The 71,335-nt window shown below is 47.0% G+C and overlaps 1 protein-coding gene across 1 annotated transcript; it reads left to right on the plus strand.

Moving 5' to 3' along the window:
• The first annotated feature begins 436 nt into the window (after nucleotides 1–436).
• Nucleotides 437–42,755, plus strand: NPTN (neuroplastin). Its single transcript, XM_056865842.1, has 8 exons — nucleotides 437–531; nucleotides 15,601–15,948; nucleotides 22,864–23,038; nucleotides 25,123–25,217; nucleotides 28,443–28,576; nucleotides 29,606–29,879; nucleotides 40,571–40,592; nucleotides 42,691–42,755. Exons 1-8 carry the CDS (start codon nucleotides 447–449, stop codon nucleotides 42,749–42,751), a joined length of 1,194 nt encoding a protein of 397 aa, XP_056721820.1. The 5' UTR covers nucleotides 437–446; the 3' UTR covers nucleotides 42,752–42,755.
• Nucleotides 42,756–71,335: the final 28,580 nt, after the last annotated feature.

Consider the following 71,335-nt stretch of genomic DNA (forward strand, 5'->3'; position numbering starts at 1 on the left):
CAACGGCGGTGGGCGGGGCTTCGGCCGCGAGCCTCTCAGAAGTGGGCGGAGCCTGCGCGCGCTCTTTTGCTCCTTCAGGGAACGGCGGCCTCCTTCTCAGCGGTGAGAAGAGCCTGGGCGGGGCTTGAGCTCTTTCCCCCCTTCCCGGGTAGGCGGGGCTCCAACGCCCTCCCTCTCTGCTGTGGGCGGGGCTTCTCCGCCTTTCCTCCTCCTCCTCCTCCTCCTCGCGCTTTTTTCCTCCCCTGCAAACCTTTCCCACCTCCTCAACCCTCGCGAGAAGACGGCCCCCTTCTCGCGAGACTCGGGCTCTGCGGTACGAGCTCAGTCAGGAGGGGGGAAGGCGAGAGAAGGACGGCGGACTCCCGCTCGGCGCTCGCGACGACCCCTCCTCCGCCTCCTCTTCCTCCGCTTCTTCCCCCCTCTCCCTCCCCCGGCTCCAGACCACCATGCGGGGCTCCGGGCCGCTCCTCGCCGCCCTCCTCCTGGCCACGGCCGGCAGCCTCTTCCCCACACCGGCGGCCGCGCAGAACGGTGAGGGAGGGGGCGGTGGGGGAGGGGCGGGCAGGGGCGGCGGGAGGGGGGGCTGTGAGGAGGCCCGGGGGGGAGGGCAGGGGGGAGCCCCCCCTCACGAACAGCGAGGCGGGGGGGGGGAAGACTCAGGCAAGGTCGTAGGCGATGACAGGAAGGGATGGGTGGGATGGTGGGGGCTGCAGAGGCCCAGCCTTTTATGGGGATGTCGTGGGAGGGGGGACAAGTAAAATACGCATATAATGTGTGTGTGTGTATATATATATATATATATACACACACACACATATGTATATGTGTATATATACACATACACATGCATGCATATCTATATATATACATACACATGCATACATATTTATATATCTATAGTCTGTTTTAGATATCTAGATATGTATGCTTGTATATGCAAATATATTAACACGTGTTAATATGCAAATTATATATGCAAATATATTAACATGTAAATATATATATACACACACACATGCATACATATCTAGATATCTAAAACATGCATGCCTATATATCTGAAAATATTACTTGTGTCTGTTTTAGATATATAGATGATTTAAAGTAGCTGCATACACATGCATACATATCTATATCTAAAACAGACACAAGATATATATATTGAGTCTGTTTTAGATACATAGATATGTATACGTGTATATGCAAATATGTACTTGTGTGTGTATATACATGCATGCATACATATCTATATGTCTAAAACAGACACAAGTAATATATATATATGTATATTTTACTTGTCTGTTTTAGATCTATAGATGTGTTAATGTAGTTGCATACACCTGCATACATATCTGTGTATCTAAAACAGACACAAGATTTAGATATAGATAAAACTTGTGTCTGTTTTAGATACATAGGTGTGTATGCAAGTATATTAACACGTGTGTGTGTATAAATGTATATAGGTATGCACTGTAACATATGGCGTATATGGGTTAATGTGCACCTATAGCTGTATGTGAGGATGTATATGCGGGCACACACATGTGTATATATTGTGGGTGGGTGTGTATATATAAATGTGGGGTGGGTATGACCAAGGGTCTCTGCTCTGGGGTGGGTGTCCTGGTGGGATCCAAAGGGAAAAGGGGGCGGAGGCTAGAAAGGTGGAGGGAGGCTGTGGGTGATATGGGGGAGGGGGAGGCAGCATAGTAGACCTTCAGTTAGGGTGTTATTCATGTTTGTTTGCAGCCTGCCTTTCTTACTAGGACTCCAGGCGGATTAGTGCCCTCGACTAGAGATGGGGTTTGGGTTGTAGAACCAACCAGAAGGAATTAGAGAAGTGCGAATTGTTCAGGGAGTGTGGTTTTTTTATTGGAAAGGTGAGGGGTATGTGAGGCTTTGGTGGGGCGGAAGGTGCCTTTGGGTGGTGGTCCTTATAATGACATTGAGGGAAGGGAATAAGAACAAGGTCAGGTTCGGGATGGTGCAGCAGCCTTTTTGGAGGTGTTGGTGTGTTATGTGTCCCCATGAGAATGACAACGGGCTGGGTTTCAGGTGTTGTGTTAACCTTGATGGGGCTAGACAGATCTGGCACTGGGCAGCGCTTGAATGGCGGGCCTGCTTGGGGGCCTGCCCCACCTATGTGTACTGTCCTGAGGGAGTTTGTTTTAAAAATGTTTAGTAACAGGGCATGATGTTGTAATAAGATACGCAGAGCAGCTTGCTACAGTAGATCTCTAAAATATTAAACAAGTAAGAAAAGAAAACCAGCAGGTGATGACGGGTTACATCCTATCGGTTTTCTGCTCCGTCTCTTCAGATTTCCTTCTCTGCTGTGCCCGGTGTGGTGTAGCAGTCAGGGTGCTGCGTTAGGATCAGGGAGAACCCAGGTTTGAACCTTCTCTCTGCCATGGACGCTTGCTAAACGACTGACCTTGGGCCAGTGGTTCCCCTCTCCATCTAACCTACTTCACAGAACCGTGAGAGCACTGTGGAGGAGGAGGAGATGATATTGTAAGGCGCTAGGACGCCTTTGGGAAGGAAAGCAGGCTATACATATCTAAATAATTTATAGCATAGTCATTTTGGTGGTCAAAAGGGGTCCCCTTTTCAATGGTGGAAGAGCTGTTAGGCATATACCTTCCTGTAGCATATAGCTTCCACCATGGAAGAAATGGGAGGGATAAAAATATAGGTTATAAATAACCTGTTTGGTGCAGTGGTTGATTTGGATCAGGGAAACCCGGGATCTGATCCTTACTTAGCTGCGGATGACCTTGGGTGGGTTATTCCCTTTGGCCTCAGCTGTCCCTCTGAATCCGAGAGACAGTATTGGCCTTCCTGACAGGGTTGTGGTAAGCATTATAAATCAGAACAGACAGTGGCGTGACACGCATGTTATAAAAAATCAGTGGTGATGCAGAAGGCCAAAGCTTGTGGGGTGGCAAAGGTGGGAGAATCCAGAACATTTAAAATATGTATAGTCACCAGCTGCTCCATAATTCATTTGGAGAAAACGGTTTCGGTGTACTGAGCACAGTGCTTGCGTGTGAGATGGTGTCACAAACCATTGGCTGTGTCTTTCGGCTGGTGTCTGACAGGGCGTCCTGTCAATGCGTGTTAATCAGCGAGCACTTCATAACTCCCTCGGAACCTTTGTTTTCTCCTCCTCCTGAGGCTTTTTCCACCTCTTTCTTTCATAATGCATCAGAGCCCGCTGTAAAGTGCAGCGCCAGGAGGACTTGGGGAAATGAAAATCTTTAGATAGGTCTAAAACAAAAGCAGAGCCCTGCAGCTGCAAGGAGTCAGGCTTTGACTGCAGCTGTTTCCTGGTTTTTTTGCTTCTACGTAGGGAGCCTCTGAGGGTGTACGACTCTGAACGGTGCAAGATAGAACATCCCTGGCCGCCTACTGCATCTGCATTTCTTGAGTGTCTTTAAATGATTTATAATGCAATACAGTTTTTTTTAGTTCCTTAGCAACTGAAGGGAGTTCTGGTAGGTTTCTTGCTGCACTCTTTAAAAGGAAACCAGCATGGGTTTGTAGCCAAGTGGCGGTTGGGCAGGTGCTGGGAGGCTGGGCTGCGCGGAGGCCAGAATAGCATGACTGGGGAACATTCTGCAGTTTCGTGAAAATGCTTTGGGGTTTAAGGTCCGGGGGTGGTGCCGCTGCAGTCGTCTTGTTTGTGGGCTTCCTTAGAGGCACCTTTTGGCCACTGTGTGAACAGACTGCTGGACTTGATGGACTTTGGTCTGATCCAGCATGACTATTCCTATCTGACTGTCTAATCTATGGAACTCCCTGCCCCAGCATGTGGTGATGGCTGCTAACTTGGAAGGCTTGAAGAGAGGACATGTTCATGGAGGAGAGGGGTGTCCATGGCTACTAGTCAAAATGAATACTAGTCATGATGCATACCTATTCTCTCTAGTAGCAGAGGAGCAGGCCCATTATATTAGGTGCCTTGGAACACAGGCAGGAGAATGCTGCTGCAGTCGTCTTGTTTGTGGGCTTCCTAGAGGTGCCTGGTTGGCCGCTGTGTTAACAGACTGCTGGACTTGATGGGCCTTGGTCTGATCCAGTATGACTATTCCTATCTATCTGTCTAATCTATGGAACTCCCTGCCCCAGCATGTGGTGATGGCTGCTAATTTGGAAGGCTTAAAGAGAGGAGTGGGCATGTTCATGGAGGAGAGGGGTGTCCATGGCTACTAGTCAAAATGGATACTAGTCATGATGCATACCTATTCTCTGTAGTAGCAGAGGAGCAGGCCCAGTATATTAGATGCTGTGGAACACAGGCAGGATAATGCTGCTGCAGTTGTCTTGCTTGTGGGCTTCCTAGAGGCACCTGGTTGGCTGCTGTGTGAACAGACTGCTGGAACTGATGGGCCTTGGTCTGATCCAGCAAGGCTTTTCTTGTGTTCTTATGTCCACTGTGTGCTTCAGGGGCAGTCCACAATTGAACGTTGTAGTAAAGGGGGGGAAATCAGCACTTTAACTTTGAAATGGAGATTCAAATTGCATGTAGTCTCAGGTTGTTATCTATCCTACCAACTCAGTTTAAAGTGTGAAGCCTTCTTCTGGGGGAAAGCTCCATACTTAACTGAGCACGCGTGGCTGCACATGAAGCTGCCTTGTTCAGAATCAGACCATCATTCCATCAAGGTCAGTATTGTCTGCTCAGACCAGCAGCAGCTCTCCAATGTCTCGAGCAGAGGCCTTTCTCATCACCCACTTGCCTAGTCCTTTTAACTGGAGATGCCGGGGATTGAACCTGAGACCTTCTGCGTGCCAAGCAGAGGCTCTTCCAGTGAGCCACGGAACCCTCCCCAAAAATGGGATGATAATACCTGCAGCTCTCCTCCCCCAGTGAATGAATCCTCAAAGACATTGCATTGACTGTAGCCTTGTGTGAAAAATCCTTCTTTGCAGTGGGCAGCCAGGTCAGTTTTAGGGTTTCTCCTGAGGTTTTTGGACAGTTGATGTTAGATCTGCTTTGCTTTGAACATCCTTCAGTATGGTGTAAGAGTGCAAGGCGTGAACTGTTTGTTGTGAATTCTGTGCTAGAGTGCAGAAATGTTCTGGACCGGTTTAAGGTGCAAGAGGATTGCTGCCCTGGAGATGTGGCTTTTGCAAGCCGGCACAGGAATCTTCCGGATGTTCAGCGGGAACTGGTTTTTTTTTTTTTTTTAATCGTAACCTCTCGAAATGCCAGCAGTTGTACAGCTTCTCTGTCAGAAAAATCGTGCCTGGCAGTGAGAATCTGAGCTTTTTAATGCTATATCCTGTCTCTGGCGTTCATCTTTTATGCTGCCTCTTGTTGTGTTTAGGTGAAGTGAGGCGAACTCTCCTTATTTTAGTTTAAGGGTTCTTTGTATGCACTGATGGCGTCTGATTTGTTGGGGAAAATAGACTAGCCTTTAGCAACAGTTAACTTTTGTTGCGGCGACCTCATGCCTCCTGGAGCGGGCAGTACATTGTCATGATGGTGGATCATGCCGAAGAAGTCCTATTCTTGCCCTGAACTGGCCTGGCGTTCCTTTACAAGTATAACCCACGCACATACTATTAACATATTTGGTTCATTAAGCAAGCCTTCTGTATTAGGTAGAGGATGCCAGTAGTATGACAAGCAGTTAACTTGAGAGTTCTCTGCACAGTCTAGGTGCCCTCTTTCCATGTTGGCCTCCCAAAATCCCTGGAATGCACCTGAACAACCACTTACAAACACCCTCTTTGAACTGTTTTCCCAGAAGACATTGCAGAACCTCCTAAATCCTTGGATATGTTCGAACAGCTGCTTGTCTCTGTCGTCGTCGTCCCCAGTTCATTCAGTCTAAACATGTTATAAGAAGAAGAGTGGGATTTTATGCGCCAAATTTCTCTACCACTTCAGGACGAATCAAACCGGCTTACAAACATTTTCCCCTCCCCTGTGAGGTAGGTGAGGCTGAGAGAGCTCTAAGAGAGCTGTGACTAGCCCAAGGTCACCCAGCTGGCTTCATGTATAGGAGCGGGGAAATCAACCCGGTTCACCAGATTAGCCTCCGCCACTCATGTGGAAGAGTGGGGCATCAAACCTGTTCCTCCAGATTAAAGTCCACTGCTCCAAACCACCGGTCTTAACCACTATACCACGCTGTCTCTCCCTCTGGTTCCCACTGCATAGATCTTTTCCCTACCACCTAGCTGTAGAACGTTAGCAGTTTCATTTTCTTCACCAAGCAGCGTAGTTCTCAAAGCAGAAATGGAAGGGTGAAAAGGTGGACATTGAGGGAGCAATAGCAGCTGAGTTGGTCCCCCCCACACTACTTCCTAGCCCTGAAGGTAGGGTTGCCCACCTCCAGGTGGCACCTGGAGCTCTCCTGCTGTTACAGTTGATCTCCAGACAACTGAAATCAGTTTCCTGGGAGAAAAAAATGGCTGCTTTGGAGGGAGGGGTCTATGGCATTATACCTTGCTCGGTTCCCTCGCCTCCCCAAACCTCGCTGCCCTCAAAATCTCCAGGTGTTTCCCAACCCAGAGCTGGCAACACTACCTGGAGGTGATTCAGTCTTTTCTTCAGTAGTGTCATGGGGTGACCCTCGGGCTGCATTCTTGAAAAACAAACCCCCTGATATACAGAGGAAATCATCTCAGTGGACAGATTTTTGTAGCTCCTGACACCATAAAAAGGATTTAGGGCACAGCGGAAATGAGTACCTCTGCGTTGTGATTATAATTTGATTAAACAAGGTACTTTACAAGGTAATGCCGTAAAATCTGTTCAGGTGCTCATAAATCTCTGTCCCATCTGATACTGTTATCATTGGGTTGTCATTGACTTTGTAGGTGAGCGGTTTTAACAAAAAGGTATCGGTTTAGGACGTGCAATTTTAAAAAAATGGGGGGCCTTACGAAGTCTTTTTGCCGTTGGAGTACAATTTGAATTTATCTATGCGGTCCACGTACTCCTGAGGTACTGCTGGCTCCATTTACCTTTATAGATTTCAGTTTCGAAGGACTTCCGGAGAGGGGGGAATAATTTATGGTCTCTTCTATTCTGTGCTTAGAGGGAGGCACCTACAGGCCTGTGGAAGAAGCCGCTATCCCTGTTCACTAGTAAAGGGTATGGAAATGGTGTTTAAATGGCACCGCTGAGGTTGTGCTACAATTTCATAGTTCAAATCTGAGTAGAGGTTCATACCCAGTATTTGGTCGCTGTCTGTCAAAAAATGCTGGTTTGCTTTTTTTCTGATTGCAGAAATAACTGGAGAATTTAGTACTAATACATGGACTGATTCCAGAGGAGGAACTGGGTTCATCTGTCACAGTGAAAATAAACAGGAGCCTTGTGACATCTTAAAGATGGCCAAGTCTTTTTAAAAAAAATTCTAATGCAATTTTCCATGAGCCTTGAGGCTGATCCATCAGATGCATTCTCTCCCTTGAGCTGGGACAAAATGCTGGTGAAGATGTGCTGAGAGCCAGCATGGTGTAGTAGTTAAGAGCGATGGTTTGGAGCGGTGGACTTCTCACACCCTGTGAGGTAGGGTGGGGCTGACACTTGCCCAAGGTCACCCAGCTGGCTTCATGTGGAGGAGCGGGGGAAACAAATCCAGTTCACCAGATTAGCCTCCGCCGCTCATGTGGAGGGGTGGGGAATCAAACCTGGTTCTCCAGATCAGAGTCCACCGCTCCAACCCACCGCTCTTAATCACTACACCACGCTGGCTGGGGATTTAACCTGGGATGTCCTGCAAATCAAGCAGATGCTCCACCACTGACCTGCAGCCCTTCCCCAGACTTATAATAGTTTTAAGTTGCCAACCCTACAGAAACATGCGCCTTCAAGTAAAAGACCAACCCAGCCTGAGCTTACGGCTGCTTCATCTTGCAGAGATTTGCTTGGAAATAGTGTAGTTGGGCTGGCAGGGGAAGCCTGTGGGCGTTTACATGTTTGGGTGTGGATCCCGGGCCCAGGTGTGTCAGGAGGCTTTGGGCTGGGCAGGTAAGACTAGAGCACTCAACCTTCCTCCCTGAACTGCCTCAGAGCCAGCATGTGAGTCCCAGCTTCGGCTGCCAGGGACATTCCCCAGCAAATTAAAGCTAGCGTGTTTGTACTTACTGCAGTTGCTTGCCTTTGAGAGAATTTCTGTAGAAGGAGCTGGCTCTCCTTCTGTTCGTTTGGAAAGCTGGGGTGAGGGGAGGTGTCCTTTTCTCTGTAGGGGCCCTCAGCTTGTCTATTAAACACACGAACAAATCAAGCTGCCTTCTAATGAATCAGACCCTCGGTCCATCAAAGTCAGTATTGTCTACTCAGACCGGCAGCAGCTCTCCAGGGTCTCAGGCAGAAGGTCTTTCACATCACCTACCTGCCTAGTCCCTTTAACTGGAGATGCCTGGGATTGAATCTGGGGCCTTCTGCATGCCAAGCAAATGCTCTACCACTGAGCCACAGCCCCATAACACCTCCAGCTCTGTCCAGTGACAGCTGACTTCTGGCAATTTGGTAGGATTTTCAAGGCAAGAGATGTTCAGAGGTGGTTTGCCATTGCCTGCCTCTGCTTAGTGACCCTGAGCTTCCTTGGTGGTCTCCCATTCTAGCACTAACCAGGGCTGACTCTGCTTAGCTTCTGAGATCCGACGAGATCGGGCTAGCCTGGGCTATTCAGGGCAGAAGTGCATCCAGTGGATCAAATGAGAGGTCATCATGGCAGTGTAGTTCCTTACATCCTGGCCAGGGTTGTAGGTCACTCACTAGACGTAGCCAGAAAAAGCTTTCCTCACCCCTGCTACAGACTTGCACGTCAAGGTCCATGATCACCCCAGATCTGTGACCTGACTCCTTCAGAGGGAACATGACCCTCTGAGTCCAGGCTGTATGCCTGTTTCCAATCCAAACAAGCTGCCTTCAATCAGCGTCCCCTTCATCTTACAGCACACGGTTTGCTTGATCGTTTGGGAGCTCAAACTGTGGCTTGCATTAAGAACCGCAGTTAGTGCAAACCGTGGTTTAATGTATGAGTTCCCAATATTTATTACCCATGTAGAACAGGGATCTCCAATGTGGTTCCCATGAATGCCATGGCCCCCACCAACACTTTTTCTGGCACCCGCCAGATGTTTTTAGGAAGTGGTTGGGGCAGGTAGGACTTTGCCCCAGCAAGGCTTCTGGTTGACTATCGGAGATTTGATTGGCTGTGTAGATTATCTTTTTTTTATGTTGCTTTGGCAGCAGCTGCCACCACGGCACAAGGATCTGCGCTGTGTGATTGAAGTTAAGTGACAATCAATTTGCGGCTGGCTCCGCCTCCTGCAGCAGCCATTTTGTTGCTGCACCCACCGTGCCATGTCAGAATTTCAAATGTACTTGTAGGCTCAAAAAGGTTAGGAATCCCTGATTGTGGAATGTTAGACAGAATGCCAAGAAAGGCAGGCCGAAAGCATGCCTGACTGATGAAGAAGTAGAAGAGTTGGCTTTTATATGCCGACTTTCTCTACCACTTAAAGGAGAATCAAACCGGCTTATGATGTCCTTTCCCTTCCCCTCCCGACAACAGACAACCCTGTGAGATAGGTGGGGCTGAGAGAGCTCTAAGAGAGCTGTGACTTGCCCAAGGTCACCCAGCTGTCTTCTTGTGTAGGAGTGGGGGAAACAAATTGAGTTCACCAGATTAGCCTCCGCCGCTCATGTGGAGGAGTGGGGAATCAAACCCTGGTTCTCCAGGTCAGAGTCCACCGCTCCAAACCACCGCTCTTAACCACTACACCACGCTGGTGCGAAGAGGTAGAAATGAACATTTGTAAACAAAAAATAAGAGGCTCAGTGGAATATAACGGGTCTATAAATACCTTCTAGGTAGCAGCACAAATTAAGGAAGGGAATTATTCGGTCTCCGAAGTTGTGGAGGGGCTGTGGAAGTATGAAGATTGGAGGGAGGACTAAGGCCTGTTTCGAAGAAGCTTTCTGCACATGAGGTCATCTAATTGATGCCTTCATGATTCTAAACTGGTAAGGAGCCAAAAAAGTTTTTTTTTAAAGTGGTATGAAAATATGTGCCCAGAATCTCACAGCAATATCAATTAACGAAAGGGATCTTGGGATGCCTAACAAGATGGGCTGTGTGGGGTCAGATAATGATGCTAATGATCTCTTTGTGCGTTTCCTTCAACTGCTTTTTGTGTATCAGGGTTTTTTTTCCACCAGCACGCCCTTCAACCAAGGACTTGGATGGGCCGACAGGCTTATTCCGTAATAACCGATTATATCATAGCATGAGTTGAAAACGCAGGCTCTTTCCACTCGTTCTGAGCACCAGCTTGTAAAACTGCAGAACGGGGTGTCTTTTCAATCCGCCCTCCCCAGGGCGCAGTTCCTCTGTGGGCTGACCAGGGCCAGCTTCGCCTATTTTTTTGGCCTTAAACGGTACCACAGTGCAGCACAGGCTGGGTTTGTCTGTGTCGCCCTACTTGTGAGCGTTTCTTTCGGCTTAGATAATTGGGCCTCCTCCCTAAGAGACTGATGTTTTGGTGCAGGGAACTGCCCGGTTTTGCAACAGGGTGGGGCCTTTTTGGAGTTAGATGTGCAGCCCACAGTTTGCTGAAGCTTTCGTACATTTGTTGTGCTTCAGTGTTGGTTAAAAGTTTTTCCTTCTTCTAAACTGCACTAGTATAACCTTAGTTGCTTCGTCATATTTTGCGTTAGCAGTGTTAGTCCAACTCCAGACAATTTCTCTTATAGTTATTAACATCTATCTTTCCCCATTGACAACCCAAGAGGAAACTGCAGTAAAAGTTTTTTGTTCCTTTTATTTCAGGCTCATCTGACCAAAGGTCTTGAGCACAACGTGCGTAGGATGAAATAATTTTAACATTAAAATGATTAAAATGTACAACAGCCGTAACTTTAAATTCTTAAAATACTTGAAACACTTTAAAATTGAAATCACAATAAACAAGAACTGAGTTACTTTGCAAGCATAACAGTAACTGCAATAATAATATCACTAGTTAACAATAGTTTAGCCTTGTCGTGCCTTTCAGGAAACTGTTATTACTAGATATTTCACAACACATTTGGTTGTTTCTGGGTCAGCATCACCCAAGAGAAATGGGACCCCCCCCCCCCGCAAGAGTCAACAGGAAGATGATATCTTGATAAAATGGGTGCAATCCAGGTGGCCCTGGGTGTAGCCCATAGATTACAAACTAACAGAAGGTGATCTATGGTCTCAGTTGCTCCTGATGCTCAGACACATAGCCTATCTGAAAATGGGGTTTTATCAAACCGACCACTCAGTTCGGCGGTCGGGAGGACATTCAGACTGGTGAGCGTAAAAACTCGCCTACGGCTGCAAGATATTTTAAATACGTAGGGCGGGTGGTTGGTGGAGAAATTCCTAGAGCAGCAGTGGGGCACACTCACCTTGCCCTACTCAATGTACTCGGTCGAGGTCTGCCTTGTGCTAAGTAACTTCATCGGTTAAAAGTTTTTTTATCTCCTCCTGAGAACCCGTGTTGCGCATGGAAAGCCTGGAGTCTATAGTTATGTCATGTTGGGAATTTAATCCCTGTGGCGGGATGCAGTTAGTCCAGATCCTCTTCTTCAGAGTTAACCGTTTGAAGATTCAGTGCTGTCTTCTAACTGGGGGAAATCTGGGGCTCCTCTGCCTCTTCCCCTGTCGGCTGTTGATCCCCTGCAAAGCCAAATGCAGCCCCTCCGCTGCGTGTACTGCGGTTGTCGGGTCTTTGATAGCTGCCTTGTTTTTGTCTCCTGGCAGGCGATGGAGCCGAGAGCTTCGTAAGCCCCCAGAGAGTCACCATATATGGCTGAAGTCCTGCGTTCAGCTTGCCTGCTGTTGCCTCAGTAGAGCATTAAGTGCATATCCTATTTACGGGAGAGGATGAAGTGAATCTGTCAGCAATGCTGATTCTATGACCTTAGGCAGATCGTGAGAGGGAGGGCATCTTGGGCATCTTCTGGGCATGGCATAGAGGTCACTGGGAGGGGGGAGGTAGTTGTGAATTTCCTACATTGTTAGGGGGTTGGACTAGATGACCCTGGTGGTCCCTTCCAACTCTGTGATTCTATGAGAAGAATAAATGTAGTTATAGTTCCATGCGGAGTGCATATTCAAGACTTGTGAACCTGAATATTCTGCTGAACCCATTCGCTGTAGCAATTAATCTTCAGGTGACAATATCAAAAACCCATGAAGCTGCCTTGGGGCAAAAGAACATAAACTCCAATGCCAATTGTATAAATATTATGTAGGAATGTTTGCTAATATTTTATCTGGCCAAGGGCCGCAAATAAACTAAAATACATGGACTAAAATGGTCTTACAGACAAAGGTTTACAATCCAAGTCTTAAATCACTTAAAAAAAAAATAGCATCCGAGTTACACCTGCCATTTGCACTAAGAGACTACTCTATAGCAATGAATTTTCATTGCTGCCGTACAAAATTTTGCTACCTGAGAGGTGATTGAAGGATTATCTCCTTGTAGGAGCATTTCGATCTTTTCTCTTTCCCTGTCGGGTCCCATTCTCCGTATGAGGGGCTCAATAAACTTGTAACTTTTACACAATAACTCGTTCTAATTCAGGAGAACATGTTCACTGGTTTCTAAATCCCTGCATTTACAGGGGGGAATGTTTGCTGTTTCTGCCATGTGTGTCAGCCTAAAAGGAGTCCTTAGTAGGGTTGCCAGGTCCCCCCTCTCGTCCTGCGGGAGGTTTTTGGGGTGGAGGTGAGGCAAAGATCACATGCGCAGGCGCCTCGACGCAATCGCGTCACTTCCAGTTTACACTCAAGTGCTGCATTGCAAGGGGTCTTTTACTCAAACTCCCAGTTTGAGTGGTAAAAGGCCCGTTGCGATGTGGCGCTTCCAGGTGTAAACCAGAAGTGACATGGTACGGCAGGCAGGCTCACGTGGACACGTTGCCCACCCACCCTCAGCTGGTCGGCAGGCAGCCAGGTGGATTGGCGGGGTTTGCCCGCCGTCACCTGGCACTTGGCAAACTTAGTCTTTAGGAGGATGACATACATTCTGCCCTCTCAGTAAGTCAAATATAGCCAGTAGTTCTGGATGTGATTTTAGTCAATTCAGATGCAATTTCTTTAAGGTTCCCCTCAGCTTAATATTAAATTACCGTGTTTGGTTTTTTTTAGAGTTACGTTGTATCTATATTAACATTAATCCTTAATTTTAAAATATCCGCTGTGGTTGAGCTAGTTACCAAATGTGCTTAAGTGCCCAAGAGTTGAGAAATTCTGGCTGAAACCCGCTCTCCCACCCTCTTTTTTTTAATGGTTTTGGTTCCCTGGTGCATAGAGCAACCAGTTCTGGTGCTGGGAACCTTTTCAGTGGCAAGAGAATCAGAGAGCAAGGGGGGGAAAGGATCTATTTGTATTTTTTAATTAATATTTCAGCGGCTTCCAGAGATCAGGTTGGAAGTGGCTCAGCGTGACAGCATAGCATAATAGGCCTGTATTATATTTATGTAGCACTAACGCGATCCTGGAGGAGCTCTTGGTGAGCCGATGCCTTAATCGGTCAAATTATTAATTTATGAAGGCCGGAATATGTCGGCTCATAACTAGCTGGGGTGGAAAATGTGAGCTGAACTGCGTTATGTCCTAATAAATGTTAGGATAATGGTGGTGTCAGCGTTCGGTGAATTAACTGGAATCTGGAAAAACCTCCAGTGTTGGTCTTAGCATTAACAGCTCTTTTCCGCTCTCGTTCTGAAGTTTTATTTCATTATGGTAGAAGCGAGGCTACGGTTCCCCCTGAACGTATTCAGATAGATTAAAAAAATGTGCTCTAGGGTATCTGAGAATGCAATTATGTTTTGGCAGTTGACTGACTTTAACCGCAGGGTTCCTTTCTCATCCAAAGAAAATCGCACAACTTTTGTATTAAGGAAAACATATGGTCTTAGAGCATTCTGGGATCTGTTATTCCAAAGCATCAGGAATAATGACCAGTGTCCTATAAAGCAGTTATCCATTTGTGTGCTCTTACATAAGTTAACTTCATCAGCAGGGATGAAGTACGGCCTAAAAGGGCAATTTCCGCGCCCTGCACACTTAACCTTCCCTAACAGAAACATCTGTAGATTTCATGCTAACACTCTGATCCTGAACATATTTGCTTGGAAGTAAGTAAAACTGAATCCAGTGGGACTTGCATCCAAATTAAATAGATGTCTAGGATTGCGGCTTTAATTAAAACCACTGTTTATTTTTAGATCTAGTGACAATGCCTTGGCATTCATAAAAATCCAGGTCTACTTTCTGAAAAATAATAGCAAGCCACCTTTTGTCCAGTAGAGATAGGTCTTGTGCGGGTGGGAAGGATTTCCTTTAATTTTATCGTGCAGTTGTTAATTAAGAAGCTTTTTGCAGTGTAGAAATGCCGGGACGAGCTTTGCTGGTCCGAACTGTGCCTTTTATACAGCTGTTCAGTGGCAGTTGCCCTGACAAAAAGCGTGGCAACCACACGTTCCCCATTACATCAGAAGCAGGGGTGTAAAATGGTATGGCCTGCTCCTCTGCCCCCAGTGGTCGAGCCCAAAGGCAAAAGAGGGACAAGCAGCATCTGTGGCAGTGGGGTTGGATATTGGGACTTTTCTGAATGGCGTTGTGTCAAATCTGCTCTCAGATGCTTGAACTGAACTGATTGCGTTCCAGTTTGTGTATTCCTGTTTGAACTCAAAAAACAAAACAAAGCACCTCTCTTGGAACGGAATGTGATACGATTGGTATGCCGGACATCGGCAATTTCAGTTTTATCTAATTGAAGTCCCAAAGCTGCGTTCTTCACGCCTCGTCAGTGACAAGAGTCATGGCGGCACTGAAGACTTGTGTGCCTGGAACTGTGTTACATTTGATGGGTTCAGATCGCTTCTATTTCCACTGTTGAAGGAAATTGAATGCATGCTCAGTTGTTGATGAGGAATGATGATAGTTGATGCAAACTACTGTGGATAGCTTGTTCAACGTTACAAACATACTATGTGTGTAATGTGATAACTGTTCTAGTTTTTAGGCAGCATCTGAACCAACTTGATATCGTAAATGCAAGGTGGTAATCTTTGTGCTAGGAGGGATTCAAGATGCTCGTGTTGTTTGCTGCACGGAGGATGTTGTGTGAATATGGGTCACTGTATATCTGAATTTCCTATAACACAATGAGCTTAAAATAAAAATGGGGGTCAAGGCAGATTCATAATGGGCCGCTGCTTATTGAAGAAGGTTTCTCCTGTACCTGAAAATAGAGAAGGAAAAATGTCTTGTATGTAACCAAATTAATTATGGTCAAAATCTGATTTGGTCTAACATTTTGTACGTCCTGGGTACCATATTTTGGACAGAGCATGTGTATCTTCTAGATGTGGTTTTTACCTGAGGTTATGGAAAACTGATAAACCTGGCAATCTAAATCAAGCAGGTTCTAAGCTCTATCTCTGTACTCTTTTTTTTCATGCAATAGCTGTTATTGTAGATGGGCATGTCTGTTTTCTGCAACTCATTTTGTTTTCTTTATAAAAATCTGTTATTTTCTGCTGGTCTGTCACTACATTTCTGCTGCCCCTCCCTCTAGCCGGGTTTGTCAAGTCGCCCATGTCAGAAACTAAACTCACGGGGGACGCCTTTGAGCTGTACTGTGACGTGGTTGGGAACCCCACACCAGAGATCCAGTGGTGGTATGCGGAAGTCAACCGAGCTGAATCTTTCAAACAGCTATGGGACGGCGCTCGGAAGCGCCGTGTCACCATTAACACTGCCTACGGGGTGAACGGCGTGAGCGTGCTGAGAATTGTCCGCCTTACCTTGGAAGACTCTGGGACTTACGAGTGCAGGGCAAGCAACGATCCCAGAAGGAATGACTTGAGGCAAAATCCTGCCATAACGTGGATACGGGCCCAGGCTACCATAAGCGTCCTTCAGAGTGAGTTCAGCACCCTACAGTAGTAGTACTGTAGTATCTAGAGGCAGTCCAGTGACCCCCCAACCTCCCTTCTTGTGACCCCCTTGGTATAACCCACCCCGTTGTCTTTTGTTTCTTTGATTTCGGACCCAAGACTTTTCCTCTGGTTGTGGTACTTAACTGTGTTTGCCACCTTTTTCCTTTTCTTTTTACTGTGTCTCTCCTCCTTCCTAGGATGAAAACACTGGGGAGAATCTCTGGGGACGGCACTTTAGTTCCTCTGTGAAAAACCGAGCCCAGTATTGGACTTTTCATTCCCTCCCTTTTTACTTTTCGTAGTAGGCTTCCTGCTGTCCTAACGCTGGCTCTTCCATGAGTGCCTTTCTATTTTTGTTTTGTTTCCCTGATCTAACCTTTTAATTATTATTTCTTCCTTGGTTTGGGATCTCGTTGAATACCTTCCTTCTTCACATGGCTTTTGAGTTTTATAAACTTCTGTGCAAATCCTTCCCTCTTCGGATTTTGTTGCATGTGATTTTTTTTAAAAAAAAAAGACTGGAGATTCCCTTAAAGTCATAGAGATTTTCTGTTCTAAGTAGCATAAATATACAAAGTCAATCAGTCATTCCTTTATTGGCATAAAAAGGCACAATACAAAAAGATATGAAAGGAATGGAGATATTAAAAGGTGCCCTTTAACAAATTTCTGCTCATATAGCTTTCAGTTAAGTGTTAAAGGGACTAAATCAGAGTTGCCAGTTGGCTTTCTTGGAAATTGCTTTCAAAAAAGAGCAAGAGTCCAGTAGCACCTAAAAGACTTAACAAAATTTCTGGCAGGGCGGGAGATTTTGTCAGTCACGGCTCACTTCTTCAGATAAAGCTAGAATGTGAGTCCATCTGTCCTTAAGTAGAAATTGCTGTAAGTTGGCCATCTTTGCTTATCGTCTTCGAGTAAGTGTCTCTCTCCCCAAGTCAGTAGGTGTATCTTTATAGACAGTAGGCTGGTGCTGAGGTAAGGGGGCCAAGGCAATGACTTACCCAAGCCAACCTATAAATCCAGGCCTGAACTAGGATTCACGGAGCTGTGTATGTGTGCCCCAGAGACATGGTTCCAGGCATGATGAAAAGAGCTGTTCTTTGGGACCAAGAACGAAAACTACTCCTGTAGCAACCAAGGCCTAGCAAGATGACCCTTTACCTTCTCTTCGTAAATATTCCGCCTCTTTCTTTACTACAAAATTTATAAGAGAACAAATCCAAGATGGTATTTGATCTGCCAGGTATCATTGCCTGCCGGTGTCTAACAGAGAGCCTTTTATTTTCTGCTTAACCTCTTACCACCGATCCCATTCTGCTCCTGACAAACTTTGCTGGTGTGGTTTCTTTTTCCTGATCCTCTGAGCTTTTTTGCTTTTTTCTGTTGTTGTTAGTTACTTGTCTTTAAAAGACTCGTTTGCAAACACTGATGCCAGTTATCCTAGGGAAGTATGGGTCCCCAGTAAAGTAGAAAATGGATCGGGCCTAGAAGAGTGTAGTCCTACAAAGAAACTTCTTGCATTAAAAACCTCAAAAGTGGATGGCTTTTCAACACGCAGGTTTGCCTAGGCCAGAGGGCAGAGTGACCTGGACTGTTGGAAGATGCAGTCATTGGGGATGGGGGTACCAGGCGAGTCCTGTGTTGCCTCACTGTATCGGTGAGAGAACATCATGGCGGAAGGATGTGGTGTATGTGTGAAACTCGTTAGATGACCATACGATAAGGGCTTAGGGGCCAAAGTTACAAGGGCTATCTCCGTTCTTGCCCTGTCACTTCTCCCCACGGTTTGGCAGTCTTCCCCTCCCTTCTCTGATACCGTGGTTGGGATCATGAGCCCCTCCAGGGCCACCGTTTTTAGCTGTTGGGGGGGGGGGGGCTTCTAGTAATATGCATGCACAGAGAACAAGGGTACCAGCCCCCCCCACCTGAGAAGAGCAGCAGGATGGTGAGCTAGCGCCCCTCAATAATGGAAAGGGTTTAGTGCAGGGAAGCTTTGGGGTTCCTTCCCCCTCTTAGTGGAAGGTCTCCCTTGCCCCACCCCTGTGCCGGTTGGCCCAGCCAACTGCTCCTCCCACATTGTGCATGCGCTTGCAGCACAGAGCCTCGCCCCCTCCACATCGGTGAGGTCATAACTCTGACTTTCTCTCGCGTGACTGATGTCACGTCTGTGATGTTACTTGACTTCCTCATCACATGCTTTCAGCTCACTGGATGCCCATGTGGCTACGTAGGTCCGGTCTTCTGTCTTTGAAGCTGCCCTTCTGATCTGTTGTGGGCCAAGGGATTGAGGATCCGAGTAGTCCGAGCTAGCTCGTTCAGCCTCGTCGCTGTACGTGGCTCCTCAGAGTTCTGTAAACAGCAAAAGTGAAGGACAGGTCACTGCTTCCTGGATCAGGAAGCCTGAGAAATAGATGGGGTGGGGAAGGTAGGTGCCACGATGCCAGAAACGAATGCCGGTAGGCTGATGGATGACATTGGATGGTAAGAAGAGGAATTGGGCAACAAGGTGAGTCGTACGGTGCAGCTCGCTAGGTGAGAGGGAGCCGTAGGGTCACAGCTGGTTACAAATAAACACCAAATGAGCAACGCCCCATCGATAGCTGCTTCCGCTCAGTCGATCCAATGGTCATAATTTTCGGGTATGGAGTCTTGAAGGTCGTACCAGACTCATAAGCAACACCCACATAAGCTGTCTTCCACTATTCCTTGTTGCGAGACTTCTGATGAGCTTGGGCTCCCCTGAACTCAGTTTCGGAAACCAGCATTCCATACAGTTCACGTAAGCACAGGCTTAACGCGGTTAGGCTCAGGGGGGTAAAGCATGCATGCATTGTGTACATTTGGTCCTTTCAGATAATCTTTATACCGATAGAACACTCAGAAGTGCCTTTATACTGTATGCAGTGGAAAGTTTGGAGAACTGACCTTGCAATATAAACCCCCTACAGTTGGGAAGTGGCGTTAGAAAAAGGGCGGTCAGCATGCTGGGTAGGGTCAGAGGATCGGCCAAAAATGCCACAGTTGAGTGTGCATGGAAACGCAGAGAATAAACCTCATGATACAGATTTTGAAAGCACAGCTTGGTCGTGGTCTCGGTTTCCAGTACTGTTCAGTCTGCCCCCATTCCAGTCCCAAAGTTAAGTGGATGTGTCTGGCTTTCCGTTTTAATTAGAGCCTTCGAAATCCAGAGGATGAGACTGCAGCAGGCTCAGTTAGTCTCGAACATCATGTGGCCATTTGGTCAGCCTGCCCCCTGACTAGTGTATCTGCTCCCTCCCGAAGGCCTTGTGAATTTCCTTCTCCCCCCCCCCCCACTTCCCTGTCAGACCTCACACTTTTCCAGCCCAGGAAATAATTGGTGTGCATGCTTTCTCCCACTAGAATAACCTGATCCTGTCCTTTTGGGGGGGCGGGGCGGGGAGATGTTGGAACGGTACACGTAGGGGTTTTACCAAGTGCCTTTTCTCTAGTATGCCTTCTCATTTTAACGTTTTCTTTCCTTATTACGACTGCCTCTGTACAGTGTGTATGAGGTCTGATCAGCTGCAGCTTGTGGGGAAAACGGATTTGCAAGCCCTCAACATAGAGGTACTGGCTCGTCACGATTGGAGCCAAGAGGGAAAATCTAGTTGCTGACTGTCTTTCATCGAGTGTGACATTTTTTCCTGTTGTTCAGGCAGCAGTAGGAAAAAAACGTAGCTCCTCATCAGAACTGTCTGGCCATTTAGAAATATATAAAATTAGCTCTTAGATTAAGACTAAATTGGTCCTGGGAACTTCCTGTCTTAATTCTCTGATAGACTGCTGCTCTTCTTCAACGCTGATACAGCACACTCCCAAAATGGAAAAATCAGAATACAGTATTTTCCTAAGGCACTCGGAATAAAAAAATATCAGCCTCCCTAAATAGAAAGGCAGACTGCCGTGAAAAGAAGCTCTTGTCCCTGATTCAAAGTTTAATAATTATGAAGTAGAATCTGGTTTCCTAGCCTGATAAGCTTTTGGATTACATTTGATGGCTTCCCGCTGAGTAAACTGAGGAAGCGGGTGCCTTTATTTACAGCAGAACTGCTTAAATACGACGTGGGAGTTCTTCCTCAAATCCCTTAAGAACTTGTTTCCTTTCACTAGGGCTTATTTCAGACAGTGCCTGTACACCGAGGGGCTGTGGTTCCGTGGTAGAGCATCTGCTCGGCATGCAGAAGGTCCCAGGTTCAATCCCCGGCATCTCCAGTTAAAGGAACTAGGCAGGTAGGTGATGTGGAAGACCCCTGCCTGAGACCCTGGAGAGCCGCTGCCGGTCTGAGTAGACAATACTGACTTCGATGGACCAAGGATCTGATTCAGTATAGGGCAGCTTCATGTGTTCAATTTGGCACTATTCAGACAGACAAAGCCTGCACCCCTGTTTGTTTATTTAAAATATTTGTCAGCTGCCTTTCTTCCTTACGGAGCTTGAGGCAACCGACGCCGTTAATACATAAAATAGATTACATTAAAAAAAAACGTAAAACCAAAATTTAAAATCACAATTTAGGACTGCTTTATGTGTGCGGCAGCCATGGCGGCCAGGTCTGGAGGAAGCTTGGGACAAGGACTTCAGTCATCACCATCTCTCCAAGAAGCTGGGGCCCCACTCAACAGGAGCCAGTCTAGCAGTAAAGGAAGGTATCAAACACATGAAGCTGCCTTATACTGAATCAGGCCCTTGGTCCATCCAAGTCAGTATTGTCTACTCAGACCAGCAGCGGCTCTCCAGGGTCTCAGGCAGGGGTCTTTCACACCATCTACCTGCCTAGCCCTTTTAACTGGAGACGCCGGGGATTGAACCTGGGACCTTCTGCATACCAAGCAGATGCTCTACCACTGAGCCATAGCGCAGTGGTATACAAATGGATGCATGTGCCACATCTGTGTCGTTTACTGGGGCTGTCTTTAAAGAAGAGAGTTGAAAAAAGAGAAGAAATCCTAAACTGGAGTCAGAAGGCAACACCAGAAAGCTCATAGGAATGAAACCAGTTACATTTCTCACTGTACAGTAGTAGAGACAACTGAAATTGTTTGTTGTATGCTTGACATCCAAACAATAACTGATATTTCTCTTTCCCCCCCACTCCTCCTGTTTAATGCTTTATTTTGACATGGGCCTTTATTAAGTCTTCTTGATATGTCTTCCGGTGCTGTTAAAATTGTGTTGTTTTTCCCAAGCACTGTCAGTGGGTTTTATTAGGGCCCTCCAGGGTAAACCCAAAATTTCCCATGTCAGGTTCATCTTAGCAATGCAGGGAGGGGGATTCGAAACCGATTGAGGATAGAGTGCAATAGCTGTTGGGGAAAGTGCCTCACTTAGTGCAAGTTTCCTACACAGTACAACCAACTGCTCTGGCGACCTTGAAGACATGAAGCTGCCTTATACAGAATCAGACCCTTGGTCCATCAAAGTCAGTATTGTCTACTCAGACCAGCAGCAGCTCTCCAGGGTCTCAGACAGAGGTCTTTCACATCACCTACTTGCCTAGTCCCTTTAACTGGAGATGCCAAGGATTGAACCTGGGACCTTCTGCATGCCAAGCAGATGCTCTACCACTGAGCCACAGCCCCTCCCCTTGATCCATGGGATTTGCTGTACAGTCCACAAGCAGCGCTTAATTTCCCATACACTTTATGCGAGATTCTCCCAGCCAGCTGTGGAGGCCTTGCTAACCGGGCGTGGAAAGTCAAATGATATCCCCACAGAGAGTTGTCAGCTTTCCTTTCAGCCTACAAAGGCCGAGAAAGTCACCAATTATTTAATCACCGGGTCTAGGTTCACCCATGAAATCTCAAGCGACTGGCACAAAAAGGCTGTGAAGCCTAGCTCATTATGGAAATTGTTGTGCAAGTTTGCTTGTTAAGAAAGGGTGTTTTTTTTTGTCCAGATTTTTTTGCCCCTCTGAAATGTTTGGTATTAAGTTGACCCCCTCTGCCGCAGACTTGCGCATCTGACCTTTATCATAAAGGTGGTTAAATGGCTGTCACAAGCTGAGTGTTATTCATAAAGACCCCAAAGCATTCTGAGTATTCAGCTGCAAAATTGAACTTGGAACTGCAACCACGTACAATGCCTGTCCTTAATTTACGGGCAACTTAATAAAGGTACTTTTGTTAAATTATGACTTGTATGACAGAAGAAGCTTGGGAAGCATTTTTAATTGTAACTCAGTAGAATGCCTTTTTTTTTACTGCCCATTCCTTGCCTGCCACAATGCTTGGAAAAGTCTAAAATGAGGGCATTAACTCCTTATTGTTTTGGGTGCCGTCTCTCACATGTAATGAACCAGAGTCTTAACGCCGTGATTTATTTTGCAAACAGATTTTGCAAGCGTTGGAAACGCTGCTTGGAAAAACCCATAAAAGTGTGGGATTTGTTTCTGCAGCCTCGGACCCATGACGGCGTGTGTGCAAGGGAGAATAACCTTTCATGCAATAGACTGACTCAATGAATGTGGGCTGGGTGGGTTGCGCTTGGACATGCGTTTGCAGTAGACACAGAACACCCCAACGCTGGTAGAGGGTGACGGCGAGAAAGAAATTGATTTGGGGTGTATAATCACTAACTCTGCCTTTTGTTGGGTCCAATATAATGTAAATGCTTGTTAAGATGATGTGACACATTTGATTCTATTCCCTCCCCTCTTCTTTCTTGCAGGAGGACTGGTCCGTGTTTCCTTTCTGTACCCGCCAGCTATTTACTGCATGACTTTTTCAGTGTCTCTCCTAAGCTAGTGAAGCAGTCTTCCGTGTGTTAGTTCTCCTCCCTCTCCCGATCCTCTGACGTGTAGCTGTGGTGTGGTTGGAAGGCTTTTCAATGGGTGAAGACTGATGGGTCCTCTTCCTCTTAATGTGCCCTTTTCTTCCAGAGCCCGGGATCAACGCCACCGAGGGTGTCACCATTCCTTCCCAAAACCCTTCCGCCATTGTCCTGCAGTGCAACCTCACTTCGGTTCCCAGCCCGCTCAGTTACAGCTATTGGGTGAAAAATGGCGAGGAGATTTCGGGCTCCAGGAAGAACACTGAAACTTCTACAGAGTACAGGTGAGCCTTTAACAGATTTTTTTTTAAAAAAAGAATGTTGTATTGTAACATCCAGCATGGTGTAGTGGTTAAGAGCGGTGGTTTGGAGCGGTGGACTCCGATCTGGAGAAATGGGTTTGATTCCCCACTCCTCCACACGAGCGGCAGAGACTAATCTGGTGAACTGGATTTGTTTCCCCACTCCTACACACGAAGCCAGCTGGGTGACCTTGGGCTAGTCACAGTTCTATCAAGAGCTCTCTCATCCCCACCCACCTCACAGGGCGCCTGTTGTGGGGAGGGGAGGGAAGGAGATTGTAAGCCGGTTTGATTCTTCCTTAAGTGGTAGAGAAAGTTGGCATATAAAAACCAACTCTTCTTCTTCAGTGCAGTTGCACGTGAAACTGAGGGGAAACAAGTCATGGCTCATGATTTCTGTCCTTCGATGAATTACGTTGAACACTGAGAGTTCAGTTCAGTTCACCCTAGGGTTAGACTCTACCCCTTCTGATTCCCAAATGAATACATTTCTTTATTTCATACAAAACTGAGACAGCTTCATATGTCTTATTGTTGTAGTGGTTAAGAATGGTGGTTTGGAGAGGTGGACTCTGATCTGGAGAACCGAGTTCGATTCCCCACTCCTCCACATGAGCTGCGGAGACTAATCTGGAGAACCGGGTTGGTTTCACCACTCCTGCACATGAAGCCAGCTGGGTGACCTTGGGCTAGTCACAGCTCTGTTAGAACTCTCTCAGCCTCATCTACCTCACAGGGTGTCTGTTGTGGGGAAGGGAATTGTAAGCTGCTCTAATTCTTCCTTAAGTGGTAGGGAAAGTCGGCATATAAAAACCAACTCTTCCTTCATTTATCAAGATGTGGCATTGGAGAAACCCATGAAGGCAAGTTGGCTTGAATACATCATTAAGCAGTGAAGCTGACGTTGGGTTGGATCCAGACTAAAATCATGTCCCCATTCTCATTGCCGAGCCCCCCGTCAGGGTTTCCTGTCTCCCAGGAGCGGCATTTTGGGGGGGGGCAGATGTTTATTCAGCGATGGAGGGGAGGCAGATGCTGAGCCCGGCCTTCAGGCTGGGGAGGTCGGGGTAAAAGTGCAATAAAATTAAATATATTTTGAAATCGCCAAATAGAACTCGGTTCAGTTAGGTGAACCAAATCTGTGGTTGGATGACAATGAGTAACGGAGCAGGAATAACCCCTCTATGCGCTGGTTAAGAGTGGTGGTTTGGAGCGGTGGAATCTGATCTGGTGAACTGGATTGGTTTCCCCACTCCTGCACACGAAGCCAGCTGGGTGATCTTGAGCAAGTCATGCTCTCTCAGCCTCACCCACCTCACAGGGGTCTGTTGTGGGGAGGGGAAGGAAAGGTGCTTGTAAGCCGGTTTGAGTCTGCCTTAAGTGGTAGAGAAAGTCGGCATATAAAAACCAACTCTTCTTCTTTAAGTTGAAAGGTCTTTAGACATTAGGAAGAATTTTCTAACAGCAGTTCCTCAGTGGAACAGGCTTCCTCAGGAGGTGGGGAGCTCTCCTTCCCTGGAGGTTTTTAAGAAGAGGTTAGATGGCCATCTGTCAGCAATGCTGAATCTATGACCTGAGGCGGATCATGAGAGGGAGGGCACCTTGGGCATCTTCTGGGCATAGAGTAGGGGTCACTGGGAGTGTGGGGAGGGGGAGGTAGTTGTGAGTTTCCTGCCTTGTGTAGGGGGTTGGACTAGATGACCCTGGTGATCCCTTCCAACTCTAGGATTCTATGATTCTAGTTTGAATGGTAAACTTCAATTTTTTTAAAAAAAAAATCACATTTCCTTTTTGAAGATTTCTGTACAGTATCGAAGGTTCCCTGCACTGTTCAAATCCAGCACCGTTGGTGGTTTTTTTCTTAAGAAACTTTATAAAAATGGGATCTTGCATTGGGCCATGTGGGAAAAAGAGAAAGCCCGTATTTTTAAAGCCCATTCTTTCTTTCATTAAAAGAATGATCCAAAGATGATGGATCTGTTGCGAGCTCGGCTGATGTGTTGTCTGTTCCTGGTCGTGACCTGTAGCCTGCTATCTCTTTTAATCTATTTCTTGTCTTTTTTCAGAATCCCGAAGCCCAGAGCGGATGATTCAGGGGAATACGTGTGCGTGTTCACATTCGCTAGCTCTCCTGTAGCAAATGCAACTATAGAAGTGAGAGGTACTAGCCTCCCCCCTCCCTTTTTTTTTTTTTTTATTGGTGTGTGGAAGCTAAGACCTATTTTATTTAATTCACTCTTTCTGTATCTCTTACGTTGCAGCAATTCCCTACTTCCCCGTTGGGAAGAAAAGCAGGATGTAAATAAGTAAATAAAAATTAGCAGGGCAACTGAATAGCAGAGCTTATAACAGCAACATCATAAGCCGCTCCAGACAAACAAGAGACATATCTAAGGGGAAACAATTAAGGGCATTTCTCAAGTTAGCACCGAAAATTTGTCAGTTTTGGGTGTCGTGCTTGGGAACAGTGGTTCCCAAAGTGGGCAATACTTTCCCCTGGGGGCGGTGGGATTACCTACATGCAAAGCCACCTGGGTGACCTTGGGCTAGTCACAGCTCTCTTAGAGCTCTCTCAGCCCCACCTACCTCACAGGGTGTCTGTTGTGGGGAGGGGAAGGGAAGGTGATTGTAAGCCGGTTTGATTCTGCCTTAAGTGGTAGAGAAAGTCGGCATATAAAAACCAACTCTTCTTCTTTTTCCTTTTGTTAGTCCTCAGACTGATTATATTGATTCTGGTTTGCTACGAGTATGGGTTTTCTGGCATGACAAATACTCCATTTGGTGGCTTTGCACTCCGTTCATACCTGAGCGAGGAGAAGGCAGGCCCTCAAAATAACTTCCCACACCCCTGGGTCTCTTTTCCAGAGACCTGGGGATCAGACTTTGACCGGATTAGCAGATCAGGCCCCAGCAGTTGCCGAGCCCTCCACGTGCGACATAATTAGCTGCCTAGAAAGTGAGTGGGCATTAGAGGTGGGTGCCAAGGCGTGCTAAGCCCTCTGCTGTGAGAAGGTTCATCTCAGGCAGTTCATTGATCTCGGGTAATCCTCCCAAAGTATTACCCTGCGGCAGGAGTCAGGACGGCCACCGCTTACCTGGGAGCCGGGATGCCCCGGTGGGCTTTTCGGAAGGGCAAAGGCAACGGGTTGGATCGGACCTATTTTTTCCACCAGTGCAAAAGGGAAGAACAGGACCCTTTTAACTAGTGGGTTTTTGTTTAGGAAAAAATAAGAGCCAGTACTCTTAAGGTTGCGCCAGTTTTTCTCAGACAAACCCTGGAAGAGATAGAATCATAGAGTTGGAAGGTATCACCAGGGTCATATAGTCCAACCCCCTGCACAATGCAGGAAATTCACAACTACCTCCCCCTCCCCACACTCCCAGTGACCCCCTACTCTATGGCCAGAAGATGCCCAAGATGCCCTCCCTCTCATCATCTGCCTAAGGTCATAGATTCAGCATTGCTGACAGATGGCCATCTAGCTTCTGCTTAAAAACCTCCAGGGAAGCTCACCACCTCCCAAGAAAGCCTGTTCCACTGAGGAACCACTCTGACTGTTAGAAAATTCTTCCTAATGTCTAGACGGAAACTCTTTTGATTTAATTTCAGTACCGGTGAGTAACACACACACACACAAAAAAAAGCCATGCCTTTGACCACCAAAAAGGCAGTGTTTGGGATCATAGGAATGGCCTGCCCTTCGCTTCTGTTATTCTGCAAACTATGTGAAACAGAATTGCTCAGGAGCGCTTTTTAATAAATGTAATAGGGCTATAATGTAATGAAATGGTTTAGGAAGGCCCGTTTATAAAGGAAACAGGATTGTAAACTACACCACTGTGTATAGTACGTATGATCGGCTTGCTGTATGCACTATCCAGAAATCACTGCATTGTTTTCTCCATACGTCATAGCCCATTTTCTGCATTGTTTTAACATATCGTGTCTAATATTGTATGTTTTGTTTAAGGTTCCTGTAATCCTTGGTCTATTACGTCGCTTATTAGATGTCTCTTCCTATCGATTGCATTTATGTACACTGTGTAATCCGCCTTGGGGGTCTCAGGATTAAGATCACAGGGAGAGGCCCTCCTGGCTGTCCTGCAGGTCACAGAAGCTTGTCTGGTGGGCACATGGCAGAGGGCCTTTTTGGTGGCGGCCCCACGATTATGGAACAAACTTCCCAGGGAGGTGTCCCTGGCCCCCTCACTGTCTTCCTTCAGGAGGCATTAGAAGACAGTGTTTGATTAATCTTAGTTTTTATTTATTGGCATAGTTAAATTGTGGAACTCCCTGCCCTAGGATGTGGTGATGGCTGCCAACTTGGAAGGCTTTCAGAGGGGAGTGGACATGTTCATGGAGGAGAGGGCTATTCATGGCTACTAGTCAAAATGGATACTGGTCATGATGCATACCTATTCTCTCCAGGATCAGAGGAGCAGGCCTATCATATTAGGTGCTGTGGAACACAGGCAGGGTGGTGCTGCTGCAGTCGTCTTGTTTGGGGGCTTCCTAGAGGCACCTGGTTGGCCACTGTGTGAACAGACTGCTGGACTCAATGGGCCTTGGTCTGATCCAGCATGGCCTGTCTTACGTTTGTTTTAAAACAACTAGAATGAAGTAAGCTAATAATCGCATAGACAGATGCCGTGGGGAGCAGCACCTTTCGTAAGGCAGAAGAATTGGCTGAGAGAGTGAAAAAGCTGATTGGATCCAGCTGAATGTTCTCTAGCTATGTGCACGCTGGGCCCACGTTGCGTTCTTAACACAGGTCTGAAGCAGGTATACTGAACTCCGTGAAGCAAATAACAGCCGTGTGAAAAGAACAGCTAGATGTATTGGACCAGAGGAAGTAACAAGCTGTTGGCATACTATGTCGAACATGCAAAATACAGTAACGTGTAGAAGTAGTTGAATAATCCCATAAATAGTTCTTAAAGGTAAAGGTTGTCCCCTGTGCAAGCACCAGGTCATTCCTGACCCATGGCGAGACCTCACATCCCGACGTTTACTAGGGAGACTATGTTTACAGGGTGGTTTGCCATTGCCTTCCCCAGTTGCCCACGCTCTACCCCCAGCAAGCTGGGTACTCATTTTACTGACCTCCGAAGGATGGAAGGCTGAGTCAACCGTGAGCCGGCTACCTGAAACCAACTTCCGTCGGGATCGAACTCAGGTTGTGAGCAGAGCTTTTGACTGTAGTACTGCAGCTTACCACTCTGCGCCACGGGGCTCTTATGGAGCCTTAAAAGAACAATCCTGAAATGGTCCAACTGCATCAGTTTGTGGCACAGTAAATCATTCTCTTGCCTGCTTGAGCTTCTGAAATCTCTCTGTTTTCCAAACACTCTCCTTTTCTTTCTTTTTTCCTTTTTATTGTATTAGCAAAGCCTGACATCACTGGCCACAAGCGAAGCGAGAACAAGAACGAAGGTCAGGACGCCATGATGTACTGCAAGTCCGTGGGCTTCCCGTTCCCAGAGTGGGCCTGGCGCAAGAGGGTTGAAGGGGTCTTTGTGGTAAGTATCAGATACGACGCAACTTGATTAAACAGCAGCTGCCGGCTGAAGTTCTCCGGACAGAGGGAATGCCTCCCTTATATGGACTCGGACAGTGTCACGTGTATAGCTTGGCGTTGTCCATTCTGGCCGGCAGCAGCTCCCCGAGAAGCCAGCGTGGTGTAGTGGTTAGGAGCGGCGGACTATAATCTGATGAACCGGGTTGGTGTCCCCGCTCCTCACACATACATGAAGCTGCCTTCTATTGAACCAGACCCTCGGTCCAAAGTCAGTATTGTCTACTCAGACTGGCAGCAGCTCTCCAGGGTCTCAGGCGGAGGTCTTTCACATCACCTACTTGCCTAGTCCCTTTAACTGGAGATGCCGGGGACTGAACCTGGGACCTTCTGCATGCCAAGCAGATGCTCTACCACTGAGCCATGCCCCCTCCACATGAAGCCATGACCACCTCCACATGAAGGCTGCTGGGTGACCTTGGGCTAGTCACAGTTCTCTCCCAACTTTCTCAGCCCCACCTACCTCACAAGGTGACCATTGTGGGGAGAGGAAGGGAAAGCGATTGTAAGCTGGTTTGAGACTCCTTAAAGGTCAGCAAAAATCGGGCTATAAAAACCAACTTTTCTTCTTCTTCCCCAGCAACTTTGTTAACCATCTGGGGACTTTTCCGTCACAGAGCCGTGGTCGTTAAATCATACAATGCGTCATTACTGTCTGGTACTGTGGTAGCTGTGGGGTGAAAGAGTCTGGAGGGCACCTGTGGGGTGAAAGAGACTCTGAGGCAGCCACCTTCTGGATTGTCCAGTTCCCCCTCTCCCCACTCTAGCCTCACTTATCGTAGCTGTTGTTAAATATCAAGTCCCAAGTTGTGCACAGTATGGTTCATGAGGTCCTCCTACTTCATTGTCTCTTGCAAAGTGGAAAGCATCAGCCTCATTTTTTTTAAAAAAACAAAAGCATGCAGTTAAACAAGCGACTTCTCCTGAGCGTTTGCTGAAAACCAGTGGCCCTTTTCTCGTCTTCATTTCCCAGGATCTCAGAAACGACAGCGGCCGCTTCTTCATCGTCAGCAAAGAGAACTACACCGAACTGCACATCAAAAACCTTCAGATCGACGAGGACCCCGGCGAGTACCAGTGCAACGCTACCAACCCAGTCGACTCCACAGCCGAGACCACCATCCTGCGCGTCCGCAGCCGCTTGGCTCCTCTGTGGCCTTTCTTGGGGATCCTGGCCGAGATCATAATCCTCATCGTCATCATCGTGGTTTACGAGAAGAGGAAGCGGCCCGACGAAGTCCCTGACGGTAAGAGTGTTCTCTTGAGTGCCGTGTAAACCCCGGGGGGCGGGGAGGGGGAGAACCGGTCTCTCTTCTCCCTTCCACCCCCCCCCCAAACAACCCCCCAGTTTCAAGGCAGCTGCCTTTCAGAAAGTTTCTTCTAAATCAGTAGCCGAGGGCGTCCCCAATGTTATTTAATGCTGCATGATAAATCTCTCCTACCTTGTTAAAAAAAACAAAAAAAAAAACCAACTTCAGCTGCATAAAATGTGACTTGCAGAACAAAAGTTTGCTTGTGCCTTTGCTGTCGGGGAGGACTCGCCTTCTTCTCAGACGGCAAAGAGGAGAACATGCAAAAAACTGGTTTTGCCTCTCGAGCAGAGGTCCCCAGCCTGACACAGGGCGGTGGGCGAATCCCCAAATGGCTGCCGCAGGAGGCGGAGCCATGCACACAGAGGAAGCCCGAGCGCGGGGGACAGGAGGAGTGATTTTTTTAACAAAACACATGGAGAGAGAGAATAGAACCAATGCTGTGGTGCCAGCTACCACTGAAGCACCATCGTTTTAATCTCCAGAGCCAGCCTCAGCTCCAGCAGCCAGTCATTCGCCCTGCTGGGCAGGAGCCCCACCCATTTACTTAAAAAAATAAAAAACACTTGGTGGGCACCATGTACCGCTTTGGTGACCCCCTGCTTTAGAGGCATTCCCTCATCAGAGCTTTCTGGGCCCTGTGAAGAGGAGAGGGCCTGCCTCTCAAATCACACTGCCTCTTTAAAGAACCGTCCTAGAAGAAATCGGTGCTCGGGAAAGACCCCCAGAAGCATTTCGGTTGGGCTTTTTTTGCTCAGTTGCAAAGTCCTCTCTCGGTCCCGTGTGGCAGTGCCTTGTTGAACCACTTGGATGCTTCCCCCAGCATCTCTCGCGTGTCCCTTCTTCGCTCATCTCGCCTAGAAGTACTTGCCATCATTCTGCAGTGAAACTGAACTCCCTTTTGAAGGGGGATGGTTATCTAACGGCACACAACTCTTTGGGAATCGGGAAACTACTGGTCATGCTCAGTTTATTGGTGGTGGTGGGAATTAAGCCATTCTTCAAGATCCTTTATAAATTAATACTTCCCCCTCCTTAAATCTAAACCCATAAGAGAAACCTGAACCCATCTTCATTTTAAACCAGACAGGTTCAGACTTTCAGCCAGTGGTGGGCAGTTCTCTGTCAAACAGGCCAGTTAGCAGGTCTTGTGTTAAAAACAGAACACTCCAGCTCCCGCAAGAAGGAGTTAGCGGCATCCCAATCCTTCATAGAGACAATATGCTTTTAATTGATAGTGTACCCGGGGGTGTGGGGGGAAGCTGTGTACTAGAATAATGCACACGGCAAAGCCAAGAATACTCTTCTGGCAGCAGCTGTTGCTTACAGCTCAGGTTTTGTAACAGATTTCATCCTGTAGTTAAAAAATAATCACCTTTTGAGATGAACATTTCTGAGAGCCAGTGTGGTTTAGTGGTTGAGAGCGGTGGTTTGGAGCGGTGGCGTCTGATCTGGAGAACCAGGTTTGATTCCCCACTCCTACACATGAGCGGCAGAGGCTAATCTGGTGAACTGGATTTGTTTCCCCACTCCTACACACGAAGCCAGCTGGGTGACCTTGGGCTAGTCACAGCTCCGTTAGAGCTCTCTCAGCCCCACCTACCTCACAGGGTGTCTGTTGTAGGGAGGGGAAGAGAAGGTGATTGTAAGCCGGTTTGAGTCTCCCTTAAGTAGTAGAGAAAGTTGGCATATAAAAACCAACTCTTCTTCTTCATCCCCCAAGGGGGAACTTCCTGGGTAAGTTTGGAGGGGGGAGAGAGAAATGGGGCAGACGGTTTTGAATAATATGCAACTGGCAAAGGTTTTTCTTCTCTTTCTTCCCACTCCCATCAAGTGGACCTAGCTAGTTTATTGAGATCAGAAGGTGGATCATACTGTGGGAATGGTCGCGAGTGCAGAGTGCATACTCTGGGGGTGAGAGAAAACGAGTCCCAGAAAGAGTACCCGTGCCAGGCCCAAAAGTCATTGGTGGGACGTGTTGCTCAGCTCTTTCAAAGTGCGGCTAATGGCAATATTTATTGCTAAGCATGAGTGCGTGTGTGCGCTGGTGTAAAGCTTAACACCGCAGGATGGCTCCCAAGTAGTTCTGCTTTGTGTGTGTTTGCGTACTAACTCGGGGGTGTGTGTTTTCTCGCAAGCCTTTTCCGCTCGGCAGTAGTCGGAAAAGACTGTGTTCTTCTTTCCACTCCCTCTGCCGATGGCTTCTCCTGGGAAGGGCTTGATGAATGTTAAGCTCTTCTACCTGCCTTTAACAAGGCCCAAGCAGGCCGGCAGCCTGGTTGGTTGGGTTGGCTGGCTGGCTGCGGCTGGCAGTCTGGCATGAGAGAATCGCGCATGGGGGTCCCTGTTTGATGGAGTCCACAGGCATTTGCAAATGATGCTGCAAGCTGGGTTTCTTTCTTTTCGATGCGCATTTGATGAAAAGATGCATGTGCCGGGAGCGAAAAGTGTGCAGGAATTCTGTGGCATTTTCATGGGGGATTTATGGAGCCCAGTAAAGCAGGTAAGGAAGGTTGTGAGCCAGATCTGGATGACAAACTCATATGGAAAGACAGCAGCGTCTCATAGGCAAGGGACTGGCGCTTCCTGTAGGGTCTGGTAAAATGCCACGCAACAGTGAGGTTGCCTGTCCTGACCAAACTCCCAGTTGCAATCCGACCCTTTTCTTAAAAGGGAGCTGGGTTTCATGTTGCGCCTCCGTTGCGAGTTTGGTTGCCTTTTGTTCCGCTTTGTCAGATCCAACTTTACTGTTTTCTTCAACTTGCGGCGTGGGAAAAGCTATGGGGTGTGGTGCAAATGGTTCGGGTGCCAGACTTGAGGCCCCGAGACCCGGGTTCACATCTGCAGTTCTGCCCCGGGAGCTCGCCTTGGGTGTCCCCGGGCCAATCTTTCGCCCTCTTTCTCAGCCCAGCACACCTCGTAGGGTGGCTGTTGCCAGGATAAAGCGGTGCAAGGGAGAATATTGTTGTCAGCCACTTTGGGGTCCCCGCTGGGGAGGAAAGCAAGGTGTAAACGTAGAAATCTAAATCCACAGGGGCCTGAAAGCCCACAGGGAGACTTTCACTCAGGGAAAACAAGACTTGTTTTCTGTTGTCTGGTCCACTCTGTTGTCTTGAGCGCATTCCAGCTCTATGAACACCTTGCCTGGTATTGTATGAGAGTGCCAGTCCGCAAGCAATGTAGACTTGAAATTAGAGGACGGGGCAGGGGGGTTAAAAAAAAAAAAAGAGAGTCTACCGGAGAGTCTACCCTTTGTTTTTGGTGTGGCAGTTCTTTCTGCCAGCATGGTTAAGAGCGGTGGAGACCAATCTGGAGGACCGGGTTTGATTTCCCCCACTCCTCCACATGAGCGGTGGAGGCCAATCTGGTGAACTGGATTTGTTTCCCCACTCCTACACACCAAGTCAGCTGGGTGACCTTGGGCTAGTCACAGCTCTCTCAGCCCCACCTCCATCACAGGGTGTCTGTTGTGGGGAGGGGAAGGTGATTGTAAGTCGGTTTGATTCTCCCTTAAGTGGCAGAGAAAGTCGGCATATAAAAACCAACTCTTCTTCTGCCATCGGGTGAGATCATTTCCCAGGTACAGCCTGATCCTTTCTCATGCACGTTTCCTTTTACGAGGAAAGAATGTTCTGTTCTCAGTTGTTCCCCTTAAACCAGGGACTGTTTTGCAGAAGTTGATAGTTTATTTCTAAGCCTCTTCCCCACCCCCATCCTGGTATATTTATGTCCTGTGGAAACTGAAGCCTTTGGGCTTTCAGGGCTTTTCCTCCCCTTTCTCATTGCAAAGGAATATCACACTGATTGCAAGGAACCCTTTCCACGATGGCAGGTTCGTTCTTGCCCCTGTACGTACAGCTTCCGCAGGCTGTGGTGGTGGTACTCGGTTGGGGCGGGGGGCGGGCCGAAAGACCAACGATGCCAAGAAGCAGCCTCCACACCTGTGCTGCTTACCTGCATGAATTTTACAAAAAGGCTGCCGGCTTTTGCTTCTTCCGAAGGCAGCTGGTGCTCATCTCTGTGTCCGTCCCCCCAAGGGCATTCGCACCCCGGAAAGGTCAGTGTGTCCAAGCGATGGAAGTAGCAATCCTCCCCGGACGCGAGGCCAGCGTCCTCTTCTCCCGACGTGACTTCCAATCACTGTATCTTTCGGATGCCGTTGGAGGCTTTGTTGCTGGAGATGAACGGACTGTGCCGCTTTTGGTCCATGGGTGCCTTCTCCGGGGCTGCTGTTTTTCCTTCTGTGCATGCCTGATCCGGGAGAGGGGGAGGGAAAAGGGGGGGGTTGGGCAGTGCAGCTGTCTAGGACGACCTTGTCTGGATGCTAGTAGGACCGAGGGCATGTCGGGGGTGTGTGTTTGGCTTACGGTTAAGCTGGTTATTTTTCAAGAGCCCGATAGCAATCGCTCGGTCTCGGTGATCCGTGCGATAAGTCGAGAAGATGGTTTTAATGAAAGCGATGCCTTCTGTTGGATTTTAAAAAAACTTTATAAAAATACACTTTTTTTAAAAAAAGTGGCCATGTTTGGGGGTAAGTAGCAAGTAAGATCGCCTTGGCTGCAATTCTTCCACAGAATGCTGCAAACGGGTGGTTTCTACTTCAGAATCCTTTTCTGTGTACATTTCCGTTTTTAAGCTGTGACAGCAATGCATCATTTTAATTATTTTTGTTAACTTGGATGGGATGATAAAATGTCAAATCTGCATTTTTTTCTGCCAGCGGGCAACATTTCCATCCCATTTCCCTACTTTCTTTCCAGTATTATTTTCCTTCTTTTAAAAAACTCCAGTTATAAATAGTAATGCGAATGAAACATTCATATGGTCCTCCATTTTCTTTTTCTTCTCTTACTTTTTCTTTCAGTCCCATCACACATTTATGCACATTTAATCTCCTTGGGAAAAATTAGATCTGCCTTGCAAAAACAGAAGGCTGAAGGGAAAAAACAGGGAATATTGAGTACTGTTCAGTAGTGCTAGTGCACAGACAGAATAAAGGCAGGTAAAAAAAAGGGCAAAGGTCCCCTGTGCAAGCACCGGGTCATTCCTGACCCATGGGGTGACGTCACATCCTGATGTTTCCTAGGCAGACTTTGTTTACGGGGTGGTTTGCCAGTGCCTTCCCCAGTCATCTTCCCTTTACCACCAGCAAGCTGTGTCCTCATTTTACCGACCTGGGAAGGGTGGAAGGCTGAGGCAACCTTGAGCCGGCTACCTGAAACCGACTTCCCTCGGGATCGAACTTAGGTTGTGAGCAGAGCTTGGACTGCAGTGCTGCAGCTTACCACTCTGTGCCAGAGGGCTCCTTTAATAAAGGCAGGTAGCAGAATACATTTGACTGACTTTAACCAGGCGTTTGTTTGGTAGCTGGTGCTAATAAACCCTGTGGAGCTGATTGTGGTCAGAGATTGTTTCCTGTAGAGATTGTTACCTTTAGGTTCCCTTTGGAACGGGTTGCCTTGGTCGATGTTTGGAAGTTTTTATAAAATATCCGTCACTGCTTCCCTCCAGGGTTTTGTTTCCGCTACTGTAACAAGTGCAAATTCTCCCTAGAAGCTAAAATGACTAAACTGAGGCTATTGTACTTTGGTCACATTATGAGAAGATGGGAGTCACTGGAACAGACAATAGTGCTAGGAAAAGTGGAAGGCAGCATGAAAAAAGGAAGACCCAACATGAGATGGATTGATTCAGTCAAGGGAGCCACGACCTTCAGTTTGCAAGACCTGAGCAAGGCTGTTAACAATAGGACTTTTGGGCGGCATTAATTCATGGTGGTCCCTGTCAGTCGGAAGTGACTCGATTGCACTTAACCCGCACACACAACATGCTTGATATAAACGCAGCTGCAAACTTTGTCAAAAACCCTTAAATGCCATCTGAAAGCTTTGACCTTCACCTGCCTTCACCTGTCTCGCGTAGGACTGTTTTTAAAACTCTTTTCTCTTGGAGGTTTATAAGTACCCAAGAATCCACTTTGTCTCCGGTATCCTTGAGGCGTGCGGCTTCTTGGAATCGAAAGGGAAAACATCTGCTGTTCGTTGGCATACTCTGTCTGGCGTGTCAGCCTAGGGCAGGGGTCCCCAACCTTTTGGAGCCTGCGGGCACCTTTTGGAATTTTGCTCCCCACCCTCAAAAGGGCTGCCACGGGAGGCAGAGCCATCCCCCAAAATGGCTGCCATGGGAGGCGGAGTCAAGCAGAATACCTCCCTCCTCTCACCTCCCGGGAGGAAGGAAACCCTGAAAGGGGAATGGAACCACACACTAACTAAGGAAAGCCCTGGTGCTTACCTGGACCCCGCCACATCTCTCCTGGCTAGCACATAACATTGAGAAGAGAAGGAGTGGAACTAGAGGAGGAAGGGCCCTTTTGGCGGGCATGTTTTTCTTCCTGCCTTACCCTTAGCGGGAGGTCAGTGACAATGTAGACTGAGGCTTTCGTTTGCCCATGAGAGACGGGCATCCTTCTGCCGGCGTGTTCACACTTCTGCCTCTGCCTCCTAGCCATTCGAAATAAAGCTCCGCCTCTCCCTGGTTTCACGGTGCATCCCCTGTGCTCGTCGCGCCATCGTTGCCTATGCTGCAGCATTTACATGCTTTCCAGAGGGGGAGACGCCCAAGCGGGGTGCTCTGAGAGCCCGCCGAATCCCATTGCACCCTGTGTTGCGAATCATCCCTGATTCGCCCTTTTTCCGTTTGTACCAGGGGAGAGTGTAAAAGGCAGGGTGTGGCACAAGAGGCGTCTTCTTCTGATCACCGGTTACTTGTTTCCCTGTCTAGTTTCTCAAATGTTAAGGAAACTTCCCAGGGCCACATGCGGCCACTACAAAAAAACGGGGGGAATTGTAAATTCGGTCTTTTTGTGGTCCGAAGGATGTGTGCACATATTCAATTCAATATGCCCTCCTTTGCAGAACTCCGAAGTGCCGTTTTGGTACTAATAAACCCCATGGAGCCGATTGTGGTCAGAGATTGTTACCTGTAGAGATTGTTACCTTTATGTTCCCTTTGGGACGGGTTGCCCTGGTTGATGCTTGGAAGGTTGTTGTTGTTTTTTAATCAAATATCCTTCACCGCATCCCTCCAGGGTTTTGTTTCTTCTTCCGTAACAAGTCCAAATTCTCCCTAGAAGCTAAAATGGCTATAAACTGAGGCTGTCGTACTTCGGCCACCTTATGAGAAGACAAGAGTTGCTGGGAGAGACAGTCACGCTAGGGCAAGTGGAAGGCAGCATGGAAAGAAAGGTCTCTGCGCATTGTGAAGCGATGTGTAGAGCTTTTCCTTGGGCGGCCTTGCAGTCTCGGGGAGAGGGGTTGGCGCGTCGGTAGTTGTGTGAAAAATAAAACTTAGTAGAAGGCAGTTGTTACCAGGCCAAGGCCCGCCCTCGCCCACAGATCGCACGCTTCATATGCCTGGAAATTTCACGTTTGAATCTGCCGGAAAGCTTTTAAAAGGCCCACGTGTCCTTTGCTTTATAGCTCGCTTATAAAGGTGGGGAGTCGTGCCGAATTACCTCCCGGAAGAAAACGGCGCATTGCCTTTGGGGCAGCGGTCTGAAATCGAGTGAGGCCAGCGTGACTCTAGATCTTCCCCCACCCCACCCCACCAATCAAAACGAAACCAGAGGCACATGTCTCGGTGTTGGGGGTCCGGCCAGCACCTCTCGTAGCAAATTAGAGCTGTGTGACTAGTTCATGCTGTTTTTTTGAGTTGTATTGTTAATCTGTCAGTTACTATGACTTCTTTTTTCCCCCCTTTCCAATCGCATCATTCCTTTAAAAACGGTGGTAAGTGAGAAGATCTGCATGCTTTTGGAGTTTGTTTTTTAATCTCCGCTTCAGTCGATAACAACGCACAAGTTTCATAATGTTAACACTTTTTTCTTTTTTGTTTTTCTTCCTCATTCATATCCACAACTAATTTGGAGTTTTAAGTTTGCTGTTCCTTTTTAAAAAAAAAAAAAACCTTCATTTTCTAATTTTTGTACCATGTTTCTGTACTTCTGTCCCTCTCTGAGCCAACTTTTTAGGATTTTTTTTTATTTTAGCGGCCCTTCTCTCTGTCACACATTAAATACCGTACCGGTATTGACTTTTATTTTTGGTGACAGCGGAGTGGCTCGCCCAGAAGCTAGTGGCTTTCGATACCAGTCACGCTCTTTCCAGACGCGCAAGGGAAGGGACGGTAGACCCGTCAGCCCAAGACAGATTTGTGCACACAACTTTGATACGGGCCAAGCTCCTGCGCATAAGGCAATCAGTGCGCTTGCTTGGCTTTCCTTGTGAAAAAACGAAACCCTTTTTTTTTTGGGTTGTTGTTAGTGAACTATTAGTCCGCAAGCTCCTCCTCGCATATCATACAAAATACGTAAAGACCGGAATATCCTGGATGGCACCAGTTGGAACTTAAGCGTGGTCTGCGCAGTATAGTGGAATGAAGTGGCAGAGTCTTAAGGCGGTAGGACAGACTCTGACGCTTCAGACTGCTAGGGGAGAGGAGCTACATCAAGTAATGTTCCCTGTGTTTATTTGCTTTTTAAATCCCTCTTACTGGCAAAAAAACAAATAAATTAGCACATCGGGGAAGGAGTTTTCAGCATAGCCCGTCATGTGCATTGCGAGTTTTCCATTTCCAAAGAATTGTGGCAGGGGAGTCTTTGGGGAAGAAAGTAATCTCTCCCCGGCATTGCGAACTGGTGCAGTCCTTTCTGCCGTATGCGTGAGACCAGGCCTTTCCACTGGACATCAACTGGAAACCTTTTTTTTTCCCCACCTTTCTCCGGCCCGCTTAGCCAAACGTCTTTACAAAGAGTCTCCAGTTGGTGGGATGCTGCTGACGGCAGCCAAGGCTTTTAAGCAGAACGTCTGTATGTGTGTGTTGTTGTTTTTTTGTTTCATTTTTTTGTTTTTGACTATGGCATTACTAACACCGCTAACTTCTAGAAGAACTTAAGAACTCGCCAAGTCTCTTTTTGGCTTCTAAGTGGACGGCTTTAGAGAACGTAGTGTGCCTAAGCATAGTCTGCCTTCCTTAAACCTTTTTTTTAGGAGGGGGGGTTTGAAAAGATATATCTTTGAAGCGGGGGGGCTTAGTTTTGCCGTAATGTGCTTCATGTTTTCAGTACCTGACGTGTCTCTGTATATCTCTCCATTGTACAAAACAGCACATTCGATGTCTGGTCTTCCTTTAACAGTCCTGGTTCTCTGTACCTTGTTCCGATTAGTTTTGCCGTTAGTAACAAGACTTGTGGACACCGGTGTGTTCGCTGGTGTGTCGCCAGTGTGTTATATTATTATCATTTTTTTTTGGCTGTAAAGCTGTTGGTTTGTGGTTAGCTCTATTTATTTTGAACTCCCCCCCCTTTTAATATCTCTTCCGGTTAATTGTGCTGGCAGTGGCTTTGCCTATCCGTTTGCCTCTAAGGTACAGGTGGAGTAATGTTCCTCTCCGACAGACATTACTCCTGGTGTGTGCTCATGCGATCGCCTACACTGTTACTGAAGACTGTAGTTTCCATAACTGCTTTGTGTGCCTCAAGCTGCCTTGTGGAATCCTGCTGAGTTCTTATTTTATATTAAAGAGGGTGGGGGGACCACAAAGGTTTTAGAAGAATAAACGCATTTAGCTTTGGGAGGGAAGCGCATCCGGTAATGGCATGAACTAGTTCTGCAGAATGTTTTCGTCCAACTTTTTTGGGAGAGGGCGTTTGTCCGTTTTCCCCCCAGTAGCTTTCAGTATCCCTCCTTTCCTTTCCCTCCTATGTAATGTACTGCAGCGTTTTAAAACATACATGAAACTTTATCAGAAGGAAGCCCCCATGTCGGGGTTTGACTAGATGACCCTGGTGGTCCCTTCCAACTCTATGATTCTATGTAAAAAGTCATTTGACAAATTTTTCTGGCCCTCTCACATGACAAGCTGAAGTCTGTTGGTAGTCAGTGAATAGTCAAACCAGCGTAATTCCTTCATGCTACTCCCCCCTCCTCCATATTTATAGATGGAATCTCTAAAGTTAGCTGCCACCAGAGGGGACCGTCTTGGTTGAACATTTATACCCATTATACTTTCAGCGCCCCCCCCAATGTACTTTCAAGACATCAACCCCCCAAAAAAGTGTGTGAAAGCGGTTTAGAAGAGAACGGTATATGATTTTGCCGTGTATACCAGTGTTTTGCTCCTTGATAGTTTTAAAGGAGGGGTTTTCAAATCACACGTGTTAATTCTAGAAACAAAAACAGCAGGATTTTACAACTGAAATGTTTGGTTTGTCTTTTCATCTCGTAAGAGTGACGCGCTGGAACTTGGGGGGGGGCGAGTGTGACCATATTGCGGCAATCTGTCCACTGTAGTCGCAGTTTTTTTCATGACAAGCATTCAAAGTGTTAACCGAAACCCATTTGAACAACATACTTTTATCATCAAAATTCAAATCCAGAACAAACCAAAAAAATGTAACCCTGTGAACTTTTTTTTGCAATGCCAGATGGAATGGCCTTTTTAATGCTGTAGATAAGACTGTGTTGTTGTCTTTGCTGCCCAGCCTAGAGTCTTTCCCTCCCCTATGGAGCCTAACTAGAATCTTTCTTTCCTTCTCTTTTCAATGGACCGCGATGAAACACCTCCCGTAGACGATGAACCAGCTGGGCCAATGTAAGTATCTGATCATGGCTCTCTGTCTCATATTTGGGACACATGATGGTATCGCTTTGCTCTGGTTAGACCTCCCCTAGAGTTTTGTGTTCAGTTTTGGGCACCGCAATTTAAGAAAGATGTAGACGAGCTGGAACGTGTCCAGAGGAGGGCAACCAAGATGGTGAGGAGTCTGGAGACCAAGTCCTATGAGGAAAGGTCGAGGGAGCTGGGTAGGTTTAGCATGCAGAGGAGAAGACTGAGAGGGGATATGATAACCATCTTCAAGGACTTGAAGGGCTGTGGCTCAGGGGTAGAGCACCTGCTTGGCATGCAGAAGGTCCCAGGTTCAATCCTTGGCATCTCCAGTTTAAAGGGACTAGGCAAGCAGGTGATGTGAAAGACCTCTGCCTGAGAGCCTGGAGAGCCGCTGCCGGTCTGAGTAGACAATACTGACTTTGATGGACCAAGGGTCTGATTCAGTATAAGGCAGCTTCATGTGTTCATATAGAGGAGGGTGCCGAGATGTTTTCTGAAGGTCGGACCAGAACCAACGGGTTGAAATGGAATCAAAAGAGTTTCCGTCTAGACATCAGGAAGAATTTTCTAACAGAGCGGTTCCTCAGTGGAACAGGCTTCCTCGGGAGGTGCTGAGCTCTCCTTCCCTGGAGGTTTTTAAGCAGAGGCTGGATGGCCATCTGTCAGCAATGCTGATCCTATGACCTTAGGCAGAGGAAGGGCATCTTGACCATCTTCTGGGCATGGAGTAGGGGGTCACTGGGGGTGAGGGGGAGATAGTTGTGAATTTCCTGCATTGTGCAAGGGGTTGGACTAGATGACCCTTGGTGGTCCCTCCCAACTCTGTGATTCTATTCTACAGTGTGTTGCACTTCGCCTGTGCTTCCTCAATGGTGGGCGTCTCTGTCTTGAAGGAAGGGCCAGCCGTGAGAGCTTCCTCTGCCTCAGACCAGTCTGAGCGAGAGTGCTGAGCTTTCCTCTCCCTCAGACGTTGCCAGGGTGCCGTCTCTTTATTTTCCCCCTTTGTGGCTCCCAGCAACCTTCCTCCTCCCTATCAGCTCTCTACTGGCCTTAAATACCCTCGGGCCAGAGAGACCTCACCCCTAGCTCCGCCCTCATCCCTTCCTCAGAAGTCCATAAAAGGTTCGGAGGAGGGAAAACCTCCCCCCTCCAGCATGCAGCAGCCGGCCAGGCTGCTCGCCCTTGCCCCGCCCGCCCATCAGCTGTTGGGCGGGGCACTTCTCCCGCTGGCATCTCTCCCGGGGCAAGGTCTGAGCGGCTTGCTCTTGCCACGGCTGGTATTTCTGGGTGCCTCGGTTTTAGCCCTCCCCTTGCCTCCCCTGGCTCCTAGGGGCAGGAAAGAGGCATCCACCCGCTTCCCTCCATTCTCTGCCGCCTGTGTCTGGCCCCTGAAGTCCTCCCAGCCCCCCAGAGAGGTAAGTGAGGCTGGGAACAAAGGACCCGAGCGAGCAGAGTGGGAACCCGTCCCAGGACACAGTGGTTGTCAAACCCCCCCCCCCAGGATGCTTTCCACAATAGGTTGCCTGCCATGCACTTCATGTCCATTGCAGGGGGAGGGTCTGAGAGATGCTGTAGAGCCCACGCTCGGTACATGTAGAGCACTAATTAGGTCTCCAGTTAAAAGGACCAGGCAGTAGGTGATGGGGAAGATCTCTGCCTGAGACCCTGGCTCAGCCTCTGCCATGCATGTAGAAGGTCCCTTAGATCAGCCTCTGTACCAGAGGACATGAGGAGGGGCCGTGGCTCAGTGGTAGAGCATCTGCTTGGTATGCAGAAGGTCCCAGGCTCAATCCCCAGCATCTCCAGTTAAAGGGACTAGGCAAGGAGGTGATATGAAAGCCCTCTGCCTGAGACCCTGGAGAGCCACCGCCAGTCTGAGTAGACAGTACTGACCTTAATAAACCAAGGGTCTCTCTCAGTATAAGCCAACTTAGAGTGTGAGTGTGTTCAAAGTTTCAAAACTCATCAATACCATACCCACCACAGAGGTCTTTGTATTCCAAGTTGTTTTTCTTGTATGAATTTTACTCACACGACTTAGTATACATAACTTAACTTTGATGCCTCTTTCTTTTTCAAGGAAAACCAACTCCACAAACAACCACAAAGACAAAAATCTACGCCAGAGAAACACAAATTAAAAGTAAGGCTGGCTAAAAGAGGGGTTTGGGGGGGGGTCAGCGGGACTTGGTTTTTTTAATGTTTTGTTCCTAGCATTATGGGATGTTGGGTGCGTTGTCCGTTCCAGAGGCATCCGTAACCACAAACTGTTATCAATTTTCCCCTCCCCCCCCCCACCCACAGAGCTTTAAAAGTTTTGAAAGGACTGACGGCAATATCACCTGCTAAACCGAATAGTTGGATCGCTTGGTTTTCAGAGTCCAGTTTCCATCTGCCATTTCTTTCTTTTCTTTCTTTCAAGTGGGCAAGAAAATGACTATCTAAAAAAAAAAAGAAAAAAGAGCATGCCTTATTTTAGCCTCTCCTGTGAGGACGACCGACCTAGCCAACACATTTAATAACGCTTCCGTCATAGAGGGTGTAAACTACTTTGGGCTTTGATGTGCTTGTGTGGATGTTGCTTTCCCACCCGAAACCCCCCCTTCACCTTCCGATAATTAAGTATTAAAAGATTTGCATGCATCGGGGTTGTTGTTTTTTACTTAAATGTAGCCCTTTAAATTTAGCAAAGCTCTGGGATGCACTGCTTCCATCTAGTGGTTACTTTTGTAAAGTACAGCAAAACCTAAAATATACAGTATATATATATATATATTTATATTTTGGAGGGGGGGGAGAGAACCAAACGACAAGCAAACACTTTGAATTAATAAGCTGCTAAATGCATTCCTTTATATTGTGTGTGTCTGAGAGATGAAAGAATTATGTTCAGTACTTAAGAGGAGTAATATAAATCAAAATTTATCCTAAGGGCTTAACCTTATACAGAAAGACTTAGAAGTCCTTTAATCTAAGGTTACAATAGCCCAGTAGGTGGTGATGAAAGGGGGGGGAGAAATCTTTTAGTTTATAAATATTATGATTGCTTTTTAACTGATTTTTTTTGGGGGGTTGTTGTTTATGAATCATGTAAATTTCTCAAATCCTTTTGCACTGACGTCGTTCACATTCATTCTTGTACATTCGATTCAGGCAGAATTTTATAATTTACTTCCTTTTTTTTTGGTTTGTTTTAAATGATGACATTAAACAGCATGGTGATATTCTATGCAACCGGCTTGTTTCTGTTTTGACACTGTAATTACTCATGTTGATTTAAAGACTGATTGTAGAATCACAGACATAACAGGGTTCCAGTACTGTGCATACCTGTAGATGCATGAAACTGTGGCGTGTGTACATGTTGAAGTGCAATGTTGTATTTAAAAAAAAATGTGGATTCACCTGTTTTTAAAAATAAAACACTGAAAAACCAGTGACTGTTTCTCAGGTCGTGTCTTTTATAGTCCCTTGTCCCGTTAATGATTTGGTGACAATCATGCTAGGAAAAGTTAAAGGCAGCAGGAAAAGAGGAAGACCTAACAAGAGATGGATTGATCTATAAAGGAAGCCACGGCCCTCAGTTTGCAAGATCTGAGCAAAGCTATTAAGGATAGGACACTTTGGAGGACATGGATTCTTTGGGTCGCCATGAGTCGGAAACGGCTTGACGGCACTTAACACACACACACACACACACCTTTTAAGACTAGTGTTTTACTTTGCAGCCACTTCTCTGGCTCTTCCACAGCCACGGAAACGCTCTGGCCCCGAAGAGGCAAATGGAATGCAGAGGATTTAAGCGGTTTTATTCCATCTGGAACGCAACGATGCCCGAGGAAGCTCTACGATCAGCGTCTGTACATATTACAGCCGCAGACACAAGCCGTCAGCGCTGGAACATATACTTATTCAAAACCCAATTCCAGTCCACATAAAGCTGCCCCTTTAATATTTCTTCCTGATGTGAAACCCTTTGCGACGAAGGTAAAGTGGTCTTTCAAAAGTATAGACAGTTAGGAATTTACTCTCAGGACTGGGACAGCACAGACATTTTGCGACTCTCTGGTCTGATGACATACACTGTCAGGTTCCTCGTTTTACTGCTTCAGAAGAAACTTTCATTTTATCCTGGGCTGCGACTTTCAGTCAGCTCTCACAGTCAAGCAGCCGGCTGTGACCTTGTTGGGGTTCCCAGCATGGTAAAGTGGTTAAGAGCGGTGGTTTGGAGCGGTGGAGTCTGATCTGGAAAACCACATTTGATTCCCCACTCCTCCACACGAGCGGCGGAGGCTTATCTGGTGAACGGGATTGGCTTCCCTGCTCCCACACATGAAACCAGTTGGGTGACCTTGGGCTAGTCACAGCTCTCTTAGAGCTCTCTCAGCCCCACCTGCCTCACAGGGTGTCTGTTGTGGGGAGGGGAAGGAAAGGTGATTGTTAGCCGGTTTGATTCTCCCTTAAGTGGTAGAGGAAGTCGGCATATAAAAACCAACTCTTCTTCCCCTCTCCCGTCTCCCTGCATCTGTGACTTGAATCGGTACATCCTCGGCAATGCTCCCCACGCTGTTGAAGCGGTGTTCATCTGTCTTTTGTACTAGAATCTCCTGCGACGTGTACAGGAAACACAAAAGTCCGTTCTCTTCCAGAGCCATGCTGACTTCCAAGCTGTGCCAAATTACCCAGCGTGCATCGAATTAAACGGTCTGCGCCGGGTATTTCCAGGTGCTTTTTTAGAGCTGCTGCTTCTGCTGGAACAGCTGCACTGTTATTTAACAAGCCCTTTTTTGAATGGGGGCTTTTGTTGGCATGTTGAATATCTGTTGTCTTTACCTGATGACCTTTTCCTCATAACGGACACTTGGTGGTAGAGTTTTCCCCCAAGCTGACTTTATCAACGCTCTGGCCAGTAACCAAAGCTCATTCTTATTTTCGGACTACTTCAGGAATGTTCCCAAGAGTTTCAAAAAAATAACTATAAATCTAGCTTTCTGGTTTTGAGAAGGTGGTGTCACAGTAGATCTAGGACACATTTAGGGAAGAGAGGTCCTTTCCCCCTTTTTTACATTTTCCTTTTTCTGTCTCAGTTTATGCTATGTTGAGCTTTAATGTTCAGAGGCTGGTTAAAATGGCTTAAATGTGTCAGACTATTACAGTATTTATGCAACTCGGTCAAACTATTACGGTATTTACACAAATGCAAGACTAGGTATTTTTCCAGGTAGAAGAAGAAGAGTTGGTTTTTATATACCGACTTTCTCTACCACTTAAGGGAGACTCAAACCGGCTTACAGTCACCTTCCCCTCCCCACAACAGACACCCTGTGAGGTAGGTGAGCCTGAGAGAGTGTGACTAGCCCAAGGTCACCCAGCTGGCTTCGTGTGTAGGAGTGGGGAAACCAACCCGGTTCACCAGATTAATCATAGAGTTGGAAGGGACCACCAGGGTCATCAAGTCCAACCCCCTGCACGATGCAGGAAATTCACAACTACCTCCGCCGCTCATGTGAAGGAGTGGGGAATCAAACCTGGTTCTCCAGATCAGAATCCACCGCTCCAAACCACCACTCTTAACCACTACACCACACTGCCATCTTACATTCACATAGACTCTGTCTCATTTTTTAATGTGTATAACATTTTTTGAGGGGGAGCTGTCTTACATTCTAGCTCATCTTCCTTTCTAGTAAACACAGTACTTCTAGCAGTCTAGACTATAATGCCATGGTTGTAGTGACTAAGCTGGTTCTTAGAATTGCAATTAGACTTTTTCACCTGGCTGATAGGCCACGGGGCATGAGATTGAAGCCAGAAACGTCGTGTGAACTACCTGCACACGAATAGCTATTTCTATGGCTGTGCTTTTTGGAGCCGACACAATTGCTTAGTGAGAGCATCAGACCTATTAAAAGGAGGGTCTAAGAATGACGTTTAAAGAGTAAATCTTCTGCAATGCAATATTTTAAATAAATGCTATTCATCTCTGGGGGGAAATGTAAATAATTTTTTTTGTTTACAGATCTGCTAATCTCTGTATACGTGAACAGTAGGAAAAGCAGTCTTGTTTAAAAAAAATACCATTGGTTCCACTTCAAGGACAATGTAAGCGGTGTGAATGTTAACAGATTGGATCTCCTAAATCATTCCTACAGCACATAATCCCGCTGATTATCTCCCATGTTTTCTTTGGGGGTCATTCTTTCAGTTGGGTAAATTGGGAGGTCGGTCACAGGACACAAACTGGGAGGGGAAGGAGCAGAATTGAATAAAATTAGTTTTTAAAGTGAGAGTTTAAACCTTGAAGGGGGGCATTTCGTCAGATCACGTTTGCTCAACTCAGAAACCAGAAATATCCAGCGCATTCCGCCTTATCATTTAAGTGAATTGCCTCTGTGCCCAAAACAGTTTTTCAAGTTTTCCAAAAAGTATATATATTTTTTTTAAGTGTTGATCAAATACATAATCAGGTAAGTGTGCAAGGTGTGCGGTTTGTTTTTTTAAAGGTGGACACCACGCTTGGAAGAGGAGGAAGAGGTACTCGGTGTTTTCAGGGGGGTTTGTCCTGAAATATAGAAACTTGGTGTCCTTCTAAGGACGGCAGCAAAAGATGAACGGGCGAGACCAGCTGGCTTGCGTTTTGGTGCGCACATGCTTGATTCCTTATGACGAAATAATGGAGAAAGAACTGCCTGTACAGCTGCATTTACAAAACCAAAGTGAATTACACTTGCAAAGATAGCATTATGTTAATAATAATGTGGATAAATTGTTGCTTCTCTTTTTTTTAAAAAAAAAATCTCTAAATTAAAAGGTACAAACGGCAAAATGGAGGTTGTGAGATGGCCTCTTTAGATTTCTGTCTCCCTTACTGAACTTGCCCTCGGGGTGGGGATGGGGGATGGATGTCAGGCTGGCTAAACTCTCCGGTAATTCAACCCCACTCTCTGCCCAATATTTAATTTCCTTGGCCAATGTGGGCAACAACGTCGACTTTTACAGTGAAAAACGGGGCCGTTGTGGTTGGAAGGCAGTTGGCCATTGGGTGCTCAGCAAAGTATTTCCCTCAGTCTGGAAAGCTGGCGTTTAATTTCAGTCTTCAGCTGAGAAAATGTCTTCATCTATGCCGCTGTTTCTGTTTAAATACGGGACTTCTCCGGCATAAATTACGCTCAACGTGCTTTTCAAACAGTGCAGTTAACCACGCCACTGTCTTTCTTTCCTTCCTCGTCTCCGCTGTCAGACTTACAACCCAGATAGACACAATGTCTATCCCACTTTTTTATAGGGTTGCCAGATCCCTCTTCACTAACAGCGGGAGGTTTTTTGGGATGCAGCCTGGGGAGGGGAGGGACTTCAATGCCATAGAGTCCGATTGGCAAAGCAGCCATTTTCTCCAGGTGAACTGATCTCTATCAGCTGGGGATCAGCTGTAATAACAGGAGATCTCCTGCTAGTACCCGGAAGTTACAACCAAATAGACACAGAAACCGCTCTTATACAAATGTAACAAGTTCTATATTATACCACAACAAATCTGATCATTATACAAGTGTACTGAAATACAAAAATACAAATTACACACTACAAAATACAATTTTTTCAATATCCAATATGGTATACAACCAACACATGCAATATTCCTATATCCAAAAAGGTATGTATTTTTTCTTCAAGTACAATGGGTATGTATCATCTGTATTTTACATATAATTCTTTTTTATGATTTTTTCTTTCTTTCACAGGTGTCTGGTAGAAAAGGAATATGTCCATTTCAGTTCTTTCCTCAGTTCCTTCTCAAACCCTATCAACCCTATCAACCATAAAATATTGTCAATCCCCTGACTATTAATTTTTCTTTTTTAACTTATATTTATTTTTCCAAATATGGTTTCTACCTTAAACTGCAAGTTGGTATATCCTCTCCAACTTGCAGTTTAAGGTAGAAACCAGAAAAGCGGCCATTTATCTCCAGGGGAACTGACCTCCATCGGCTGGAGATCAGTTGTAATAGCAGGAGATCCCCAGCCAGTACCTGGAGGTTGGCAACCCTAGAGTGCAAGATTGCAAGTGTTATGGAGTTGGTTGCCAACTCCAGGTTGGGAAATACCCGGAGATTTGGTGGGCGGAGCCTGAGGAGGGCAGGGTTTGGGGAGGGGAGGGACTTCAATGCCCTAGAGTCCAATTGCCAAAGCGGCCTTTTTCTCCAGGGGAACTGATCTCTATTGGCTAATAGCAGGAGATCTCCAGCTAGTACCTGCAGGTTGGCAACCCTACGTGGAAATATTGCAGAAACACATGCATGCAGAAACCCCCCCCCCCTCTAACTTTGTGCTTGGTTCCATTTCACTGCCCGGATTGATAGGCGTCTGACCATCCAGGGTGCTGTTGGAAGGAGTGGCCATTGAAGGTGGCGCTTAAATGTCTTTGTTAGCGCTATGTGTTTATGACACTAATAAAACCGAAGCAGCCTTCCGTCTGCACATAAGCAGGGTTCCTTGGTTCATTTGTGGCTGCAGCAGGGGTTTATGGATTCATGGCAATCTCACGCTGATAATAAGAAATAATTCTGTGGGGAGGAAAAACAAGAACGGGCAGGAGGCGGCATGTCTACCCTGATTTGTTTTCGAATATTATTTAAGTGCTAATGTGCCCTCGGATAGACTTTTTGCTTTGTGTGTTGGACATCCGTTATTACTTTGACAACTTTAATGGCCAGCTCTCTGTACTTTGCTAATTAAGTTGCTTTGTGTCTTTCTGTCTTGGGCGAGTCGCTCTGTCTTTGGCCTCCCTGAAATGAGGTTATGAGTTTCATAAGATAATAGTTGTTAGTTAGAGAACCAGTTTGGTATTTACATCATTTATACCCCATCTTTCTTCCTGACGGGGTCCCAAATTGTACCCCTTTCCTCCATTTTATCCTCGCAACAGCCCTGTGAGGTAGGATCGGCAGAAGTGTGTAACTGGCCCAAGGTCACCCAACAAGTTTCATTCATAGGGGAGGGGCTGTGGCTCAGTGATAGAGCATCTGCTTGGCATGCAGAAGGTCCCAGGTTCAATCCCCAGCATCTCCAGTTAAAGGGACCAGGCAAGTAGGTGATGTGAAAGGCCTTCTGCCTGAGACCCTGGAGAGCTGCTGCCGGTCTGAGTAGACAATACTGACTTTGATGGACCAACGGTCTGATTCAGTATAAGGCAGCTTCATATGTTCATTGGCTTCCCAGATCCTTGTCCTCTTCCACACACTGGCTGTCTTACAGCGCAATCCTATGCAGAGTTTTTACAATCTAAGCCCATCTAAATGAATAGACTTAAACTGAAGTAACTCTCCTTAGGATTGCACTGTTAGACCTTTCAAACCCTCCTCCCAAGCCCTGGACATAGAATAACAAAATTGAATTCGTACTGCTTTCATGATAAATCAATATTTTTAAATAGTTGGGTATAGCTTATTTTTCTTAATTAGAAATACCTGTACATCTCCTAGGGGAGTCCCAAGAACACAATAGAATCATAAAATCAGAGGTGGAAGGGACCACCAGGGTCATCTAGTCCAACCCCCTGCACAAGGCAGGAAATTCATAACTACCTCCCCCACACACCCCCAGCGACCCCTACTCCATGCCCAGAAGATGGCCAAGATGCCCTCCCTCTCATGAACCAGCCAAGGTCACAGAATCAGCATTGCTGACAGATGGCCATCTAGCCTCTGTTTTAAAACCTCCAGGGAAGGAGCTAGTGTAATCTCTTTTAATTATGGCCAACTAGAATATTAGTGACTAAGTTATGAGTTTCCCAAAATTCTTCATCCGGCTGAATGTTTTATTAAAAAAAAAAAAAAACTCAAGACGGAAGAGATAAAAAGATGTTTTGGGGTTTTGTTAGAGAAACCCCTAGTCTGCAGTTCGTGGAATCTCAAAATGGACTGAATTACTTTTGACGGTGCTAGACGCCAGACACGTTTTTGAAATGCAGAAAAGGGACAGAGAAGCAAAAATAAATCAATAGCTGGTCTTCCTTGGAGAATAGATAAGCCATCAGAACATCCAGCCTGATTAAGGATGCCAGCCCTCCATGTGGGACCTGGGGATCCCCCAGAATAACAGCTCATCTCCAGACTACGGAGATCAGTTCCCCTGGAGAAAAGGGATGCTTTGGAGGGCAGACTCTGTGGCTTCATACCCCCCTGAGGTCCCTGTCCTCCCCAGGCTCCACCCCCAAATCTCCAGGATGGTCCATGCTGGCCTGATCTCATCAGATCTCAGAAGCTAAGCAGGGTCAGCCCTGGTTAATATTGGAATGGGAGACCACCAAGGAATACCAGGGTTGCTGTGCAGAGGAAGGCACTGGCAAACCACCTCTGTTTGTTTCCCACCTTCTGAGGCAGCCATTTGGAGTTGGCTCCACCGCTCCATCTAGACATTGGGAAGAATTGTCTAACAGAGTGGTTCCTCAGTGGAACAGGCTTCCTCGGGAGGTGGTGATCTCTCCTTCCCTGGAGGTTTTTAAGAAGAGGTTAGGTGGCCATCTGTCAGCAATGCTGATTCTATGACCTTAAGCAGATGATGAGGACATCTTGGACATCTTGTGGGCACGGAATAGGGGTCACTGGGGGTGTGGGGGGAGGTAGTGTGGAATTTCCTGCATTGTGCAGGGGGTTGGACTAGATGACCCTGGTGGTTCCTTCCAACTCTATGATTCCCAAACTGGAGTTGGCAATCTTGTGCGCTAGGGCCCATGAAAGCTCATACTGAAACAAATGTTGTGCCACTAGATTCGGGTTCATTTTATAGGCAACCTGCCATGGTGTTCTTCTGGGGAAAGAATATTGGTGGGGGGGGGAGCTTCCTGTTGAACCACCCCTGCTGCGCACCGTTTTCAAAATTCCCAGCATCCCATCTTCATTCAGGGAGGACCAGGGTCATAGCCAGCTTTCTTCACTAGGTGGTGCTGTTACCTCTCCAGGTAAGACTTCAAAGATGCTGACGGAAAAATCAATGGCTTCTTCATCACCGATTGAAACGTCTATAACCTTCATGCCAAGCCTGTGTTGAGATGAATTTTAGCGTCTACCACCAGAATTATGAGTTGCACATGAACAATTATTTTTATCTGCAGAAGCTTTCGCTACTTATAAGAACGCTTTCTTTAAGTAAACGTCTTCCTTAATTTACCCCTTGGAACATGCTACCGTGGACACAATCACATTGGGCTGCATTAAAAAAAGTGCCCCTAAGTTTTATTCATTTGTTTACAAAGTGTATACCCTGCCTTTCGGCCCTTAGAAAGGCCACCAAGGTGGTGAAGAAGAAGAAGAGTTGGTTTTTATATGCCGACTTAGAATCATAGAATCATAGAGTTGGAAGGGACCACCAGGGTCATCTAGTCCAACCCCCTGCACAATGCAGGAAATTCACAACTACCTCCTCCCCACACCCCCAGTGACCCCAACCCTCCCCCCGCCATGCAGGATCCCACAATCAAAGCGCTCCCGACAGATGGCCATCTAGCCTTTGCTTAAAGACCTCCAAAGACGGGAAGCACATTCCACCGTCGAACAGACCTCACCGTCAGGAAGTTCTTCCTAATGTTTATGTGGAATCGCTTTTCTCTTAGTTTAAATCCATTACTCCATGTCCTAGTCTCTGGAGCAACAGAGAACAAACTAGTTCCCTCATCAACGTGACATCTCTTCAAATATTTAAAGATGGCTATCATGTCTCCCCTCAACCTTCTCTTCTCCAAACTAAACAAACCCAATTCCTTAAGTCTCTCCTCATAAGGCATGGATTCCAGACCTCTGACCATTCTGGCCACCTTAAGGAAGACTCAAACTGGCTTACAATCACTTTCCTTTCCCCTCCCCACAACAGACACCCCGTGAAGTAGGTGAGGCTGAGAGAACTAGAAGAGAGCTATGACTTGCCCAAGGTCACCCAGCTGGCTTTGTGTGTAAGAGTGGGGAATCAGATCCAGTTCGCCAGATTAGCCTCCTCCACTCATGTGGAGAAGTGGGGAATCGAACCCGGTTCTCCAGATCAGACTCCCCCACTCCAAACCACCACTCTTAACCACTGCGCCACACTGGCCGAGGAAGACTCTGCAGAGGAAAGCAATGGCAAACCACCTCTGCTTAATCACTTGCCATGAAAACCCTACAAGGGGTCATTATAAGTTGGCTGTAACTTGATGGCTCTTTCCACACACATGAGTGGGCTAGACCGGTAGTGAAGAATCAGTGGAATTTTCCACCCCCTCTTAAGGGCTCTTAGTTTTGTGGCTGGTCCAGGCTGGTAACTAAAGAAGGATTCTTCCTCCCTGCCCACAGCCAAGATCTCTCAAGGATAATAAGGGCGATGTAATGGTGGTTTCAGGTAGCCGGCTCAAGGTTGACTCAGCCTTCCATCCTTCCGAGGTCGGTAAAATGAGTACCCAACTTGCTGGGGGGTAAAGCGTAGATGACTGGGGAAGGCACTGGCAAACCACTCCGCAAAGTCTGCCTAGAAAACATCGGGATGTGACATCACCCCATGGGTCAGGAGTGACCCGGTGCTTGCACAGGGGACCTTTACCTTTAATGATCTTTGACAAAGGAAGGCTCTTGAGGAACCTTGAAGACTAACACATTAATTGTAGCATCAGCTTTTGAGGGCTTTGGTTGTTGTTTCTCAGTCTTAGTTGGCACAAATTACTGCTCCAGGTGGGCTGGTACCTCCCCTCGCCCTATCCTGGCGACCCCTCTGGAGGGAGTTTCTTTTTGAAGCTCAACAAGTTTCATGTTTTGTTTTTTTCCAAGAACAAAAATTGCCTTCACTAGAAAGATCTGCTCTTGGTCTTTCATTCTCTGGTACCAGTGCGGTGGTAATTTGAATAATTATACCCAACAATAATGACTTGGGCTGCAAGTGAAACAGTACAGGATTGCTATGATTGAACAAACCAGTTGGAACTCGCGGCGGGAAAGACTGTGTTAATCGAACAGGGGGGATTCATTGCGTTTCTGGTGCTTTTTAAATTTACAGATTTCTGCGGCAGCAGAAGAAATTGAGAAATGCTTCGTAAAATGCTTGTCTAAAATTGGTGATCAGGGCATCAGTAAGGGTCTACACATGCCGTTGATGTTTTCTACGCATCGGGGTTGAAAATTACTCTAGGGTAGCCTCTGTAAAACATTTCCGGTCCACAGGAGACACAAGGGGTGGTTTCAATTTGAGTTGAAGGCTCTTCCGTTTCTCGCTGTTTCGGCAGAACAGTTTTTTCCCTATATTTAGAATGTTTCCAACGTTATCTATCCAGCCGTATCTCAAGCTGGTCGGGGCCGTTGCTTTGAAACAACACTTTGCGCCATGTAATCGATTCCGGTTCCCGTTAACAAATCCTTTGCACCGTGGAATGAGTTAAAGTAACGATATGAATCTATGATACCCAGGATAGAATATTCATCTTTGCTCTGCAGTTCCCCTCTCTCTAGGCATACTTTCAGATGAGTGTGTGAATTCACCATCTACTTTTAAGGTCACAGAAAAAGGAAAACATGAACAGTAAAACAGACCTGGTTGATAGGAATTGATTTTTTTTTTACAGCATATATTTGGGGTTCCTAATAGGGTTGCCCTGACCTGCATGGCCCAGGCTAGCCTGATCTCGTCAGATCTCAGAAGCTAAGCAGGTTAGTATTTGGCTGGGAGACCACCAAGGGATACCAGGGTTGCTGTGCAGAGGAAGGCACTGGCAAACCACCTCTCTTAGTCTCTTGCCATGAAAAACCCAAAAAGGGGTCGCCATAAGTCGGCTGCGACTTGACGGCACTTTACACACAATAAGGTTGCCGGTGCTGGGTTGGGAAATACCTAGAGATTTGGGGGGGGTGGAACCTGGGGAGGGTGGATTTTGAGGAGAGGAGGGACCTCAGCAGGGTATACTGACAGAGAGCCCGCCCGCCAAAGCAGCCAAAGCAAGGTGTGAGGTCAGATGTTACATCGGCTGTTCTGCTAGGTTGTGGCTCTGAAGGAATTCTGGTTCTGGTCCCAGCAGCAAGAGGCAGCCATGTTTCCTGTCAACATAAGCCCCAATACACATCTTATACTGAATCAGACCCTTGATCCATTCAAGATCAGTATTGCCTACTGGCAACAGCTCTCCAGGGTCTAAGGTAGTGGTCTTTCCCATCAGAGGCTCTTTCATTGAGCCACATCCCGTTCCCTAAAAATATGTATAGTTGAACACATGAAGCTGCCTTCTCCTGAGCCAGCATGGTGGTGTGGTTAAGAGCGGTGGTTTAGAGCAGTGGACTCTAATCTGGAGAACCAGGTTTGATTCCCCACTCCTCCACATGAGTGGTGGACTCTAATCTGGAGAACCGGGTTGGTTTCCCCCGCTCCTCCACATGAAGCCAGCTGGGCGACCTTGGGCTAGTCACAGCTCTCTTAGAGCTCTCCAACCTCACAGGGTGTCTGTTGTGGGGAGGGGAAAGGAAGGCGCTTGTAAGCCGGTTTGATTCTCCCTTAAGTGGAAGAGAAAGTCGGAACATAAAAACCAACTCTTCTTCTTCGTCGTCTTTCTATTGGTCCATCAAGGTTAGTACTGAAATCAGAGGAAGGCTGCTCTACCCTGGGAAGGAATTACAGTGGGGGAGATAGTATTCAGTTAGCAGGGGAGAACCTAGCAGTGTTCATGCCCATCTCTCATACCTGTTGCTTCCCCATCATAACACACCGGTGGGGGCAGAAGGGAGAAGGTTGCCCTGGGAGATGTGTGTATATATTCTTTTGTGAGTTAAATCTGCCCGTGTGTGTGTGAGAATCTGTGTGAGTCTTGTGCGTGTGTGCGTGTGTGTGCAACAGAGCAGGCAAGGAACAAATCTCCTTTTCCATCTAATTTTTTATTCTTTTTGCGAGTCCCTACTTCTTGTCTCAGATCTTTCAACTAGTTGCCTGGCAACGGTGGCCTTGATTTATAGGGAGTCCTGCCGAAAGCTCTTTCCTACAGTGGTCTCTTAACAGCAACACGTTTTTACAGCAAGAGCTCACCTCTCCGGCAACGTGGTGTTTGTGCTTTACCTGGACAACTATCCCCCCCCATGAGATTTACATGTTCCAAAGGTCCAAGAAAATATCCCCAACAGCCTTGATGGAAAAGCACGCGAGATCTCACTTCTCTCTGCAGCTTGTCCCAGAAAACGAGAAAGGATACCTAGAATTGCCAAGAATAACTTTCCTTCCAGCCACCAAAGGGCTTTTTCTAGCTCAAAGGCTTAGGAGGGGTGTGCTCAAGATTCTCCGACTATGACTGTAAAATTAAAAAGGTGTCTTTTCTTTTTCTTGCTCGGGAGAACAGAGCAAAGGAATTATACCCCACCAGCCACCAGCCGAGACCAACTGACTTCCTTCCCAGCCAAGTTTATAATTGCATTTTTTATCAAGTTTTGAGCCCGTTCACTATAATGGAGAAAAGTTTGAAGTCATTTTGTGACACAAATGTAATGAGTTTTGCAAAATGTTTATATATGGGGAAACCACTGGCTGGAACCGATAGCTCCCCATTCGTTGCTTCTTATCGAGGATTATTAGGCAGACTTGGTTCCAGCACCTTGGACAGAGTTTTCTGAACGCCATCCCGTTTCTTTTCCTCTCTCTCAATTCTTTGCCATCCTTGCAACCCAACATACCATGTTTGCTCTCTGCTTCTGTCCTTTTCTACTCAGAAAAACTAATTCCTGTCTCAGGGTGCCTCTTCTGAATACCTGCTGGGCTGCATATTAATATGGTCACGAGTGCGGCGATCGCCCAGCCTCTGTATTTTATTTCCCATCTTGGGGCCAATTCTCACATTATTTTGCCCTGTGGTAAAGCCCTCACACAATGCCTTTACAGTTCCAACATTTCTTCATCATGATGTGTGTGCATGAAAGACTTATTTGGACGGTAGATCGTAACAAACGTAAATACGTATGCAAATATGTCAAAAATCAGCACGGCAAAGTGTCTTGTGACACTTCAGAGACCAATGTATTTATTGTGGCACGAGTCATTGACCTCAATGGATAAGTAGAACCCCCTTGCTCAGAGGAAGGCTATCTGGGGGCATCAACAAGAAATGGCCTTAGCATACATGCAAAGAGGGGCATGCCACCCTTATTCTGTACACAGCAGTCCTTCTAAAAGGCAGCAAACTGGCGGCCCCATGTGTGTGTGTGTTAAGTGCCATCAAGTCGCTTCCAACTCAAGGTGACCCTATGAATCAATGTCCTCCAAAATGTCCTATCCTTGACAGCCTTGCTCAGATCTTGCAAATTGAGGGTTGTGTCTTCCTTTATTGAGTCAATCCATCTCATGTTGGGTCTTCCTCTTTTCCTGCTGCCCTCAACTTTTCCTAGCATGATTGTCTTTTCCAGTGACTCTCGTCTTCTCATAATGTGACCAAAATACGACAGCCTCAGTTTAGTCATTTTAGCTTCTAGGGTCAGTTCAGGCTTGGTTTGATCTATAACCCACTGATTCGTTGTTATTTTTTTGGCAGTCCAGGGTATCCGTCACACTCTCCTCCAACACCACCTTTCAAAGGAATCCACTTTCTTCCTATCAGCTTTCTTCATTGTCCAGCTCTCACACCCATACATAGTAATAGGGAATACGATGGCATAAATTAACCTGACCTTAGTGGCCAGTGACACATCCTTACACTTAAAAATCTTTTCTAGCTCCTTCAAGGCTGCCCTTCCCAGTCTCAATCTCCTTCTGATTTCGTGGCTGCGGTCTCCCTTTTGGTGGATGATGGAGCCAAGGAATAGAAAGCCTTCAACAATTTCAGTTTCCTCATTGTCAACCTTAAAGTTGCGACCCCGTAGGGGCTTGCAAAACAGCAGGTGATAATGCAGCTGCAGAATTCTCTTCATTGCAGTAACTTCCACCCCCAAAAGGAAATAGTCGGTCATTTGTACTGTTTTTTTAAATAAAGCAATGGTTTTGCCTTCGTTTAAGTGCATCCATTTCCGAAGAGGCATTTGATGGCTCCAGTCATTTACACGTCGGATCTCCGCGCCCTGCTTGCCGCATGCCATTGCTGTTCCAGAATCCATAGTGATTCGGGAGACACCCTCTACCCCTGGTTGTCAAAGCAATTTGAAATTCGGGGAGGCGGTATTTACCGCTGGAGATGGCAGATTCCCCCCTGAGTAACAAAGGATTTGATTAACTCTGACTGCATTGACACAAGTAGGTTATTCCGTAAGATTTCCTTCTGAGTGCCCAGCCATCCCCAGTCAGAACTGTTACAGAGATGTCAGACGGATTCCTCTTGCCGTTCCCCTCCCCACCTTAAAAACTGGAACTGTAGAAACGTTCATTTATCTAAAACACCTATGAGCTGCCTTTCTTCCTTGCGGATCTCGAGGAGGCTTGCAATGTTAATAAAACAGTATAAAAACACAATTAAAACATCATGGAGCTGTAACAAGAGATTCCCTCCCACATTGAACACATGAGGCTGCCTTCTACTGAATCAGACTGCTGGTCCATCAAAGTCAGTATTGTCTACTCAGATCGGCAGCGGCTCTCCAGGGTCTCAAGCGGAGGTCTTTCACATCACCTACCTGCCTAGTCCTTTTAACTGGAGAAGCCAGGGATTGAACCTGGGACCTTCTGTATGCCAAGCAGATGCTCTGAGCCACGGCCTATCCCCACGAAGCTGCCTTCTACTGAATCAGACCCTTGGTCCATCAAAGTCAGTATTGTCTACTCAGACTGGCAGCGGCTCTACAGGGTCTCAGGCGGAGGTCTTTCACATCACCTACCCGCCTAGTCCTTTAAACTGGAGAAGCCAGGGATTGAACCTGGGACCTTCTGCAGGCCAAGCAGATGCTCTACCAACCCAATTACTGACGGCGCGACTACCTTGAACACACGAACACATGAAGCTGCCTTCTACTGAATCAGACCCTCGGTCCATCAAAGTCAGTATTGTCTACTCAGATCGGCAGCGGCTCTCCAGGGTCTCAGGCGGAGGTCTTTCACATCACCTGCTTGTCTGGTCCTTTTAACTGGAGAAGCCAGGGATTGAACCTGGGACCTTCTGCATGCCAAGCAGATGCTCTACCACTGAGCCACGGCCCCTCCCCACAGCATTCTATTAGAGGACCTGCACCAAAATTTTAAAGACTTTTCCCATGCCAAACAGTTCAGCGGCAGCATTCTCCAGGATTTATTTATTAAAGGTGATTAACAACCTTTAATTCTGATAATACAGAAGAGTAAAGGGGGGGGGGGCTGAGTTCGGTTCTTTGAACTATTAACCAGCAAACCAGACAGAACTCATGTACAAACGTTTATCTTTTATTCTTTTTATTGAGCAAGACAAGGGGGGAAATGCAGGTATGAAGAAGTTAAACCTACAATTCCTGTGAAGATAAATGCTAAAATTATCAAACTTTCTAGCACTGCTTATGCATATTGTAGCAAATAATAGTTTTAAAAGCTAATCCGATTTCAGCTTTTGTCTCACTACTTTTAGGGATTATCAAAAAAGCCCAGGTTATCTCACCTGGTATTCTTCTGAGACATCCAGAGAAATCTGATTTGCGTGCATATTTATAGAAAAATATCAATCTTATCTGTTCTCTAAATCTGTCAAAGATAGGACATTTTGGAGGACTTTCATTCATAGGGTCGCCATGAGTCAGAAGCAACTTGACGGCACTTAACACGCACACACACAAAATCTGTTCTGTCATAATCATGTGGTTATCTGGGTAACCGGTTCATAATTAAATATTAGATAATCAACATAAATGCAAATAAGCCAATAAGCATGTGCGTATGAGTTACACCTGATATAGCAACATAAGAAGGCCAATCTTAATCTTAACCTCTATTAAAAAGCAGTTAATCTAACAAGGTTCATTGATAGTTGAAAAAGGCTTGAACTCTCAGAGAAGAAGAGGAAGAGGAAGAAGAGTTGGTTTTTATATGCCAACTTTCTCTACCACTTAAGGGAGACTCAAACTGGCTTACAATCACCTCTCCTTCCCCTCCCCACAACAGACATCCTGTGAGGTAGGTGCGGCTGAGAGAGCTCAAAGAGAGCTGTGACTTGCCCAAGGTCACCCAGCTGGCTTCGTGTGTAGGAGCGGGGAAACAAATCCAGTTCACCAGATTAGCCTCCGCCGCTCATGGGGAGGAGCGGGGGAATCCAACCCGGTTCTCCAGATCAGAGTCCACCGCTCTTAACCACTTCACCACTCTGCCTCCTAGGCAGCAAGAAAGTGGCATCCTAGCTACCGCGACAGAGGGTTTCCTCAGTAAGAAGTGGCATGACTTCAGGCCTGCCAACTTTCCCCAAAGGCGCTTCCTCATAGCCCTGCCTTCCAGTTCAGCTTGGAATCCCGGCCATCTGTTTTGCAAATCGGCATGCCTCTCTTGCCAAGTTCTAACTGCACGTTTAAAAGAAAAAGGGAAAGGATTCCCCGGGGACGCAGTGTTTTATCCAGGGACAAATATTTACAAAATGCAGACCAAGGCTTAGTTCTCTCTGAGGTAACCAACCTGCGTGTGAGCTGCATCTGACTGCAGAGGGAAGCCCATGTGATGAAATGTTCCTCCACACACAAAAATTCCCTCCATCCCTCTATTACAGGGGTGGGGAACGTCCGGCCCGCAGGCCACTTAAGGCCCGCGAGATCGTTTGATCTGGCCCTTTGTGGGTCCTGGCAGATCTCTAGCTCAGAAGGATCTAAGACTGGCGATCTGCCCCCTCCCACGGACAGGAATAGCCTCTATTCAAGACAGACGTGAGATTGTTTTGCCAAGAAAAGGAACCTTCTCCCCCCTTGCAGAAGAGTCATTAGCTATGGAGCTGCTAGGCTAATTTTTAAGTTGATAATTTTGTATGGCCCCCGAATGATCTTATAAATATCCAAATGGCCCTTGGCAGAAAAAAGGTTCCTCACCCCTGCTCTATTACAATGTTAACCCACCATTCTTGCAAAAAGCGCACACAGCTTTCCTCTCCTCTATTTCATCCTCGCAACAACCCAGCAAGGTAGGGCAGGCAGTCAAGCCAGAGTGGTCAGGAAGCAGTCTTTTCAGAGTTGCCTTTGTCTGGTAATGTCTGCTCATAGAGCCACAGCTGCATAAAAAAGGCTGTGTGACCTTTCCAGTTATTTAAGGTTGCCAACTCCAGGAAATTCCACTGACTCCGTTAAAACCTCCCCCTTCCATGCAACTATCAACTCATGGCTGATCTGCTACCACTGGAATCTGATCATTCTGCACAACAATCTTTCAAGGAGGGCTGATCCGTCATTTCTTTGTTCCAAAGGGAAGAAGCTCCCTTCTGAGCTCCAAACCCAACTCTTCCGGGGACTTCCTATTTCCATTTGTTAGGCAACCCAGAGTTGCGAACATCAAACCGGCTAAAAACTCACTGGTGGTTGTCGAGGGAAGAAGAAGATGTCAGCCTGGCTGTTACAACCTTCTATATCAACAGCGTAAGGGAATTGCCTTCCCTTTTGGCTTCATTCATGAAAACGGTGCCGTCGCTTTGCCTTCGGTATGTGATTCATACCGGATGTCATTCATTAAACGCCAGCAATAGCTGCGTGGTGACATCCTCGTCTGCAGCTCTTCATTCCTAAGGAACTAACGTGTGCTGAGTTGAAAACATGCGTTCGGCGACACTGAATCCCAGTGAACAAGACGGTTTAGCTTGACAAATATTTTAGCCGTTCAGACACAAGATTTCAAAAGACGCTGTTTCTGCACAGAGCAAACCAGCACATAGGGTTGCCGGTTTGGGGGCAGCCCCTGGAAGCAGAAGATGGAGAATGCAGGATCCATAAGGGAATTGGGGGTGGGGGAGGAAATGCAGCTGTGAATCCTGGCAGATCATCCACAACTCACAAGGAATCAGAGATAGAAGCAAATGACCCCCAAAAAGGTTTGCATTTACTGCACCCTGGCAGACCCAAATGCCAGAAGCAAACCCCTGGCTCGGCACCTGTGACCAAGCGACAGGTCCCTCCTGCAATGCCAGCAGCTGGTCACAGGAACAAACAGAGGCCCTCCGCTAATGATTAGCAACACTTGCTCCTTCCTGCCTTCGTAGGAGCTGCGAGCTCCGCCGGAAAAGGGGGGAAGGCGGCCGCCCCCATCTGCATCCCTGCAAAGGCCCAAGGCTTTCCAGGGAATGCTCTAGAGCAAAAGCCACGGCAGGAGCATTAAACTCTAAGGCGGCGCGACTGCAGGCAGACAGAAGGAGCCAGCTCTCCTAGGGAGCCAGGAGGGGGCTGTCGGCTTCGGAAAGCCAGAGCTTAAAGTGAAGGAGGCAGACATCTCTTGTCATTGCATTAGTGCGTACTTTTTTTTTTTGCAATTATGATTTTTAGTACCCATTCTCACAACAGGAATAGAAAATGATCGGACTTGGCAAGGGGGTCTAGAGCAACGGTCCTCAACTTTTCGTGTCTTAAGTCCCACTAATCATTCCAGCATGGTGTAGTGGTTAAGAGCGGTGGTTTGGAGGGGTGGACTCTGATCTGGAGAACCGGGTTTGATTCCCCCACTCCTCCGCATGAACGGCGGAGGCTAATCTGGTGCACCGGGTTGGTTTCCCCACTCCTGCTCATGAAGCTAGCTGGGCAACCTTGGGCTAGTCACAGCTCTCTTAGAGCTCTCTCAGCTCCACCCACCTCACAGGGAGTCTGTTGTGGGGAGGGGAAGGGAAGGTGATTGTAAGCTGGTTTGATTCTTCCTTAAGTGGCAGGGGGAAAGTTGGCATATAAAAACCAACTCTACTTCTTCTACCCTTATCCCTCAAGAAGGCGTGGGTTACGCAGAGATGGGTGAGAAAAAAAATAGCCTTGAGCCGAAAAATCTGAGAGCGCCTCTGAATACTGCTTTGCGACTTCTCCGGCAAAGACACCCTGGAATCTGCATTGTACTGTTGCTTGCAGGCTGGCCTCTGCTCCCACCCCCCCTGCAAGCCATTTTTAAAGAGAGATTATGATAGTTCACAAATGAATGGCGTTCTGATTATTCATGGGGACTGATGATCTAGCCGAGGTCACCAAACCCCTGCGTGCCTGGTTGGGAATCCGAATAGAAGGCCGGCGAGCTTTATGCAGAGAACGGCTCTCTACTGAATGCGCGACTGCATTGTTAAAAGGTTTTTTTTTCCCTCTCCTGGCTAGATATTTGCTCTGGAATGACTGGTTCAAATCAGAAGCGGAAGCAGGCACGCTTGGCGGTAGCAGCAGGGCGCTTGCAGGCTTTTGCCCTGTGCTTCTTTCGCCTCTTTTAATTGCCCGTTTGAAAATTCCCCGTCGGTTTTCTCTGGATTTCCGGCCAGCAACCTCCCGCCGTTGCCACTCAAATAGTTTCCGCCTTCCATTCAGCACACTCATTTTGATTGATCTTAATGAAAGGTGTTAGGTGGCCTACCTGGAATGTCTGTTTACTATGCACGCACTCATGAGTCACCCCCATTGAATTTGGCCGCTTACTCCTGAGTAAGTGGGTTAAAGAGTGCAGCCTTAAGCTCGCCGTTTTTATTTCTGTGTCACTATTTGGCAGGGATTATATAACTAGCAAAGGAAGAACTACTCAGGTAATGGAGTCTTTTTAAAAAAAAGAAAGAAAAGGGGATTATTTCTACTTCTCTAGCCATGGTGCCTTTTGCAAATCCCAGTCTCTGGTCTATCGACCCGATACGTCGAATGGCTCCCTTGCTTTTGCCATTGTTCAGAGAAATAGAAATGCTTTCAGCGCAGACACCGGAACTGAGGTGAAACAAACATACAAATAAGCAAAACTACAAAGAAATCGAAGAGACGTGTTGGCCAAAGCAAAGGCGTTTTATTACTCGGGAGCACAGTCCCAGGACTGGAGGTGAAAGCGATATTCCGATACGATCTTTTCATCCTTTCTCCGAGACGTGCATTCAATACTTTGCTGCTTCTCAAGATGTCCCCGGCTCATCTCCTCTGGGACCGCAGCACCACGTTTGCCAGCCTGCGTTTGTTGGAGGAAAACTCTTCCTTGGGAAGCTGTAAGAGCACTGGTTCTTCAATCGTAGTGCGGGTGAGTTTCTTGCGAAGTTTGTGCCAGGTCTTTTGGTTTCTAGCCGGGCAAAGAGACTTGATTCAAGGAGGCAAAAAGGATGTTGCGCTGACCCTAACGCTGCAGCTGGTTTAAACTGCAAACTTTGGTTTAATCCAGTTCTGTAAAGGAGAGACCAAAGCACAGTGGTTCAGATTTAATGGTAAACTTTGCCTCAGAAGTGGCCGTCTACCATTGGATAGACATGCTTTCAGCCTACCATTGGATAGACATGCTTTCAACCTCACAGGGTTGTTGTGACGACAAAACAGAGGTCAAGGGAACAACGTAAGCGGCTTTGGGTCCCTGTTGGGGAGAAAGGTGGGGTATGACTGAAGTAAATAAAATAAATAAGTAAAAATATGTGACATGGCTTGTTTTTATGTGGCCAATTTTTAGTTTTTAATTTTATTGTTGGTTTTACTGGCTTGTCTTTATTAGTGTGATTTGTTTTTATTGCCTCATTTTGCTGTTTTGGTTGGTTTTGTTTTCTGGTTTTAGCTGGGAGCCCCCTACGGCAGATCTCTGGATTAGCGGTGTTCACATTTTTATAAATACGTAAACTTGTAGCCAAGGCCTACACCCCCTTATACCTCTAAGCGGACCATTGCTCCCGTTCTCCTTGAAAAAGCCAGCCAGGTGGAGATACATCCGTGGACCAGAAGACGTAATCCTGACCCCTCCTCTGCCATAGGTGGCCTTCTGCAGAGAGGCAAACTTGAAGGTTTGGAAATGTTAAAATGCATGCATCTCTGCAGGATCGGAGGAGCATGCCGAATATATTAGGTGCTGTGGAACACAGGTAGGATGGTGCTGCTGCAGTTGTCTTGTTTGGGGGCTTCCTAGAGGCACCTGGTTGGCCACTGTGTGAACAGACTGCTGGACTTGATGGGCCTTGGTCCAATCCACCATGGCCTTTCTTATGTTATGAAGTCAGGTACTCATGGATCTGAGTCTTGAAATCTGTCCCCCACCCTGGCTTTTTTGGGACTGCCCGGGGGTGGGGGCTGTGGCTCAGTGGTAGAGCATCTGCTTGGCATGCAGAAGGCCCCAGGTTCAATCCCTGGCATCTCCAGTTAAAGGAACTAGGCGAGTAGGTGATATGAAAGACCTCTGCCTGAGATCCTGGAGAGCCGCTGCCAGTCTGAGTAGACAATACTGACTTGGATGGACCAAGGGTCTGATTCAGTAGAAGGCAGCTTCATGTGTTCATGTGTACCACTGAATTATAACCGGCAACCAGCTCTTCCTCCGTGTGCCTGGTACCCAGCCCCAGCTTTCAATTGCAGCTCTGAGTTCAGCTTCTCATTTGGTGTTTCGTGTGCCTCCATCCCTCTGGAAACGCAGGAGCTTTGATAATGGGATTGAAAGGCCGCCTCATTTCTCCCTGAGTGGCATCGTCTGAAATTTCTATTATATAACAAGCTGCGGAAATATTGTTCCGTGAACCACAGTTCATCCTTGCCTGCGCCAAGCAGAGAGAGAGAGGCAACTCTAACCAAGATGCTGTTCCATGTCCCCGAGGTGGTCCCCCCCCCATGCAAACAAAAGCACTGGAGTTTATGGGACATTTTGAACACCTGCAGACCCCCGTCCCCGATAAAATGATGCAATTAAGCCATTATCCAAAACCACAAACCAACACCAGTTCCGCCCAGCACCATTTTATCTATACGAACCTGCTCGGCACACTACGGAGGGAGCGGACAAAAGCCCATGGCGCCAAACATCTCTCTCTTTCCCCCCACTCCACCTCTTCTTTTCCTCCCAACCTCCGCTCTGATGAAGCGTTCTGGAGAACTCAGAAGCTTGCGTGTCGTTTTTGTGTTTGCTCGGCTTAACAAAGGCATGACGTGGTTTGGGGTAAAGATACAGCAGCCCTGGTCCATGTTGAAGCCGGCAGTTCTAACCAGGAGCAAACAGGAGACGTGGCTGTCGGCTTCCAAGCTTCGTTGCAATATGACCTCTAGAAGCTCGTGCTATAAAGACAAACACTGCGGCTTCTTCAGAATCACCTTCCACGCTCAGGAGTTGGAATCAAAGCTTGCAAGACACAGCTGGGAAGTCCTTATTGCCCTCGCAAGAGGCCAGCACTATATAGGCAGGCTGGCACGTTCTCTGTCACCTTGACAGTCAAACACAGTGGCCATTTTTGCATGGTCAATTTTGATGCTCATTTAAAGTTCTTTTTTCAAATGCGACTTTAAAAATGCCAATTCATGGTCCCGACGCAAAAGGAGAAATTCCACCCCCCCACTCGCCTGCTCCTTCGTTCCTGTTTGCATAGCCATTAACATGTGCATAGCTAACGCGCCTCTGTTGTTTTTCATGGTTCCTTGAGGGGGATTCTTCGTGGCAAACACCAAAGGTCGCGTTAAATGGGTTCTTTAGTAATGCGAAGCAGGTATGTGCCGGCTTCGCAGTCACTTCCAGAATGACGGTTCTGCTTCCAAAATTAAAAAAAATAAATATGCGGGGCAATATACAGCTTGGAATTACCATGCACAAATGGCCACTGAGATCACAGGCTTTCAGAAAACCCGGACAGCTCCGCTCAGGCTTGCGTGATCCACTTGCATGGGATTGTCCCCTTCTTTCCACTAGTTCGACAGCAGTCTGAACCATGGACAGCATTCAGTATTTTTTGACCCTCTCCCATGAAGGCAGAACATGTTGGCATTCAGTGATGAGAAGACAATCCTTTCAGGACAGACCAAAGGACGGACTTTTTTACTCAAAAAAGGAACGGCGGGTAGGATTCTCTGCCACAGGGTATAGTGGTGGCCACTGGTCCAGTTGGTTTGAAAGGGGATTGGATACATTGATGGAGGAGCGGTCCATCGGTGGCTGTGGGATGAATAATTGGAACCTCCGTGCTCAGAGGCAGTGAATGACTGTGCTGGGGTGGGGGGATACAACAGGATGAGGAGACTTTGACTTCCATGCTCTGTTTTTAGGATTTCTAAGGGCATCTAAGGAGCCCTGTGGCGCAGAGTGGTCAGCTGCAGCACTGCAGTCCAAGCTCTGCTCACAACCCGAGTTCGATCCCGACGGAAGTCGGTTCAGGTCGCCGGCTCAAGGTCGACTCAGCCTTCCATCTTTCCGAGGTAGGTAAAATGAGCACCCAGCTTGCTGGGGGTAAAGGGAAGACGACTGGGGAAGGCACTGGCAAACCACCCCATAAACAAAGTCTGCCTAGGAAACATCGGGATGTGATGTCACCCCATGGGTCAGGAATGACCTGGTGCTTGCACAGGGGACCTTTACCTTTTTAAGGGCATCTGGATGGCTACTGGGTTGAACAGGATGCCGGACCAGTTAGACCTTGGTTCTGATCCAGTAGGATATCTCTTAGATCTTTAAATGTTCTTGTATTCTTCAGTCCCTTTCAGAGTCCCCGCGGTCATTTTCTCCAAGGGAACTGATCTCTGTTGTCTGGAGAGCAGCTGGAATTTCAGGAGATCTCCAATCACCACCTGGAGGTTGGCAACCCTAGCCACGGCCCTTCCTCTCAGAGCTTTATGTCACTTGGAACAGTGGAGGCCCTTGCTGTGTAAAGCGCTATATATGTTTTATTTGATGATTAGACACCCTCTTCATTTTGCTTTTGTTTTTAAGAAAACGAAGCTTGAAATTTTTGCGACGTTCCCAGCCATTCCAGCACACTCCTCGCTTCCGTTAACCTTTTCAGCTACAGCTTGGGCGACCTCTTCTTGAGCTAATGCCAAAAGCGGCATGCCGCCTGACGTTTTCTTTCATCCCCCGCGAGTGAGGATTTTGCTCCCCTTTGTCAGGTATCTGTATGGCCCCGTGTCTCCTGGTATCCATTAAGGGGCTGTAATTTAACCAAAGAGGACTGCATTACAGTGAGACTGAGAGAAGATAATATTACCTCCCGCTCTGGCTTGCATCTGGCCTTTCTTCCCAGTCATCTCTTCAGCCCTGTTGTAAGAGGATAAATGAGCACCCAAATGGGGCATTGGTGGTTATCTGACTAAATGGAATATTTTATACGTTGCACGCTTACTGCAGTTAGAGATAATTTAAAAATCCAACTTAGGAGGCTTGTTACTTAAGATTTCCGGAGGGGGGAGGAGTTGCCGCCTTTATTTCCATTTATTGTAATGTATATATTTACTTATTTCCATTCATTGTAATGTATTTATTTACTTAATTTATATCCCACCCTTCTCCCCAGTGGGGACACAAAGCAGCTTAGCGTCGCTCTCCCCTCCTCCGTTTTATCCTCACAACAACCCCGTGAAGTACACATGAACACATGAGCACATGAAGCTGCCTTATACTGAATCAGACCCTCGGTCCATCAAAGTCAGTATTGTCTACTCAGACTGGCAGCGGCTCTCCAGGGTCTCAGGCAGGGGTCTTTCACATCGCCAACCTGCCTAGTCCCTTTAACTGGAGATGCCAGGGATTGAACCTGGGGCCTTCTGCATGCCAAGCAGATGCTCTACCATTGAGCTCTTCTTCACAGCTCTCCAGGGTCTCAGGCAGGGGTCTTTCACATCACCTACTCGCCTAGTCCCTTTAACTGGAGATGCCAGGGATTGAACCTGGGGCCTTCTGCATGCCAAGCAGATGCTCTACCACTGAGACACGGCTGAGGGCATGTGACTGGCCCAAGGTCACCCAGCTTCCAAGGCAGAGTGGGGATTCGAAGCTGGGTCTCCCAGATCCAGGCCTGACACTCTAACCACTATGTCACACTGGCTACACCTTTATAGTGGGTTAAATGCTACTGGGATGAAGCATCATCTGTCAATACACCTTTGTGGAAAGGGGGGGGAATCTGAGCAGAGGACTAAGGCAGATCCAGAGCCTTGCACTATTTTAAGCAATGTACTAGATATTTTAAGGTGAAGAACAAGGTGCAGAGTAGCCTCTGCACCAGCAGCATTCTGTAATGCATGTGAACATCTGGCCACCAGTGGCTCTCTCAGGCAATGGCCCACTGGGAAATTTCTCTGTAAGTTAAATGGCCAGTCGGCCCTTGTGTGGATCTGGGGAGGGGCCGCGGCTCAGTGGCAGAGCATCTGCTTGGCATGCAGAAGGACCCAGATTCGATCCCCAGCATCTCCAGTTAAAGGGACTAAGCAAGTAGGTGATGTGAAAGACCCTTGCCTGAGACCCTGGAGAGCTGCTGCTGGTCTGAGCAAACAATACTGACCTGGATGGACCAAGAGTCTGATTCAGTAGAAGGCAGCTTCATGGGGATAGGACATGGCTCAGTGGTAGAGCATCTGTTTGGCATGCAGAAGGTCCCAGGTTCAATTTCTGGCATCTCCAGTTAAAGGGACTAGGCAGGTAGTTGATGGGAAAGACCCCTGCCTGAGACCCTGGAGAGCCGCTGCTGGTCCACGTGGTAGAAAATACTGACTTTGATGGACCGAGGGTCTGATTCAGTATAAGGCAGCTTCATATGTTCATGTGTTCATGCCTTATATTGAGTTAGATCAGGGGTCCCCAGCGTGGTACTAGGAAGAGCCCACATTCCTGCCCAGGATAAGAAGATCTTGTGAATGCATTCCTTTTGGGGCATCAGCATCCTGACTAATATGAAGGCGCACATCCAAGATGAGTGTGATCAAAGGTACGCTTAAAGGTCCCAATGAACTAGGTTGTGCTTTGTTGTTTCTTTAAATGAACCCCATGTTTTTCTACCGTATGCCAGAATTCGGGGTTTCCTCCCTGAACAGCGTAAGAATGAACCGTAATGCAGAAAACCATGTTCTGAACACCTGATCTGTGCTCAGGCAATGAGCTAAAGCAGAAGTCAGCTTCTCCTCTCCCTGGCGTTTTACCCATTACTCATGAGGTGGGGGGGGGTGCAGGGGGAATGTATATTTTTAGAGGCACTCATGTCTAAATAAATCCTGTCACCTAATCCTGTTAAGTGAGACCTGTAAATCTATGGATGTTGGAAACCTACTGGGGAAGCATCCTCCCAAACTCTTATTAAACACAAAAACACTGATTTTACAGGGCAGTGGAAGGGGGAAAAAAAGCAAGATTGACAGCCACAGAGGGAGTTAATGAAATTCTTTGCCCTGGTAGTACCATCCATCTATCACTTTTTGGGCCTCCCCATCCTTCCCCAATGGAGGGGTATGTAGGGTTGCAAACTCCAACTTGGGAAATACCTGGAGATTTTGGGGGCTGGAGCCTGGGGAGGGTGGGTTTTGGGGAAGGGAGGGACCTCCGCGGGGTCTAATGCCATAGAGTTTATCCTCCACAGCTTACCTTTGGTCACACATTGAGGATTCTTGAGCTGTGGTGGCAGCTAATTGTGCACCATGTTGGGGGGTCCCTTTCCTGGTCCTACTCTCCGTGGATGCCTTTAGTCCCTTTGGATCATGGCCACATCCTGTAAATCAAGTCTGTGCGGTGTGAAAATATACCTCTGTTTATTTCTCTAAAGTTCAAGGGGCATTTTAAAATTTAAGGTCCAGTTGGACACCTAAGCAAAGGGAATCCTTCAGGGTCCAAAGGAAAATACCCACACACACACACACACACACACACACACCACCAATCTGAAAGTTAGGGTTCCTAAAGCTTCACAATAACAATGTAAAAAAATTGTTTCCTGTGTCCATCTATTTTCCTGGCACTCCGTGTTCCACTGTGCTTTTCCCAGGCCTCTTTGGACTATTTAAATAATTACCCATTCTAAAAGTGCCTTTAAAAGCACCTTTTTCAAGGGATGAAAGGAAATGGGTCCTCAGCTGTCACTCAAGAGGGGGGGGGGGAGAATGTAATTGGTAACCAGGGGCTAGAATATTGCCTTTTCCAGATTTTAAGAACTACTCCATGCTTTGCCAAATAACGCAGATTTTTTTAAAAAAGCTTTAAAATAATGCCCATTGAAAGACCTTAAAACAATGCTCCTTTAAGGAAAAAAACAGTCTTGAAGATGCCACATATTACTCCCTTTTGTTTTTTCTGCAAACAGTTTTCTTTCTGGAATTTGTTATTAACTATACAGGAGCTCCCTTTGAAATGAATGGGGAGGAGTTGATGCTTGGAAATAAACAATTATAGCTATAAATTCATAGTCGGGTGGTGGTACTCATTGAGGGTTACGTCATTGGAATGGTTCGGATTCAAACTGGAAACGGTCCAGTAATGGTTTTACTAGGGTTGCCAACTCCAGGTTTTGGGGTGGGATTTTGAGAGGGGAGGGACCTCAGCAGAGTATAATACCATAGAGTCTGCTCTTCAGAGCAGCCATTTTCTCCAGGGGGGGGTCTGTAGTCTGGGGTCAGTTGCGATTCTGGGAGATCTCCAGGCCCCACCTGGAGGTTAGAATTCAAACAAATACCTCGTGTATAACAAAAGGAAAATAAAGCACTGTTGGCTAAAGCAAATTAATAATATCTATTAGTTATCTACCATACAATACAAATTTCCTATGAACAACAATCTATCAATGAAAATCCATAACAAGGTACAATTATCACCTGTACAACACAGTTGCTATAAAGCCCCAAGCCAATGAAAAAATCTGCCTAGGAAAACCTAAGATTGCCACACAAATCCTGATATATGAACTTGCTATAGTCAGGGATGATCCATTGTGAGCCTTGGCATAAATCTGTGCTCCTCGCATGTTTAGAGAGA

This window comes from Euleptes europaea, chromosome 20, assembly GCF_029931775.1.
Source record: "Euleptes europaea isolate rEulEur1 chromosome 20, rEulEur1.hap1, whole genome shotgun sequence".
Classification (NCBI taxonomy): Eukaryota; Metazoa; Chordata; class Lepidosauria; order Squamata; family Sphaerodactylidae; genus Euleptes; species Euleptes europaea.

What these genes read in the sequence shown, in the direction of transcription:
- NPTN (XM_056865842.1), top strand. Translation starts at nt 447, where the DNA reads ATGCGGGGCTCCGGGCCGCTCCTCGCCGCCCTCCTCCTGGCCACGGCC. An exon ending in ACCGGCGGCCGCGCAGAACG is followed by an intron (nt 532 to 15,600) that starts GTGAGGGAGGGG and finishes CCCTCCCTCTAG; the next exon opens with CCGGGTTTGTCAAGTCGCCC. An exon ending in TACCATAAGCGTCCTTCAGA is followed by an intron (nt 15,949 to 22,863) that starts GTGAGTTCAGCA and finishes CTTTTCTTCCAG; the next exon opens with AGCCCGGGATCAACGCCACC.